General features: G+C 34.4%; 8 protein-coding genes across 19 annotated transcripts; 4 read left to right on the top strand and 4 right to left on the bottom strand.

Moving 5' to 3' along the window:
- Positions 1 to 1,413: 1,413 nt before the first annotated feature.
- Positions 1,414 to 7,171, bottom strand: ABCB12 (ABC transporter B family member 12). Its single transcript, XM_004244308.5, has 7 exons — positions 6,872 to 7,171; positions 6,736 to 6,790; positions 6,172 to 6,359; positions 5,342 to 5,799; positions 4,613 to 5,153; positions 2,313 to 4,285; positions 1,414 to 1,879 (listed from the first exon to the last, which is right to left on the bottom strand). Exons 1-7 carry the CDS (start codon positions 7,058 to 7,060, stop codon positions 1,504 to 1,506), a joined length of 3,780 nt encoding a protein of 1,259 aa, XP_004244356.1. The 5' UTR covers positions 7,061 to 7,171; the 3' UTR covers positions 1,414 to 1,503.
- Positions 7,172 to 8,577: 1,406 nt separating this feature from the next.
- On the top strand, positions 8,578 to 21,228 carry LOC101258770 (pentatricopeptide repeat-containing protein). Of its 7 annotated transcripts, none has more exons than XR_011210904.1 (19): positions 8,578 to 9,119; positions 9,404 to 9,451; positions 10,070 to 10,120; positions 10,994 to 11,620; positions 11,952 to 12,131; positions 12,562 to 12,623; positions 13,056 to 13,163; positions 13,295 to 13,408; positions 14,742 to 14,837; positions 14,940 to 15,038; positions 16,891 to 17,010; positions 17,974 to 18,078; positions 18,536 to 18,700; positions 18,799 to 18,926; positions 19,003 to 19,081; positions 19,322 to 19,539; positions 20,391 to 20,616; positions 20,724 to 20,879; positions 21,177 to 21,228. XR_011210904.1 is itself a non-coding variant. In XM_010326028.4 (18 exons), the coding sequence occupies exons 1-17, from the start codon at positions 8,906 to 8,908 to the stop codon at positions 20,578 to 20,580; spliced, it is 2,604 nt and encodes an 867-aa protein (XP_010324330.1). In that variant the 5' UTR covers positions 8,578 to 8,905; the 3' UTR covers positions 20,581 to 20,616; positions 20,724 to 21,228. The 7 variants fall into 7 exon arrangements, 4 of the variants coding, with proteins under 4 accessions (XP_010324330.1, XP_010324329.1, XP_069143663.1 ...); XR_742528.4 differs by having other exon boundaries at positions 20,721 to 20,879; XR_011210905.1 differs by lacking the exon at positions 10,070 to 10,120.
- Positions 21,132 to 21,991, bottom strand: LOC104648556 (protein CHLORORESPIRATORY REDUCTION 41, chloroplastic). The gene has a single exon (XM_010326026.4). The coding sequence runs from the start codon at positions 21,989 to 21,991 to the stop codon at positions 21,383 to 21,385; it is 609 nt and encodes a 202-aa protein (XP_010324328.1). The 3' UTR covers positions 21,132 to 21,382.
- Positions 21,992 to 23,206: 1,215 nt separating this feature from the next.
- On the top strand, positions 23,207 to 28,574 carry FIE (fertilization-independent endosperm protein). Its single transcript, NM_001247555.2, has 13 exons — positions 23,207 to 23,475; positions 24,713 to 24,778; positions 24,879 to 25,001; positions 25,342 to 25,422; positions 25,589 to 25,681; positions 25,810 to 25,885; positions 26,620 to 26,699; positions 26,800 to 26,871; positions 27,206 to 27,265; positions 27,351 to 27,447; positions 27,794 to 27,857; positions 27,944 to 28,003; positions 28,088 to 28,574. Exons 1-13 carry the CDS (start codon positions 23,296 to 23,298, stop codon positions 28,152 to 28,154), a joined length of 1,119 nt encoding a protein of 372 aa, NP_001234484.2. The 5' UTR covers positions 23,207 to 23,295; the 3' UTR covers positions 28,155 to 28,574.
- LOC101259060 (uncharacterized) lies at positions 28,471 to 40,710 on the bottom strand. 4 transcript variants are annotated; one of them, XM_026032159.2, is made up of 21 exons: positions 40,219 to 40,697; positions 39,943 to 40,031; positions 39,583 to 39,692; positions 39,237 to 39,291; positions 38,341 to 38,429; positions 36,955 to 37,021; positions 36,814 to 36,876; positions 36,448 to 36,618; positions 36,235 to 36,328; positions 36,074 to 36,150; positions 35,906 to 35,978; positions 34,020 to 34,063; positions 33,801 to 33,868; positions 32,885 to 32,970; positions 32,626 to 32,783; positions 31,198 to 32,533; positions 30,517 to 30,785; positions 29,888 to 30,091; positions 29,653 to 29,809; positions 29,022 to 29,328; positions 28,471 to 28,673 (listed from the first exon to the last, which is right to left on the bottom strand). In XM_026032159.2, the coding sequence occupies exons 1-20, from the start codon at positions 40,328 to 40,330 to the stop codon at positions 29,039 to 29,041; spliced, it is 3,612 nt and encodes a 1,203-aa protein (XP_025887944.1). In that variant the 5' UTR covers positions 40,331 to 40,697; the 3' UTR covers positions 28,471 to 28,673; positions 29,022 to 29,038. The 4 variants fall into 4 exon arrangements, with proteins under 4 accessions (XP_025887944.1, XP_004244156.1, XP_025887945.1 ...); XM_004244108.5 differs by lacking the exon at positions 28,471 to 28,673 and having other exon boundaries at positions 28,720 to 29,328; positions 40,219 to 40,710; XM_026032160.2 differs by lacking the exon at positions 28,471 to 28,673 and having other exon boundaries at positions 28,720 to 29,328; positions 39,583 to 39,682; positions 40,219 to 40,677.
- A 685-nt stretch (positions 40,711 to 41,395) lies between these two features.
- LOC101243803 (U4/U6 small nuclear ribonucleoprotein Prp31 homolog) lies at positions 41,396 to 43,599 on the bottom strand. Of its 3 annotated transcripts, none has more exons than XM_026031833.2 (3): positions 43,391 to 43,598; positions 42,163 to 43,163; positions 41,396 to 42,020 (listed from the first exon to the last, which is right to left on the bottom strand). In XM_026031833.2, exons 1-2 carry the CDS (start codon positions 43,400 to 43,402, stop codon positions 42,192 to 42,194), a joined length of 984 nt encoding a protein of 327 aa, XP_025887618.1. In that variant the 5' UTR covers positions 43,403 to 43,598; the 3' UTR covers positions 41,396 to 42,020; positions 42,163 to 42,191. The 3 variants fall into 3 exon arrangements, with proteins under 3 accessions (XP_025887618.1, XP_069143662.1, XP_069143661.1); XM_069287561.1 differs by having other exon boundaries at positions 41,397 to 42,020; positions 43,432 to 43,598; XM_069287560.1 differs by lacking the exon at positions 41,396 to 42,020 and having other exon boundaries at positions 42,046 to 43,163; positions 43,391 to 43,599.
- A 3,405-nt stretch (positions 43,600 to 47,004) lies between these two features.
- LOC101259351 (autophagy-related protein 18f) lies at positions 47,005 to 55,380 on the top strand. Its single transcript, XM_004244109.5, has 8 exons — positions 47,005 to 48,252; positions 51,536 to 52,000; positions 52,078 to 52,506; positions 52,710 to 52,946; positions 53,039 to 53,857; positions 53,944 to 54,110; positions 54,603 to 54,929; positions 55,138 to 55,380. The coding sequence occupies exons 1-7, from the start codon at positions 48,016 to 48,018 to the stop codon at positions 54,925 to 54,927; spliced, it is 2,679 nt and encodes an 892-aa protein (XP_004244157.1). The 5' UTR covers positions 47,005 to 48,015; the 3' UTR covers positions 54,928 to 54,929; positions 55,138 to 55,380.
- A 1,846-nt stretch (positions 55,381 to 57,226) lies between these two features.
- On the top strand, positions 57,227 to 60,416 carry LOC101259652 (probable galacturonosyltransferase 12). The gene is made up of 6 exons (XM_004244110.5): positions 57,227 to 57,703; positions 57,977 to 58,032; positions 58,170 to 58,325; positions 58,754 to 59,344; positions 59,518 to 59,820; positions 59,905 to 60,416. Exons 1-6 carry the CDS (start codon positions 57,493 to 57,495, stop codon positions 60,187 to 60,189), a joined length of 1,602 nt encoding a protein of 533 aa, XP_004244158.1. The 5' UTR covers positions 57,227 to 57,492; the 3' UTR covers positions 60,190 to 60,416.
- The last annotated feature ends 532 nt before the right edge of the window (positions 60,417 to 60,948 follow it).

The following is a 60,948-nucleotide window of genomic DNA, read 5'->3' as shown; positions in this document are numbered from 1 at the left end:
TAATGTCATTGAAAACGTGAAAAAATGCTTCAAAAATATCTAAATAGAAAGAACAGATAAGATAAACCATAAAACAAGTTTTTCAATTGCGTTTTATGAATAAAATTCTGTGTCTAATTATTTATTATTGAAATTACTATATTACACCTTCTCTTCTATTTTATTTTTCACTATTTTAAATATCTATTTAGTTATTTCACTTATTACTTTTATAATATCAAGAAAAATAAATATTTTATCTTTTTAAAAAAGGCCAGGTCATTGAAAACCTGAAAAAACGCTTCAGAGATACCTAAATAGAAAGAACTCATAGGATAAATCATAAAACGTGTTTGTCCCTTGCGTTTTATGAGTAAAATTCCGTGTCATCTCATTTATTGTTGCAATTACTATATTACCCTTTCTCATCAATTTTATTTTGTCAAATGCGTTTTATGAGTAAGCTTCTGTGTCATCTCATTTATTATTGAAATTACTATATTGCCCCTTCTCTTTAATTTTATTTTTTCACTATTTTAGATATATATTTATTTATTTCACTTATTACTTTAATAATATCAAGAAAAAAGAAATATTTTATCTTAAAAATAACGTCATGTCGTTGAAAACGTGAAAACACGCTTCAGAGATATAAAGAGGATAAGATAAAGCATAAAACTATATGAGTAAAATTTTGTGTCACCCATTTACCTCTTCTCTTCTATTTTATTTTCCTACCATTTTAGATATATATTTATTTATTTCATTTCTTACTTTCATAATATAAAGAAAAGATAAATATTTATCTTTTAAAAAAAATCATTATATTTCGACTATTTTAGATATATTTTATTTATATCATTTATTAATTTTATAATATCAAGAAAAGATAAATATTTTATCTTTTAAAAAAAGGTTATGTCGTTAAAAACGTGAAAAAACACTTCAGAGATACCTAAATAGAAAGAACTCATAAGATAAATCATAAAACGTGTTTGTCCCTTGCGTTTTATGAGTAAAATTTCGTGTCATCTCATTTATTGTTGCAATTATTATATTACCCCTTCTCTTTGATTTTCCCCCCACTATTTTAAATATTTATTTATTTATTTCATTTCTTACTTTTATAATATCAAGAAAAGATAAATAATTTATATTTTATGAAAACGTCTTGTTCTTGAAAACGTGAGAAACGTTTCAGTGTTATCTAAATAGAAAGAACAAATAAGATAAGGTATAAAACAAGTTTGCGCATAGCTTTTTTATGAGTAAAATTCTGTGTCTACTCATTTATTGTTGAAATTACTATATTACCCCTTCTCTTAAATTTTATTTTTCCACTATTTTAAATATATATTTATTTATTTCATTTATCACTTTTATAATATCAAGAAAAAATAAATATTTTGTCTTTTTTAAAAAAATGTCATATCGTTGAAAACGTGAAAGAACGGTTCGGATACCATATCTCAATTTACAAAAATGATGTCAAATGTAGCACAAGACAAGTTATTTTTTCTAAGTTTACGTGTAAGGAGAGTTTCCCCCTTGTAACTTTACCAAAGAATAATATGAACCATATTTTCCTATAGAAAGTAGATCAGAATGTGAGCCTTGTTCTGCAGCTATTCCATCTTGTATAACAGCAATGGAACTAGCTTTCTGTATTGTTGATAGACGATGAGCCACGACAATGCATGTTCGTTCAACCATCATTTTCTCTAGTGCTTCTTGGACCGCGCTTTCAGACACAGTGTCAAGAGCACTAGTTGCTTCATCTAACAACAGGATTTTCGGGCTCTTGAGTATTGCTCGGGCAATGGCTATTCTTTGTTTCTGACCTCCTGATAGTTGCACTCCTCTTTGTCCACATTGAGTTTCATATCCATCATTCATCCCACTGCATTACAAAGTAATTTAGTTATTGGTTGTTACATAGATATAGTTACGCAGCACACTCGTAGTGATCCTTATTTATTTTTCTTTCCTAAGTTAGCACTAACGTGCTGTATTTATACATTGCTTACCTATTGGAATAAGACAACAACTAACTCCATTCAATTGCATAGTATTAGAGCCAGGTCCATCCCTGATCACGCTCTAGTTGGGCTTGGGCGTGAAGAACGTGTTAGAGTGCCACATTGGTGGGGAATGGACCGGTGATCTGCTTATATGAACTTGGGAAAGTCTCACTCATTAACTAACTTTTGGGGTTGAGTTAAGCTCAGGTGTTATATTATGGTAAATTTAAAGTTCGTGCAACAGTTTTCTGTAGCAAATGACATTTATTATGGAAGAACTTCAAATAAATTGGCGATGAATGTATATCTGACCTTATAAATTCATGAGCATTAGCAAGCACAGCAGCATTTATTATCTCAGATTCGCTGGCGTTCTCTTTTCCATATGCAATGTTCTCGTAGATAGTTCCTGCAAAGAGAGTTGGTTCTTGGCTAACTAATGCAATACTTTGCCTCAGGGATCTCAAGTTGTAGTCTTTAACATCCCTTTCGTCGATATAGACTGATCCTTTATCTGGATCATAAAATCTTTCAATAAGCCCAATTATCGTTGATTTTCCACAACCACTCTGTCCAACTAATGCCACTGTAGTTCCTGCACTTATCTTGAGGCTTAATCCTCTGAAAATCAGCTGATCTGGTCTTGATGGATAAGCAAAGAATACTCTTTTCAGCTCCACACGTCCCCTTATTTGTGTTCTCGTTGCATCTATTGCTGATGAATTATCTGGATTGATCTCGGTGTTTCTATCGAGGATTGCAAAGACTGAACCCACAGCATTATTTCCTCTAGATATATCTTTAGTCATGCTTCCTGCCTCAGCAATAGTATAAGCAGTGAAAAGCAATGCTAGAAATGCTTGAAAAAGTTTCTCAGGAGATACGTCTCCTTGTGACAATAGTTTTCCGCCGTACCAGTAAGCTAAAGCTGTAGAAGCTGCAGCTAGGAATTGAGAGCTACATAGACCTATACCGGCATACCAAGATTGTCGTATGCTTTCCTTTCTAGGACCTTCTAATGAGTCTCTAAAGAGCCCTACTATCCTTTTCTGAGATGAGAAAGCGGTGATTGTTCTATGATTAATAACAGCTTCACTTGCTAGTTGGCTTCCTTCTCTTTGAGCTTTCTGTGCTTTTACAGACATACTCTTCATCAGTACAGTCCTCGCGTAAAAACTTCCAATGAGCAAAGGCTGAGCTGCCATCATCACTAAGGACAGCTTCCATGTTAGGAAAAGTCCTAATGTATAAGCAAATGTAGCAGCAAAGAATGCTTGAACTAGCAATGACATACGGTCTCCCACAAGGGAACGAACCATGTTTGCCTCAGTTGATAGCCGAGCACATATAGATGCACTCGTGTTCTCATCTTGATCAAACCATTTGATCTCAAACGTCATGAGTTTGGCAAGCAGCATCTCCCTTATCCTTCTGGTTAGCCTTTCTCCCATGACAGCAAAATTGTAGTGTTGGATTACATTTGTGAAGAAGTTGAAAACAGCAAGACCTATGAATATGAAAGAATAGATCCTCGCGTGAGATTGGATGGAGGATTTATCAGGACGGAAGTAAACAGATATAACTGCCCCAACGCAGTAGGCATTTATTGGCTGAACAGCTCCCGAGCCTATCGCTCCTATGCATCCGAGCAAAGCTCTACCCCATTCAGGAGCATTCATTTGGAGTAAACGCAATTGTGAAGGCGCTGGATGAGCCACTTTTGTCAAATGGTTATCATAACTTTCATATGATTCTTCATACTGGACGGAGTAAGGAACTGACAATGGTGTACTTCTGGAAAATGCTGGACTGAACGGGTACATAACCGGTGTGGCTGCTGCACTAGATATCATGTTGAATGGACTTTGAGGGGTATTACTACCTTTACGATAGCTACGTCTTCCACCAGTCTTTTGATTAGGGGTATTGGCGACATCATTTAATGTGGCTAGTTGCTGCAGCTGCACCATTTTGTAATACTCTCCACCTTCACCATCAGTCATTTGCATAAGCTCTTCGTGTGTTCCAGACTCTATTACTCTCCCTTGTTGAAGAACTACTATCCTATACGCCATTCTAATGGTGGACAGACGGTGAGCTATGACGATTGCAGTTCTCCCCATAGATGCATGATCAAGGGCCTCTTGTACAACTCTTTCAGACTGTGAATCCAATGCACTTGTAGCTTCATCAAGCAGCAAGACTTTTGGATCTCTTATCAAAGCCCTCGCTATGGCTATTCGCTGCTTTTGTCCTCCAGATAACTGCAGACCAAATTGCCCAACCTGCAACATTTGAAGGTACAATTATAACAAGGACTTTAAACACAGTTTCACTTGTAGTGATGTGGTTTTCTTTTTACTATCACACTTCCTCCGTTTCAATTTGTTTGTCTTACATTCCTTTTCAACCTATTTAAAAAAACAACTCCTTCATTCTAACTTTCCACATAGCACGTTTAAGACCACAAGATTAAATGACATTTTACACATTCTACCTATCTTTACGACCACAAGATTCAAAAGTATCTTTTACTTTCTATAACTCCGTCAAGTCAAAATCAGACGAACAAATTGAAAAGGAGGGAGTATTATGAAACTGAGGCTATGTACCTGAGTTTCATATGCATCTGGTAACTTTATAATGAAATCATGAGCATTTGCAGCTTTTGTTGCCTTCTCCACTTCTTCCATAGTTGCTCCCTCTTTGCCAAACAGTATGTTCTCTTTTATGGTTGTTGCAAAGAGAATTGGTTCTTGATTAACCAGACCTATTTGGGACCTCAGCCACTTTATATGGAGTTTCTTTATCTTGTGACCATCCAATGAAATATCGCCTTCAATGGGATCATAGAATCTCTGAAGCAATGAAATGATTGTGGACTTTCCTGAACCACTACCCCCAACAAGTCCTGTAGTTTTCCCCGGTGAAATTCTAAGATTCAGGCCTTGCAAGATAGGCGCATCGGGCCTTGAGGGGTAACTGAAGCAGACACCATTGAATTCAATTTCTCCTCTTACATATGACAATGCTTTCCCCTTCTTATCTTCAGTGTCGATTGCTGGTTGTCGATCAATCATCTCTGTGATCCGAATTGCAGCAGACTTTGCCTCCGTGATTGCTGTAAGATTTGGAAGAGCCGACAGAATGTTTCTGCAGGAACATGAACGTCTTAATCAACATCATTTCTAGCAACATATAGAGAGACTAAAAACATGAGTATTAAGGTGAGAACTATATTGCTCGGATCCTCCAAAATGCACTACTTTTGGAGGATTCGACACCTACCTAGTGACATTTTTTTGAAGAGTCCGAGCAACATAAGGTGTAAGAAAACTTACAATCCTCCCATAAGAACATTGAAACCTGCTACAAATACATCACCTCCTTTTTCTCCATGTTTGCTAACTAGAATCGATCCGAGCCATGCTTGAAAAGCCCAACTAATATAAACCATTCCTAAGCTTCCCATCAACAGCCCTCTAGCAAATCCTTGCTTAATTCCTAGTTCCATAACTTTCTGCAACGATTGACTGAACTTTTCGAGAGTTTGGTTCTCAGCCACATAAGAATACAGTGTTCTTATTGAAGAAATAGCTTGTTCTGCTATTCCTCCTGCAACTCCATATGACTCTATCATCTGCATTCCCACATTCATCATCATTGTACCAAATCCAAGTCCAGGAATGATGAACATTAAGGTGAATGGTATCGCGGCCAAAGTGATCTTCCATGAGAGTAGAAAGGCAAAGATATGACAGAACAGGAAGGACGACATGTAAGCCAGGCAATCAGGTATCTGAATGAAAGCACAAAGTAAAGATTAGAGACTACAAAATGCAAAACTTGAGAACAAAGATTGGCTATTACATTTTTTTTCTATCAACTAAAATAATATTATAGTTATACAACGTTATTTGAGAAGCAAAAGTATTACTACTACTATAAATCTTCTGATTAAGTATTGCAGAACTTCATTGACAGAAGGGTGGTCATTTGAACATCTCCCGCTAGAAAATTATACTATGTATATACGTTAAATATTACTCTAGTACCTTTTATACATGTATACCGAATCTTGGCTCCCTTGACGAGTATGTTGTTGTTGTTACAACTATTTACAACAGCAACAAATTATTCACAGCACAAATGGAAGAGAATATTTACATACCTTCTCGCCTATGGTGATCTGGATGGTAGTTGAATCAGCTGATACAGTCGAAATTACTTGATAAGTAGTGGAAGATTCAGCTGCCTGTGTATCGAAAAATCCAACTTCTTGCCTCAGAACAGATTTTAGATACTCTAATCTCATTCTAGATGTTTGTCTTTCTGCAGTTCTTGCCCAACATAATCCTTCTGCACTCACAAATGTTTCAATATGTCATCTTTTGTTACCATCACACACACACAAAAAAAAACGATCCAGGATTTGAAGTTTGTAAGTTTTCATAACAATATCAAGTTAATATATAATACTAATAACCAAGTTCATAGTCAAATAATCCAAAGAGCGAACCCCTGACCCTTCCCACCTGAGGCTACCCCTGCTCTAAGATAAGACAATTCCGAGAACTTAGTACATCAAACTATATATTGTAACCCCATCAGAAGGATCAATAGTGTTACTCGAACCTAGTGAAGGTGCTCAACCACTTGAACTAGCCTCACCCTTGTCGTTGATCCGCCTTTTTGTGTCAAATCAAGAGAGAAAATGAAACTTAGTTTCACTTACCAACAAAAGAAGCCAGTCCAACTCCAATAGCAACATATAGTAACCTGAGAGAATACTGCAATGAAAACAAAACACTCTTAACAAATGTTTACTACTAATTAGCATGCAAATTAAAGCTAATTAATCGTTGTATCACCTTGTTGACAGTCTTCATAGAAACAGAATTACTTAAATTTCCATAATCATTAATTACATCACTAAGCACAAACATCATTAGTGGAATCTGAAGACCATCTCCCATACTTCCTAATGTTCCAAAGAACATTAACATCTTATCTTTTTTATCAGCAAATCTGAACATGCCTTGTTTATTATTACCTCCCATTATAGAAACAATACACAAAAAACACTATAATTAATCTTGTTTTTATAATATGCTTTTTGCAGGCCACAGGGCAGATTATTAGCTAAAAGGGAATATGCAATAAAGTTTGTATTTGCCGGCTTTGTTTGTTGGTAGCCTTAAAACTTAACAAATTTGTTGGTTTTGTCAATTCTAGTTTGGTCTCCTTGTTTTTAATTATTTCTTAATTCTTATCGTGACAAATTAGAATCAAGAGAGCAGATTCAAAATTTTAAGTTATTAACATTAAATTTATTTGTGTTTGATCAATACTTATATTGAATCTCGACTAATTTAAATTTATCAATACTTCATGCTTAAAAGAATTAGTAGCCATAATCTAGTGCATCACATTCGTTGATGGAGTTGAGGGGTTTAACTTTAAGTACATAACAATAAATAATGTATATCAATATATATCAACATATTATAATAAGTAATATGCTTTATTTTCTAGGTTATTTATTATACTTTTTTTACTAAAATTGTAGTTTTATCTATTAAAAGTGACATAGTAGTGTATAATTTTTTTTTAAAAAAAAAAATTTGAAGTGTTTGTTTTTAAGATTCTTGAGACCTGGCCGGACTAGTTTAAGGTAACTTTAGAATCATTCTCCACACGTTATTATTAATAAAATCTTGTCTAGAAGATAAATTAATCGTCCATCATTGTCAATGTATGGTATTTTATATATTGTATCGTTCTCCGTCCTTATATAACGTCACATATCTATAATTTAAATGATAAATTTAAAAAATCGTAGTTTTTAGGATAGAAATACTATGAAATGACATGGTACACGATAAAAATAGAATTATTGAATATAAGTAGAGATAAAATAAAAATAAATATTAAGGTATTGATGCAATCACGTCAAATCATTCGTTACATAAAATCAATTTTTTTATCATTATCTTACAATAAACTTAAATGATACGATATACTCAAATTCAAATAACAAATAAAACAAATATTATATTTAAAATAACAATATATTATAACACAACGAATAAAAACCATTCAAACAAGGAGTAAGTGATAAAAGCATATTTTTCACTTTTCAAGAAAGGAAGGAAAACAAAGTTCTTTCTACTATTTCAAAATTGATTGTCTGCCAATACAAATAAAATGGAAAGGAACTCACATGACGATCTCAATTTATGTGATATTTTCTAAAAATTAAAACATTTAAATTCGATTAAAAATTTAGACCTAAAATCTTTTTAAAAAAAGTTATATTTATAAATTATGTAAAAAGTAGTATAAATCATAATAATTTACAATTTAAAAATATTTAAAAAATTTATAATAAAAACTAAACTTGTTTGAATTTCAAAATTTAAAAAATGTCATATAAATGGAAATGAAGAGAGTACTGATCAAAGTACAACTTTGGAAATATTTAGTACCAGTAATAATAAATTACTAATTATAATTAAAAATAAATTTATTTCTCGCATAATTAAGATAAAATCAGAAAATAAATTATAATTTTTTTAAAATCGAGGATCTAATAGTACTTGTGCAAATTTCACTTTAGCCTCGAAGAACCTTTGTATTGTGAACGTTGTTGGCTCCTTTCATAGTCAGTTCCTTAATTTCTTCATTCACCAAATTCCTTTCTTGGATTATGCAGTTTTAGATCAAATTCCTTTCTTGGATTATGCAGTTTTAGATCAAATTAAACACTAATTTAACTCAACATAATCAAATCTAACTGTTAGAATTGAGTGTTTCTGCAAAAAAGATTGAATCTTTTTGTTTAATCTGTGCTGTGGTAAGCTTTGAGTTGACAGTGAAGCAAGAATCCAGTTGGGTCATTGCTCATGCCCGGTTCCAAATCCAAAACCCTAACATCTTTGTTCCGTGCCGCTACTAAATTATCAAAGCAATGGAAACCTGTTTCCCCTTCAACTTCAGCCAATGGTGTTGCCCTAAAACAATATGGATCTCCATCTTCTAAACCCTCTAATGATTCTTCTAAGTCTCTCAGTGAAATAGCTGCTGAAAGTTTCAACTTTAAGTCTGCTGCTGACTATGGTAAGCACATTTTCCCAATTCTTATTTGCTCTAACTTTATTGATTTGTTTTGATAGTGGTAAGATATGCGTATACACTACGTGGCTAAACCCCACTTGTGGAATTATGCTTCATGTTTTGTTGTAATAATGCTTCATGTTTTGTTGTAATAATTATTATTTCAGAAAGTTTGTTTTTTTGTATGAGATATCTGAGAAATGTAACTCATTGTTATAAAGGCAAAAGGAGGAATATTTAAAGGTGTTTAATTAGTTTATGTGTTTTGGGTTTGTTTGTTTGTGTAGGGGAATCATCAAAACTGTTGTCAAGTGAAATATCATCGATACTCTGTGGTATGTTTTTATCTTTTCTTTTTTTGTTGTGTTAATTTGATTAGTTAGGTGTATTCATTACAGTTTGTATTGTACGGGTTGTTTGGTTCAAAGCAAGGTTAAGTCCCTGAGATTGATTATAACCAGGATAGGTAGTCCCACTTATTCTCATGATTTTGGTATGATTTTATCCTAGTTTTAGCTTATACCGACAAGGCCACAACTGAACATCAAATGCATTTATAAGTGAAGAGTTGATGAACTTAAGCCCCCTAATACCAGTAACCAAATGGACCCTAAGTCTTAGATATGTTAAAATCTGAGGAGGACAGCTAACTTTCGTTTTTTTTTTCTGAAATAGTTCCTTCTCTTTGTTTATTCTTTTGTTGGCTCTTTGTATAGTTTTTTTTACTTTGGTATATTGCATGGACTCAGTTGTTCAAATTAGAGATGAGTTGTTAAATATGAATGCACATTATGATAGATACCATCATATTGGTACAACATCATGTTTAGTTTATTGTTCTTGGGACAATATTAGTTTGTTAGAGTAATAGGTGAAGAATCTCTCCTGCTTTCCTGCGAGTTGTACTTTTCCTGTACTGACTAAATTTAATTCTTCCTTTGGCTCGGATTTAGGGAACTTTCGTTATGTACACAGCTTTCCTAACTCCTATGACGAGCTAGAAGGTGGTTTTACCTTTCTCTGCTAAATGTACATTGAAATGGTAAATATATCTGTCAATATGTCTTGTTTCCTTCCTTCACGAGTCAAGATTTTTTTGGAGTGTGGGGTATCTTGGAGCTTCAATAATTCACTCTGTGACCATTGAAGACTTAAATGAGTTACCACAAATTTTCAATTGCCAAATTGGAAAGTTCTGCCACAAATGTCTAAAATGTCATTCCCCCGTTTAAGATTTGAATCTATCTGAATCTGTTGTGGTTCTCTGTCTTGGGAATTCTTGTAATTATAATGATATTTGACAGCCAGAGGTTGAACAAACATGTAAATTATGATGTTTGGCCAGCTACTCTTATCCTTGTATTGATATTTATGCATTATCTTGGGGGCTTAAGAGATATCAAGAAAGTAATATGTGTGGTTGTATTATTATCTTTTATTTATTTTTGATGAAGTAAGTAGTTAATTTTAATCAAAAAATAAAGAAGATGCATACTTACAAAAGGTCCCAAAGGTTACCTCCGGTACAATGCTAAGTTCAAGGAGCTAAGAAAATCCAATAATATATCAATGCTATTTTCAGTGGTAAGAAATTCCAACTGAACAAACTAGCAAAGCATTTTGAAGTAGTACCTTTTTTTTTTAAAAAAAATTATTGTTATTTCTAGAGCATACCAAGTTGGTGCGTTAAGATCTTTTCTCATGGCTTCTTGGTGGCTTGGAAACTGCATATTCTTTTTACTGAATTCCTTGTGATGTAACTAGATGTGGACAAAGAATGCACAACTTAGAATATCTATTAATCTTTTCATATGTTGTCTGTATGCAATTGTCTTGCATCCCATTTTACCTATATATTCTTCTGATTATCTATATAGGTGATTTAGATTCTTATTTGAGCGATCCAGAAGAGAGTAGTAATGCAAGTTGCTTGGAAAATGTATTGGATGTACCATGGTTATCAAATGTAGAAAAATGCAGCATTTCATTGCGGCGGAAAGAAATAGCACGAGAAAGGAAGGAAAAGTGGACCTTCAAGAGTTCTCAGGTAGGTCGTTTCCACCAGTTAGTTGAACAATGTGCCTGTAAATTGGGGACTGATACTACCATTAAGGTGTTTGGTAAATTGGGACGAGAAACTGGCCTGAAAGAATATAATGCGCTGATAAGACTCTGTATAGAGAAGGCCAGAGAAAGTAATGATGAAGAGGTGTCGTTGAAGCAGCTTTCAAAGGCATATCAACTACTAAAATCAATGAAGGAACAGGGTTTTCAATTAAAAGAGGAGAGCTATGGTTCAATTCTTATGTATTTTATTGATTTTGGCATGGTACAAGATTTTGATTTTTACTGTGAGCTCATTACGGATGGAAATGCTGATTCACTTGTGAGATTAACTTACTATGAGATGTTGCTTTGGGCTAAGGTGGAAAATGAAGATAAAATAGAAGAACTCCTCTACCATCTTTCTCTTTATGATGGTGCTGATAAATCTGCCTTTCAAGGTTTGCAATTTACTGACATATACCCCTATTACAAATTTAGTTTTTATACTCTGGTTGTTTGATCCTGCTGATTAGAAATTACTTGTGGTACCTTGCACTTAATGACTAGTGATAAAAATGATTGAGTTGCATGCCTCTTTTATCATGTTTACTGTACATGATATTTATAATGCATTTGCAAATTGTTGATGAATTTAGAGTCTCTTTGCAATGCGGTAACATCTTAGAATCTTACGAATCATTTCTTAAATGCATCTCATGATGAGTTTTGGCAGATGCTTTACTGTACTATTGCCATATTTTAGACTTTCACAATGTTAACATGTTGCAGAAAACTACCTCTTAGCACTGTGCGAAAGTGACCGAGTTGAGGATTTTGTGAGGGTTCTAAGAACTATTGACATAACAAAAGTTTCATCTATTGATTTTGTCGCAAATATCTTCAAGTTCTTGGGGAAGTTGCTATTGGAGTCCTTCGCTAAGATATTTCTTCAGGAGTTGGTAACAACAGGTAACTTGTCACCTTATTTTTCTTTAGAGGCACCTCTAAAGCTAATTCAACAATCAAGGGCCTCATGTTTAGCCAAATTGTTTCTAATTGCATTGGGTACTTTAAAGTGAAGGTTGCCATGATTGTTTAACTCATAGTGTGACCTGTATGACGGTATCTTGTCCCAATACATCTTAGAAAGGATTATTATCTGATTCTGCAAACTGATATTGCTATACGGTTAAAAAAAGAAATAAAAATTACTGTATAGGGAAAATGTTGTGAGTATTGGCATCAGTTATAAGGAAACTGAAGATTTTCCTTTTTCTGTTGCTGTTAGAAGATCTTTTACTTCTATGGTAATCTTATTGATTAACAAAGTGTCCTTATCTCTTCAACTTATATTCCATTCACGGCTTCACGCATCCTAATATAGCCTCTCTCAAAGCAGGTATTGGAGCAAAAGACATCTCAAAATTCATTTGTAATTATACAATTAGCATGCCAAGTGCGGTGAGGAACTTCTCATTAATTCCACTTATGATCTCCCTTGGTATACATTCACATGATGCTTGCATAAGTCAGAAAATTTTAAATGCTGAATCAAAAGATTATTGGATAAAATATCTAAGGGGCTGTTTGTTTGCGCAAATCACAAGTTCAATTTGCACCTTAAGTTCTGTGTTCAGTCAAACAGTGTCAACTGATGTCACATGTACTGGAATAATGGAAGTTAAAGGGAATATAGCGTGGTGTTGTATTTTGCGCTTCTAATTATTTTTTATTCTCCTGGATGCGATAAGCATTTCTTTTCTCTGCTAACGGAATTGGTTGGAAATTTGTAGGTAAACTATTGCAGTTGCCAAGCTGATCTGTAGTTATGCTAATACTCGATATCTGTCCATCAGTGAAATATTATTCTGATTGCTCTGTTATTAATGGCAGGTTGAAGATGTCATCCTTGAATTCAAAAATTTACATGCGGAGTTGGAGCTTAGGCCAACATTTTCCCAGTATGAGAAGCTTATTCGGTACTGTTGTGAGTTATTTAAGGTATGAACTGATTATTTAAAGATATTCTATTCAGTGCTTAGAGACTTCGTTGTGCAAAATTAGAGTCATTACATGTTCTGGTTAATGTGTGAAGTTTTCTAATGTACTGACAGTTGCAACTTTGTAAATAGGTACATGCTGCATTAGATATGGTTGATCAAATGTTTGAAGCAGGTTTGACATTATCGTTGGAGACATTTAATTCCATACTTGAAGCCTGCGATAAAAGCCGTGAGTATAATTTGGTAGGTTAGTTTGAATCCCTCATCTTTTTGATGTCTTAGTTTATTAGCTTAATCTACTTTAATTGTTTAGTTTGGGCTAGGACACATAAATTAGATGAGATTTAACTGTCACAAATGTTCCTTGGTTCTCATAAATTTGCTATCATGTATAGCACTCAAGGATGTGGCCTAATAGTCAATGAAGTGTTTGAGAATCCTGAGGTCTCAGGTTTGAAACTCGGGGGAGACAAAAAACACTAGGTGATTCTTCCCATCTCGACTAGCCTTGGTGGATAGAGTTACTTGTTTCTGGTAGGAGGTGGGAGGTGGCAGGTATCCCGTGGAATTAGTTGAGGTGCGCGAAAGCTGGCCCGGACACCACGGTCAGAAAAAACAGAATATATAAAAAGTTGCTAACATGTATGTAGTTAGAATACAGTTTTGATGATCATTACCGAATGTTACCGAATGTACACTAGTCTTAGACCATCCTGGGCAGCATGTTTTATTCGAAAAACTAATGTACTAAGTAGTTAGTGATGGTTTTAAGACCCTTGGGGTCTTTGCACTTCAGCACTGGACATTTGAAAATTATAGAAATCAACGACCAGATGGTTGCTAAAGTGCATAAACAAGTATATTTTTTCACTCAAGGAATGACCTCTTTGCCATTATTTCTCTTTACTAGATTAGGTGTTGTTCATAGAAAATCAAATCCGTTTTAAGGTTTCAATTTTGTTGGTACAATTCTTGTATATGGGTGCATTATTTAGTTCTTTTTGATTGCCTAGTGTGTGCTAAGAAGTTATTTTATGCGGTTAATCTTGATGTTTAGATCAACTTTGTGAGACTACACTATGTATGTTGTTGTTGTAATGTGAATGTCAATCTTTAGAGGCAAAAGTAAAGAAACAGTTCATCTTCTCAAAAGAGAAAGGACTTATTTCCCACAATCTGCTCAGCTGGAGCTTTTAACCCTTATGAGCAACAAAGTTGGAGTCTCCAAATAGGTTATGTATTAAATAGCAAATGGACTTCACAATTATTAATCCATGTCTTATCAGTCATGAATAAGTACTAAGTTCATGATGTCAAACCAAGTAAAAAGTAAATCATGGCAATGATAGATTTTTCAGTTGAATTTAACCTGTGGATGTTCTCTTCTTCCCTCATTGTTAACTGGATCACTGGTTGGCTGATTCTTTGATTTGAAAATTACGTTAGGAGTTTCTCCAGTGAGCAGCTAGTACCATAGTGATTATATTTAAAATTGTCCATTGTGTATCTCTTGTATCTTTGATTCATATAGTGTTGTCATAAATCATGTTTTAATGTTTATCCTCATGAATCTTAGGTTCATCGAATGTATCCAATGATACTTCGTCATGATATCAAGCCAAATAGTGAGACCTTCAGGATTATGATAAACATGACTGTGAGAATAAAGGATGTAAGTTTCCTCTTCATATCAGGGGATAATATTTGTATATAAATATTGAATGAGTCGCTTAACTAGCCAAGCTCTATGTTCTCTATGTTGTCCTAACTGCAGTTTGAAGGTGCATATGACATGCTCAAGGATTTGGAGAAGTTTAACTTGATGCCTACCACAAACATGTACAATGCCATAATGGGAGGATATTTCCGAGAGGTGGGTTCCCCTTTATCTGTTGTCTTCTATGCTTGAGTTGTCATACATTATCTATGTGCAGAACAACTAAATTTTGCTCTCAAACCCATTTGTTGCATCTTGTGATCTTCATTCGACCGGGCCTCTTTCAGAGTACCTATAGAACATCTTTTTGAGTGAAAGGAACAAAGACGTTGAAGGATATTGCATAATTTTAAGTTGTATCATTTGTGCAGTAAGGTTTAACTTTTTTATTGGATCTAGACGTAATAATAATTCTAGCAAGTTTATGTTAATAATTTCACTAAATTATGTGGCAGAAGTTGATTGTATCTCTACATGAGCTGTACAACAAGAGCTAAGGTCATCTAGTTCGTATTTTTAAAAATAATTCCGGTTTCATATTCTGCATCAAATGTTATCTTCTTGGTTACCATATTTGTTTACGTATTAAGACCCACTTGGGTTTATGTGCATATCGAATGTGAAATGCACATAGTAGTAGTATGTGCCTACACACATCTAAATGCACAAAAATGCTTTTTATATTATTACATGTTTAGTTAATTACACGTTTTGTATTCATTTAATTTTAAGTAATGCTTTTCTTTTCAAAAATTTGAGAAAGTGTTTAAAAATGTTTTTTCATGATTCTAAGTGTAACTCAATGTTCAAAATTCATCCTCTCATATTTTTGGATACATGGTCTTTAGAATTTCCTTTTAAAATTGTTCATTATTTTGAGAGAATTTAAAATTTACTATTAAGAATTCATTATTATAATCCTTAGTCAAAAATAAAATAAAAGTAATGATTATAATCTTTAGCTTTTTTATACTGACATAAATCATGTAGTCGATAAATATATATATGATGGCAAGCACCCAAGGGTGTGACCTAGTGGTCAATAAAGTGGGAGGAGAATCATGAGGTCTAAGGTTCAAATCCCAACAGAGATAAAAACACTAGGTGATATCTTTCAATTTGTCTAATCATGAGCAGAGTACATGTTGTCTATTTTTGGTGGTAGGGAACAAGTATTTCGTAGAATTAGTCGAGGTGCGCATAAGTTGGTACATACACCACAATTATTTTTTAAAAACATTTTTGTGATGGCAAAATTAATTGGGAATTCGGGATCAAAGCAGTTATCAGTGTTAAGGCTTACGAGATTTAGAGAGCTCCTACTTTCCTTGAATTATCTAGTATTGCAACAAGACAAACCTGAATGGACCAGACTAGATATAGATAATTCATATGTTCAAGCCCAACTGATTAGTGTGAACTGGAGCACGCCAGAGCACACCCAGACTTCCTTAGCTGCTGTTTGAGGAAAGGTGGAACATGAAAGTAAAAACCAGAAGAGACGATGGAGAATAGTTCCAACTTGCATTTGGTGGATTATATGTTAGGAGAGAAACCAGAGGATTTTTGAAGGGAGAGAATGCTCATTACAGAAGATCAAAAGAAAAGTTATTACTATTTTAGCTTTTGATGTAACGAAAAAAAATATAGAAGAAGAAATCCAACTAGTGAATGTTATAGGATCCTTATAAGTATCTGTGTCTTTTCTTGTAAATTTTTGGAGGTGAACAGCATAGCCCTAAATGCTGATAAATACAAATTTACTGCCTTTTTTAAAAAGGAATATCTTGTGCATGCATTTTAGATACAGAAAACTGCCTTGTTGCGTGTGTGAAAGGCTGTCCAAAATCCTGCAAACCATAGTTGTTGCTTGATGGTTTTTGTTACTTCTATTTTAGAATTTGTTGCTTGTATTTCCCTATCTATGGATGTAATAATGGTTGGATGGTGCTGATTACTTCTGTTTTTTTTTTGACTTTTGACCTTTTTTTTGCTGAACATCTGGCAGAAAGACACTCGTGCTGCATTAGGGGTTCTCAAACGAATGGAAGATGCTAATGTGAAGTCAGACTCTCAGACTTTCAGCTATCTGATAAGCAACTGCACGAATGAGGATGACATATCTAAGGTCCTTGGTTTTACATATCTGTTTTGTGATCTTGATAAAGAACATTTGTTGTGACTTGGCAAAATTGTCTTTTTGGGAATATGACTGTAGATTATTCTTGCTTTTCTCATTTCTCTGGTGTAACTAAGTTTTATTGTGTAAGTGGATGCATTATTTTCATTTGTCAGCTTTTCTAGATTATTTCTCTTTCATAATTCTCGTTTTTATGAGATGGTGGTTCAGTAATTGTTTAGTAAAAGTTAAAATGGAGATATAATGTGCTTTGATTATAGAAGGAAAGCTAGCTTATATTGAGCGTATTAAGATTATAAGAACGAAATCTAGCTCATATTGAGCTTATTAAGATTACAAGACTAGTTCAGCTCATACACTATCAAAAGTCAGGCTAGCATCCTGCAAATCCCCATTCCTATGAGAGTTTGGGGATTGGAGTTAACCATATAAAAGAAGTTGAAAACCTTCATATTTTATGTAGATACTGCTTTGGAAGAAAATTGTGGCTAAAACAAGAAGTTCATAACCGGTTCATAGAGTGGGATAGAAACCGTGTATTGCAAATTAACTAGTGAAGGCATAAGAAATTCTACTTAACCCTCATATCAAAAGAGAGGAAATCTTATTGAATGATGTATAATTAGCGTACAAAGTTTAACTGTGTTCCATCAATACATCCATCAGCATGGTGCTAGTCTTTCCATTTAATGTAAAGATTGTCCTTTATGTGAATGTAATTCTCTTAAAGCAATCTTCACAAAATTTTCATAAAATGTTTCTCAGTGGTAACTGGTTCCATGAATCTGCTTCCTTTATCTGATTTATTCGGGCATAGACTCTTTTGCTCTTTGTTTTTCTTTGTTTATGAAATATCTGCCTTTTCTTTTCATGTTAGTAGATAGATGCTTATCTTGTTGACATTGGCTACAAATGTGGAACTATCATAGTTGGTAATTTGAAAATTTGTAGTTTCTCGATGAGATGAAAGATTCTGGAGTTCAACTCACAAAGCATGTATATATGGCCCTAATAAATGGATATGCAGCTTCTGGACAGTTTGAAAAGGCTAAACAGGTACACAACGAGTGTTCTATAAATCTTTTATGGACATATTTTTTCCTTTTTTTCATGCTAAATCCTTTGTTAGATCCATAAATTCTTAATAGCTGGTTTCCCCCTGATTTCAATTGTCTACTTCACTGTATTTATTTAATTTTCTTGAAGTTTCTTCTGCCATATGATTGGTGGGTGCGTACTTGTATTTTAAGAGATAAATTTATAAGCTTCTTTGAAGCTATGCTACATATAGTGTAAATTCTAACGTGGTGTTTTTTATGTTGTCAAATCGGAAGCTTTCATGTGAAATATACTCCTTGGAGAAAAAAATTGAACTGCTCTAAAACTGATAACCGCTGTGTAGAACATCTATGCGATAATATATTCTTTTACTTCTCTCATTGTTAGGGGCATGATCTTGCCAAAAAAAAATATGAGTTGTTCTGATTATTTAGAAGCATCAATGGATGTGCAGGTAATCTGTGATCAAGGAGTATCTGCAAAGGGTTTCAATGAAATTAGAAGTGTGCTTATTTCAGCTCTTGCTTCACATGGGAAAATATCAGATGCCCTTGATATATATAAGGAAATGGAAGAAGCTCAATGCAAGTTGGAGCCAAAAGCGGTCACCTGTCTTATTGTAAGTGTTTTTTTGGCATATGTGCTCTTTCCCAGGATCTTTTCCTTGACACCTTCAATATTCTGACACAGTTACCCTTTTAAATTAAAATCTTGCAGGAAAATCTTCAAGCTGAAGGAGATTTGCATAGATTGCTCAACCTACTTGAGCAATTAAATGGCCTCGATCAATGGGTGGATGCCTCCTATAGGGTCATAACATATTGTATTCGGAAAAATCATTTCAGGTCTAAAATCATAATTGTTTCTTGAGAATATTGCTGAAATTTGGAGTTGCTTTAATTTCCCCCTCTTTTGTAATAGATCTATTGTCGACTTGCTTAAAAGGCTGGTAGATGTATACAAGTCTGATGAAGTGGCTAAGGAAGTTCTATTCGATGAGGTTTTGCACTTCTTCCTTTTCTCTGCTCTGTATTGGAACACATAATTATATTTCGTAGAAACTCGGTTCTTTTTGGGTTCTGTGATTTATATACTCTCGCATCAGTTCTTGTGTGCTAGATAAAGCTCCCCAATGCATATGATACTTTTACTTGACAAAATTGTATTCATTAATAATGAGGCCTTTATTTAGCTCTGATGTGTTTTATTGCTTGGTATTCATTTGGTAATCACGGAACAGGTTTTCTACCAGATTGCGGAACAAGACCCAATAAATTTACAGTTAGGCTTGGATCTCCTTCAGGCTATTAAAAAAGATATTGGTCTCCTCCCTTCACGACAAAGTCTTGATTTCCTCCTCAGTGCTTGTGTCAATGCCAAAGATTTACAAGCTTGTTATCTGATTTGGAAGGAGTACAGAATAGCTGGTCTTCCTTACAATATTTTAAGTTATGTGAGGTAACTTCAAATAACTAGTGTTTTTTAGTCTTGTTTGATTGCTTGAAAGCACTGTTCCTAGGAAATTCATGATAGCTACTCATATCATTTTGTTTTGATTTCTCTACAAGTGCATCTGTTGAGAACTCACTTGATTAATCATTCAACACTGAGATTTGATTAAGCTAGACAAATGCATTTCCATTTATTTGTTGGTTTGTATCCTTCTTGGTTTTGAGTGAAATGAAAAAGAAACATTTGTCATATAAAACTAGGTCAATGATATCTAACAATCTAATAAAGTCGAAGTTGAAAAAAAAGAGAGAAAAATAAAGTCATCAAACTAACAATGCTTCTCAACTGCTTGATGTCCTCCTCTCTCTTCTGTGTTCCATCGTCTAAGGTTCTAGACCTATGAGAGACATTGGGAGTTTTATGTAGTTTTCACTTGTGTGATGGTGGGTAGGTCTTCTTGTTGCATGCTAAAAGGTTCTTGTTGAGATATCTTGTTCTCCTATGACGTGTGTGCCAACAGTCAAATCATCCCTTTCCTTTTCTTTTCAAGTTATATATCAGTTTTCTTTTCTCCAATCTTTTCCAAGCAGAACACTGTTGGAGTTCTCAGTCTCCTTTTAATTAAAGGAAAAAGCACTGCTAAAAATCTGCAATCTTTTCGCTCAATTGCAAAGTAACATGGTGTTATGTGACTATTCGGATCAACATGCTATTGAGAACACAATAAATATGAAGCAACTACACTTCAAACTAGTCGTATTTTAACCTCATTAGGTTTGGGATACTTGTGATGTCACAAATGTGATTTGTGTCCTTTTATGTTTTCCTTCTTTGCTCAAAATCATTGTTTGATGCAGGATGTATCGAGCCTTGTTGGCATTAGGGGACTACAAATCTGCAGCAAATATTCTCAATAATATACCAAGGGATGATTTTCATGTTTGCAATGTAGTCAAAGCTTGTCAAACAGCTTATGGAACGTCTGCCTCCGCAAAAGGGAAAAAGAAAGAAAACAAGACTGGGAAGATTGTGACATATAAGATGTGAAAAGTGGAATTCGTAGGGGATTTAGAAAATTCTTCGGTATGTGTTAGTTCTGAACATGCCGGTCTCTGTTCCTGCTACGTTTTTTTTTTCCCCTTCCTCTTTGTGCTCACTCTTCTTCATCCCTTTTCTTTTGGGTGCAGCAGTTGTATGAGATCAACATTTTGCAGTTCATGTAGATGTACAACTTTTAGTGTTGAGAACTCGTTCGTGCTTTAAAGTTGCCCTGAGACTAACAGCAAGTTGGAAGTTGATCAAGAGACGACACTTCTTTCGACTTCTGGTATCATGCCTTAAAAAAGGTTGGTGTTCCTTCTGATCTTGAAAGAGAAACATATATTCTGTATGGCATAGAAAGTGACGGACTGCAGCGTAGAGATGTTTAACAAGCTTTACGCATACAGAAAATGCTTCGTGGTGTTCGAATAATCTATCAGGGAGAACAACAATGAAGAGAAATTGATAATCCTTTTCTTTATTGCTCAAAGATGTTGCCTCTTTGAACAATTTTTATTTACTATATTCAGAAAGTATATTTCAATTGTACTCCTTGATAGTAAAGATGTAACGATTATTGATGATTTTTTGTAATACAATAGGAAAAATTTCAGCTTTTGGCCAAAAATGAAATCTACAATCCTTTCGAGGTGACCTCGTGGTTTGGACTCGGGACTTTCATATTGGAGGTGTCAATATTTAACCCTAGCCAGCAAAAGCAAGGATTTTTGCTTTCTGGGTCGTGCTCGTCGATAATGAAATACAGACTTAAATACAGTACAAGTGAAACAAAGATGCTACAAATTTGTCAAAAAGAATTAGCAACAAGAATGGCTTGCCTACAACGTGCTTTAGCTTGTTCAAGTCTTTTATTCAATGTTTCTTCTTTAACAGCAGCACTCACCATAGCTAAATCCATTTCCATAAGCTTCAAAACTCTGTACAATTCCGTCACCATTCTCTCCTCCACTTTTCCTTCGTCTTTCAACACTTCCGCTTCTTCCCTAGCTCTTTCTGCAACTATTTCTCCAACTTTCGCTAACAACGCCGTCGACCCAAAATCCCTAGCCATTAACTCTTCCAATTTCTCCAAAAAATCCATTATCACATACCCAATTGGCTTATCTAATGGAATTGGCTTTGTTCTCTTCCACCCAATTTCGAAATTTGGTGGGTCTTGCTTTATAAGCTCAGTTCTTGATTTTCTCTCACGGATTATCTCGGATTTTCGACGTTTTTCAATTGGGAATTTTTCTGGGCTAATTGTTGTTTCTGAATTTGGGGTTAGAAATTCTGGGTCTGAAGAAGATTCAGGTGAAGTGCATTTGATAGTGAATTGCTTTACGCAAGAAATTGGATGAATTGAAGGAAGAAGATGGAGATGGTGAAGTTGAAGAATATTTGAAGAAGAAGCCATTGTTTTAAATTCTCCAACAAAGTTGATAAGGTCTTATATAGTGTAGTATTTACTTTTGTCAATATACACTATTTGATAAAAGTGAATATCTAGATTGAGCTAAATATCTACCTGAAATACATTGCGTTTCGAAATATTTGTCATGTTTAATTTTTGATATTGAGAAAAAGTACGACTTGTATTATTTCTTGTGTAATCTTGACATATGGTAAACAACAATAACAACATATGTAGTGATATTTCACAAGTAGAATCTGAGAGGATAAAATATATGCAAATTTTTTCACCATCTCGCGAAGGTAAAGAAATTATTTTTGAATACTCACATCTCAAGAGCAATCAATTCAAGTATAAAGAAGAAGAAAACATAATAACTAACGAAGAAGAAACTGCAAAGTCAATAAGAAAGAAATGTCGCTAGTACAATAACAAACATCTACGAGCCTACACCCTCAAAAAGTAAAAGTAACTCTCCATACCTCCTAACCAACTATACTTCTTCGCCTATTTTCATTTAAAATTAATATTGATTAAATTACTCTCGAAAAATAAAATATGACAGTATTTTAATATAGATAGAATACAACACTTGTTTTGTTCATTTCATGTGACACTATTTTCATCGTTGAAGAATATCACTTTACTCTAATTAAAGATAATTTTACTTTAGAATCATATTTATTTTCCTGATGTACTTGATATACTTTTGTTTAGAATCTTGTTTGGTCATATGACACAAAATCATCATAAGATAAAGTTCAAATTTTATTTGGATATGTCGTTTGAACATTTTATCATGAATATAAAAAAATCATAAATTATAAAATTATTCTATATTTTTTTTACAATCTTATCAAATAAATAAAAATTTAATAAATCACATATACCGTATCATAATATTATTCTTAAAACATACCGTATTAATTGATCGAACCTTAATACTGTTCAAGGTGTTAGTAAAAGAAATTGTTTTTTTCAATTAATTAATGTCACAAACTCACAATGATATGTCTTGTGCACTTAATACAATGATGGTAAAATATTTTTATTAAGGTTTTTAAAAATAAAATATATATTCAGGTCGATTTTTCTATTTAAAACGTTTAAATTATAATTTAAAATTCTGAAAATCATATTAATTTGAAAATTTAGATCATATCTAAAACGCTAATTTCATCTCACGTATAAAATTAATCTTAAAAAAAAATGTCACTTGCGTCTTTTTTTTTTTAACAAATATTTTAGGGACACTGTAAATATGTAGAGTTTTTCGTTCCTCTCTAAGCTCTGGCGGAGTGATAGCAATGGCGGCCAGAGTACCTCTAGGATGTGAGCCAGTTGTTGGATCATTAACACCGTCAAGGAAAAAGGAGTATAGAGTGACGAACAGACTCCAAGAAGGCAAACGCCCATTATATGGCGTCGTCTTCAATTTCATTGATTCGCGCTACTTCAATGTCTTTGCTACTGTGGGCGGAAATCGTGTGAGTTTTTTCATTTGGGGTTTGTCAAAATTGTATTTTGTTTGTTGTGCTGATTCGAATTTGTGGAATATAATACTTTTCTTTTAGTAATTTGAGCTCTGGAATGAAACGGGTAAACGGGTACGTGTATGAACGACCTAATTGTTTGAGGTTGGTGGGTTGCTCTTATTGTTGTTATTGTGGTTGTTGGCTTCATGTATTACTATGAAAGTTCGAAATTTTCGTTCTTTTAGGATTTGTCTTGAGTTCTAGAATGAAACGGGATGACGGGTATGGGTGTAACTGTCCCAATTGTTTGAGACTGATGGGTTGCTCTTTTTTTTTGTGTGTGTGATTATTGGCTTCATTTATTGGTATGGAAGTTCAATTTTTTCATTCATTTGTCTTGAGTTCTGAAATGAAACGGGTTAATGTTGAAGAGTTGGTCTTCTTGTTGTTGTTATTTTTGGGTTCATGTATTAGTATGGAAGTTCAAAATTTGTACAATTTAGGTAAGAAGTATCAATCTTTTGTTTTTCTTTCCATCTTGGTCTGTCTTATTTTTTTAAATGCCTCGGGGTTAATATTAGTTGAGCTGCTGCTTGTTTCAGATGAAATTGTGCTAAAATTGGACTTGCAAGTTGCTTTAATGTTGATTGATGGTTCAAGGACCCTTTTTGTTTCCTACAATTGCTCTTATGCTTATCTTGGTAGATTCATTGATGCGTCACAAACTGAAATGTCTTTATGTAGTTATGACTTAGGATGGATGAGCCAGCTTTGTACAAACTTATGTTGTATGGTGTAATGATCGACAGTTTTTGTATGTTTCTCCACACATGCAGAGTGCCACATATTCAACAGATTTGATAATAATTACCTAATGGTTCACCTTACTATTATAAATTGTTCATGGCAAAGGTTATGATTCTCAGAATTGGGTATGGATTGTAATCTTGTATAATCTCTTAGCAGTGTGGAGTTATGCTATTATATATCTTGTTGTATTTCTAATCTAAGTTGAGAGTTATGGATGATGTAAAAGTAAATTTAGGATTTGGAGAAGTGCATGCTCTTGTTAAGTGATGTGTCTTTTATTGGTCTAGATATGTCATCTGAGAGTTGTTTCAGAATACCGAACTGAAAGAAGATAACAACAACAGAAGAATAGTACTAGCCTCAGGAAGTCAGGATATGCTTTTACTGTATGCCAATTGTCGATATCCTGACTAGTCTTTATTTTCTGGCTGTTCGTCAGGTGACTGTATATCAGTGTCTCGAAGGTGGTGTCATTGCTGTGCTGCAGTCTTATATTGATGAAGATGTAAGAAGTTGCAAGCACACAGTTGTTCCATCTGTTCTGTACATATGTTATTTCATATACTTAAAAAACTTTTGTTTTTTCCATGTGCTGTGTAAATCAGAAAGATGAATCCTTTTACACTGTAAGTTGGGCCTGCAATATTGATGGAAGTCCATTCTTAGTGGCTGGTGGAATAAATGGAGTTATTCGTGTTATTGATGCTGGGAAAGAGAAGCTACACAAGGTCTTGACATGAAATCTCTGATTCACATTTTACATGCTCAAACAAAAGTAGTTGCTCTTTTAGTTATAAAAAATGAATATCTGCATATGAGTTTTTAACAGCCCTCTAATTGATCTTTATCTTAAAACTAAAGTATTTCCTTTTTCCATGATTCAATCCATCTTATTCATCATGATATTTACAAGTTAAATATTCCTTCATGATTCGTTCCATGTTAAGTTGTATTAACAATACAAACTTGAAAGAGAAAGGTTCTCTTAAAAGTTAAAGCTAGTTACATGTTAACTTAATATCATATGTCTATTAATCTATTTTAATCTACTTTCTTATGATTGAACAGAGCTTTGTGGGGCACGGAGACTCAGTAAATGAAATTAGGACTCAACCCTTGAAACCATCTCTTGTATTATCTGCCAGCAAAGTATGTACCTTATGGATTCCTCTATTTCCTTCCCCCGCAAGGAAAAATATATTTGATCCTCTTTATTGGAAGAAAAATATTTGCACAGTTGCAAGATGTATGTGGAGTATCAATCAATTTTGCAAATATTTTACATGGCATAGTGTAATTATCACGAGTGTTACAGGATGAATCTGTTCGCTTGTGGAATGTTCATACTGGAATATGCATTTTGGTATTTGCTGGCGCTGGAGGTCATCGGAATGAAGTACTTAGTGTGGTAAGTTTCTCTGTCAATTGCAGTTCCACTCCAAGGATGGAGTTGGTCGCAAAGTAATGTCTTTCACATCTTTTACTAATACTGAGAACCAATATTTAAGCATATCAGCTGGTTTGTGATGTTTGTAGGACTTCCATCCTACTGATATATATCGGATTGCTAGCTGTGGAATGGATAACACTGTTAAGATCTGGTCAATGAAAGGTAAAACCTGTAACCCTTTTCAGTTTCACATGTATTATTGAAATACGACATATGATATAATACTAAGTATCATCACAGTCTAAAACTTTGAAAAGAGAAAAACTGAGGGTGATCTTTAGAGTAGCAACTTGTTATTGGCTGTATTCACAAGGCTTTTCCAGAATCTTTAGGGATGATGATGGTGCTATGCCTGTACTTTTCTGGATTTGGTGATTTTGCCACCGATATATCTTGAATCTCACACGACTACCTGGACGTGTTGAAATAATGACTTGCACACAATCTTCATTGTGGAATACATTAATTTATTAGCACATATTTCTACAAGGATATCTTTGTCTTTGGTTACAAGTATAAAAATGATGCCAACGTTTTCAAAGATCCAACCGCAGTTATCAATGTACCAATTACCTGGAAGGAATATTAGGCAGCATGCAGTTATCCTAGAATTTATGTATTCTGGTGTTCACAATGCTTTTTATCTACACTACTTTACTTCCCTAGTTATAGTCACACCTATCAGCAATTACCTTACTGTTGTCCCTGGAAACGATGTAGCGTTGGCTATGAGTCAGATTAAGTAGTCATCTGCTCCATTGGTGCTCTGTTGTTACACAAGTTTGAAAAAAAATAAAATGAAGTAACATCAATTTGAGTAATGTTACCAGTATATATAAAGAAGTAACATCAATATGAGCTGATATTTCTTTTCTGATGAACTACTTGTGCTACAGAATTCTGGACATATGTGGAGAAATCGTTTACTTGGACGGATCTTCCTTCCAAGTTTCCCACAAAATATGTACAGTTTCCAGTGAGTAACTCTTGTTAATTCTCTCCTTCCCTGCCTTCTTTCTTCTGAAAGTTTGGTTGGAGGATTTTTTCTTGCTGTAACCTTCTTTTTGTCCTTTCAGTTGTTAATAGCTTCTGTCCATAACAACTACGTTGACTGTAACAGATGGCTTGGTGATTTTATCTTGTCCAAGGTGAATATATTGACCTGCTTTCTACCTGAATTCTTTTTTTTTACCGTTCTTCTATATGAGCTTATTAGAAAAGAACTGTTCTATTGTATGAATTATTGGTTGGCTTTATCTTTCTTACCGGGAGATATTTACTCTTCTGATTTCGTCGAGGGGAAATCAGAGCAAATCTGGGAACCTCTGGAAAAGCAAAGAATAGCTTTCTTTCTTAACCATGAGCTGTCAACCTCAAGTTGAAAATTACTTGTTAATGGATTGAGGATATCTTCTCGTCTTTTACATGGTCTTCTCATATTTTACTTGTACTGATCCTTAAATTTTGTTGGAAATACTCAAGAGTGTTGACAATGAAATTCTATTATGGGAACCAAAGATGAAAGAACAATCTGCTGGAGAGGTTAGTTGGTCATGTTTGAACCATTTTTTTAATAATTATTTTCTAAAATTGGAAAATTTCCTAATGTATATTGCTCTACATTTAGGGCACCAGTGACGTCCTCCAAAAGTATCCTGTGCCGGAGTGTGATATATGGTTTATTAAGCTTTCATTTGATTATCACTACAAAACAGCAGCTATAGGTAATTCTAAGTGTTAAATCAAAATCTTGAATGTGCTTACTGAGTTTTCTCAACAGTTTTTCTGTTAGTGTACTGTTCACTGGATAATGCTCAAATTTGGAATCAAATGTTACTGCTTGTGTAACCCCCCACCCCCACCCCAAAAAAAAAAAAAAAATCTGGGGTTGCTGAGTGTGGCATGAAGTCATTTGTAACCCAGAGGCTGTCAAGATTATCTAATATTATCCCAAGTAAAATATAAACGAAAAGTTTTTAGGTCCATTTGTTGCATGCATGCTAGATTACTCATAGTATGTTTTGACCCAAGCTTGTTCTGGAATTCACCCGTTGACCTTATGTCTAACAGGAAATAGAGAAGGCAAGATCTTTGTCTGGGAAGTACAAACAAGCCCGCCAACTTTGATTGCAAAGTTAATGTCTATCCATCCCCCTCCCTAGTTTCTGATCCTTCTCGTTGATGTTTTGGATTTAAAGTGTTTGTGCTTAACTTTTGCAGGCTGTCTCATGTTCAATCTAAACAACCAATTAGACAGACTGCCATGTCTTTTGATGGAAGGTTAAGATCCAAAATCACTTTTTAACTGCTTCTGGTGTATGTTTTTGATATATCTTTCACTAACCGATTGTCTTTTTTCTTCAGCACCATACTTAGCTGTTGTGAAGATGGGACTATATGGCGCTGGGATGTGGTAGCAACAACTTTTTGAGTTTGAATGTACTATTATGAAGGATCGAAAGTATATCTAAACATGCAAACACACCTGTAAATTCTGCTTAACTTTATCTCTGACCTCTTTCTTGTGAGACTATCTCGATGTGCCAGTGAATCGAACTTGTACTATTAGTGCTGGACATATGGAGGTCGATGATCTGGGAAGGTTGATAGGACGTCAAACTTGTCTAGTTATCGTTTTTAGCATTATTACTATGACTCCCCTTTTATCTTGTTCTTCGTATTATTTCGATTGACAAAAATACCTTTGTAAAAGAAAGAAGGAAAAACAATCACTCTGTATTTGGGAGTTTTCTTTTGCATAAGTTATTTTGGTTTGTACTTGATTAACTTATTAATACTTTGATGTTTACCAAAATATGTACATAAGTGTATACAAACCAATTTGACCAATTTATATTCATAGCGTACCTAATTTTATCTCAGAAAGAAAGGCAGTGGTAATGCCAAAAATGATGCTCAAATTTGTCCAACAAAATGATTTTCCATATCACTGAAAGCAAAATAGCAAAATGTGTAAGAATCAAGAAACCCTTAAATGACAAAAATCAACGATGTGCTTAATTTGGCCAAACATAATGATCTTCCATAATGATGGCAAAATACAATTCAATATCAAGAAACCCTAACATAAGTGGGTGATGAAATTCTTTTTTTGGTTTTGCCCGATCATACATCAATACAAAATTTACTATGCAACTGAGGTTTCTTTCTTCTACTACATTTTCTCGCTGTGCTACATGCTCAACATATTTTGGATAGTACATATGTACAAAAAGAATGGAAAGCCTGTATGATTCTTTAACTATAGTAACATAACATACTACCAAAAATGACTTACAGGGGAGGACAAACAAATTAAACTTGAGTTCGCAATTGCATCAATAATTTCTGCATGTTCTCCAGTTTCTGACTCAGCTCTTTAACGTCATCGAGAGAAGATGTTGAATTAGCTAGTTCAACACTTAAAGAAGAACATTTGGTCTGTGATTCCTTGATCATGTCCTCAAGAGAAGCTACTGTTGACTCAAGATATGGGTTTCGGCTTCCACCAGTGATATTTGACGAAGGACTTAGGCCCATACTACTGCTGCTATTGTCTCTGCTGAGTTTTTCAGGAGTAAATATTCTATCAAAGCTTTCACTTCCTGCAAGTATTTATGAGTCCAAATCACTAAATCATTAACCAGCAAACAATGCATTAGCACAATATAATGGTTAAGAGTGGAAAAGGCCAAGAGATGGCACCATATACTAAATGTTTAATGTGTAATATCCAACAAATATGGCCTTGCTCTTTGTTGAAGGGAATATTTTGGAGCAGAGCTCAGCTACCTTAGGGCAGAAACTTCTATTTTAGTAATTAGAAGTGCTACTGATTCATTAAGCTTGTTTATGTATAGAATCTCGAGACTACAGAATGAAGAAATATATTGTGAAAAATGAAGTTCTAAATAAGATGCAAAAATTACCTAAGTTACTTAGTTGACTGATTGCTCCTGCGCCAATTTTATTTTCTAACTTAAGTACCCGCAGAATTCCAGCGGCAATCCGACCCATGGAGTCAACCTCAGACTTGCACAAGAAAGCAAGATACTTGAGCTCAGCCTTAGTCACTACTGCCTCGATCTGCCAAATACACAAACTTCTTTATTACACAAAGCAGGGAGATAGAAATCAAAGGACAAACTTGCAAAATTTTTGTACCGGCTGTTTGACAGAAAATTTCAAATTTTCGACAATCCACTTTCCCAATCCATCATCAATATCGTCTTCGCAATTCACTATGTCTACTTCGATGTTCATACCACCAAATCTCTCAGCAGTCTCTTTAAGAGGTCCTTCAGGACTATCTTGCCTGATACTATGTGGAGAACGTGGTTTTAAGATCTGCAGACCTTCCATACCAACCTGCAGCAGCTCCTAGTTAGGTTACTTGTCTTAAAAATCTCCATGAAAAGAAAAAAAGTTACAAGTAAGTGAGCAAAAGTGACAATAACTGCAAGGCCTCAATCCCAATCAAGTTGGGATCGACTATATGAATACTGACCATGTTGCTCCATTTAAACACATCTCAGGCCATTATTAAAACAAGAGAACAAAGAAACTAGTTATTTGCATAAAGACTAAGGTTAGTGCATATTTATCTGTTTTAAGCTATAAAGATAGATGGAAAAACAGCAAAACAATCATTGCAATGTTTCTTGTCTAGACCTTGTTTTAAAGTTACAGTCGGAAAAACCCCATATGCAAGATATAAAGTATTTTCTAACATGAATCAAGTTTATCATTTCCACCAAGGCAAATATATTGCACAATAAGAATAAAGTGCTTACAGTAATCAACTCGAGGGGGTATCTTTTTTTGCCAGGAGATTTTCCGCTGTCATTTGTTACATGCTTAGAACTGCTTGCTTTAACACAAATGTTCTGGAAAGTTGTGTGCCAACACCGCTCTTCTCTGACAGAATCTTCATGATCACAGAACCACCACCTTTCTGCTTCTTCTTGTGCACCTTCCAGAGCAAATAACCAATCTTTGAATTCTATGGATATATCCACGTCATCAGGTGTTTCCAACTGTAATCTACCAGTGTCCTTTCCATCTAGAAAGAAGGAAAACCAGAAAGAAATGAGATCATTGATCAACATCACAAGCAAAGTTAATCAGTGAAATCATAGATGGCAAAGAAAATGAATACTCTCTCCATCTCGAAATGCTTGTGCCTAATTTCCCTTTTCAAGTTATTACAAAATGCAGCCACTTTCCTTAAAGGGTACGTTTTAACACGTTCAAAATAAGACAGCTTTGTGGACCATTTATCCTCTTTTTTTATCATTTTATCGTCTAATTATTCTTTCAGCGAAAAAGGCATACTCTGGCTCCACTATATTAACTCACAACTATTAAACCACCCATATATTCAAGTATTCTCCTAGCCAAAGTGCCAAAGAAAAAGTGCAACCAAATAAGGATGGAAAAAGTATATAGCATCATTGTAAGTTGAAGAGTCCAACCATCTTGATGCTCATCAAGGGTAAGAGGTGTTGCTTTCAAAAGTTTAGACAAAGGCCCAGCAGACAGATGCTTCAATCCTTTAGTAAGCCCTTCCCCAGGACCACCATCTGGCCCAAGAATTCCAAACCTATGAAGTAAGGCTTCTGTGTAATTCATTCCTCCTCCAAGGCGGACACCAGAAATACAAGCTGAAACATTTAGACTGTGACACTCCATGTCCTGTGTTTTATAAGGGATCACCTGTACCATTTTTACGTCCAAGAAGGGAACTGAAACAAAACTGCCATTTGATCGATAGATCTTCCTGTTTTGCACCCAAAAGACAGATCTAAGTTGAGTTCCATTCTCCACAAAATGGCCATTTTGGTTTGAAGTCCACACCGAGCTGTCCTCACGTGGCAAGCTACTCAGAGTGTCTGCACAATCAACTTCAACACCTTCCCAAAGCAAACTGGACGAAATGGCTATAGCACCCCCCAAGGTTCTATGAGTAACTTTGATGAACAGGCCTTTGCCTATAAATTGGACCAACGGCATTCCTGAAATGTCAGCAGCAGAAGATTCCAAAAATCTTAGGTGCAGATCATTTACTGATAAACATACAGCAGCATCTCCGGGAACCTTTTTGCTTAATGATCGACCTAAAGTTTTATGACTTACTTCCGCCTGCGAATTGAACCTCCCAGCAACTGCTATCTTTTCGCTTACTCTCCCAAAATATGTGTAAAAATCTAGGACAAAAAATAATTGCTCAACTGAAGTGTTGGACAAATACTGCTGACAGGCAACTCCCACTCTAACAATTCCTCCCGGAGGTGGGACATTTGTTAAAGGGCCTCCATCTGCAGTAGCCATTGCTACTTCAAGGCAAGCACCTTTCAGCTCAACACATCTCCATGAATTTGAAGGTAATGCAAGAGAATTTTGGAGTCCAGTTGAATCTTTACATGTTTGTAGAGAGAGACTAATGACTGAAGCACCAGCAGTCCATTTCTTCTGGCTACCATCAATTGGTTGATCTTCCCACAGACTGAAGCATGCCGGATCCTTCTCGAGGTTTAGTAGCCCCAGCTTAAGAGTAGGTGACTCAGAAAGGGTGAAATTTTCAATATGAAGGCTTGCTCCACCAAACAAACTATGACAAACATCATCTCCACCTGGAACAGTATGATTTCCTGTTCCTATGTCTAATGGGACAATGATATCTAACCCCTTAAGATTGAATGTGAGGGAGTTAATCGAGAAATCTGATAGAACTACACCACCAGGATTAACTACAATCCCATCAGCTAAAAAGGAACATATCCTCAAACATGATTCTTCCTGAAGATGAATCTGGCAAACAAACAAGAAGAGCAGCATAGTTCATCATCAGATAGCCAAAAGAAAAGACAATATGAGGTTGTTATCTAGTAGCACATGAATACCATAAGGGGCTGACAATTGATAACTGTTGTAGAAGCAAAAGTTGGTGGAGATGGCGAAGGCTTGAGCTGAAGAGAATGAAGAGAGATCAAGGGGACCCCAGCACTGAAGTTCCCCTGCTGGTTCCCTAGAGGATAAATGGGAGGACAAAAATCTTTACCTGAATTAAGAAAAAGGAGAAATACATTCAATTTCAACCATAAATTCTAGATTAAGCAATCTATCGACAGAACAAATGTACCGCAAAATTGATGTTAGTACCAAAGTCTGGAATGTTCAAAACATCATCAGAATCCGTCAACTCAGATGGCTGCACCAAGGTGCATGGAGGGCGTGAAAATGTATCCCTGCATTTAAATCATCTGGTGCACTTAGAACGTGCTGTAGAAACTCAACTCTCAAATTCAGCAAAAGAGTTTTTCAGAAAGGACTTTGTATCAATTAAATCAGATTGTTATCAAGTAACCGACCCTATGAGACTAAATTAGGGTTTACTTTTGCCAACATAAGTTGTTTTTAAGATCTTTGGCTCTGAATTCCTCTTGCAAGAAGGGCAAAGTAAGAATTGTTAAAGCTAACTGCATGAACTCCAACAAATAGATATAGTTTAGAAGTAGAACAAAGAGAAACTCCATTTACTCCTTTTAATGAGGATCAAATCCAAAAGTATTTGATGACACAAATGCTCCAAGTGCAAGAACATATATTCACAAGCAGTTTGTCAGAGAACAACTGATATGAGCAGTAAGCTGCAGATGCTATTGCAGATTGAGTCAACCCTCTATGAGATACAAAACATAATAATGAAATAGTTTAGTGATCTGAGCTCTGGGACTGTTTCACAGGTTAAAACGATTCATATTTGAAAACTTGAATAATTCAAGCTATAGTTGCAATGACAACAGAATTAGTTCATCTCTTGCATGACTGTGAAGGTAAAGATTTTGTGATGATATCTCTGAGACTCGCAAACTGAAGTTAGCATACATAACGGAGTTACCAGAGCCAGATATAAAGAATGCATATAATTCTAAGCAAACATGGTTATTTGGTTGCAACTAGTGATAAACAATAAATATATTTTTGTTCAAATAAGTTCAAGTAGCAGTCAATGCATTCTTTTCAGCTTATGTAGTATGCGATTCTGTGCTATGATAACAGAATCACAGAAACTTGCCTTAAAAAGGCTCCTCCTATCATAAGACGAGTTAAGCATTTGGCACTTTCTCCACCTGCAATACTTTCCTGCAGAAGGAAAAATCCAATATAAAGGCCCTAATGAAGAACAAACAAAACAACTGCTGGTTCCACCAGCATATAATGCGCTGCATCTCAGTTCATGAATCAACATAAAAAGATAAAGTAGAAGCCTTTTTGGATCAATAAGAAATCGTACCCGAGAAAAGAATAAAGACTGCATCAAAAGTTCAAGCTGAAATTCTGCAAAGCAAACCGACACTAATTGTGAAACTTCTAAAAGAACCTGATGTGATGTAAGAAACCTTACAGTATGGATTATAGTATCCTCTATTTAAATCAAAGGCTTCGCAAAGAAGGCAAGCAAAACATCCATTCATAGATCCTTAATAAAAACATAATATATCCACAAATCACTTTGGATACTATAAATTGCTCAAGGGGTAGCAGACAGTTCATGCATTGAACTACATTTGCTTCAGCTGTCTTCTAGCAAAAAAAAAAAGGTAGACCAGCTAAGTGACCCGACAAATCTTAAAGTGGACTTATCAATGAGGTGCAACAATTTGATCTTCCATAAAACGAAGTTCAGTGCTGTCAAAGGCAAAAAATAGAAAACTCCAGATATTTGTCTGGGGTTTTGAGCACAGTCAAATGGTAGAGGTTCACACTTTCCATTAGTGTTTGGAGCGGCATAATTATAGTTAGGCAATGATGGAAAACTATTTAAGAACAAATAGTTTCAGAGTCACTTGGAATATTGTTTCTGTAGGGCCACTGAAGACTAGGAGTGGAGGATATTGAAGAATTTATACACAAAGCAATGATGTAAAATCACCTTTACATGAAACTATCTGGAGGGTAACTAGGAGGTAGATGATGGTAATTTTGTCTCCTTGTGTGAGGAGTTCAAAGGGGGAAACAATCATCTTCACATGCATTGTAGGTTTGTCAACATCTTTTTTCAAACCTACATTCTCAATGTTCAACATAGCACAAGTGTTGCCTAGGACTATCACAAAGGAACTCGCAAGTTTGGATTTTGAGAGAAGAAAGGCAATATAAAAACACTTATTGTACATTTTTCCCCAACTCAAATGAAAGAAATGGAATGTCTTACAAAAGGAGTGCAAGGGATGTAAAATGTACTAGGATCTCTTTTTAATTGCTTCCTTATCTTTTGTGTAAAATGTATACAAATAACTATTAGAGTGAGGACACATTTATTTGCAGCAGCATCCTTACATGTAGGTGATTCATTTCCTGAGCCAAGCACGGGGTGATATGACACTCAAAGTCAAGACTTTTGCCTACTCAGTTGAGTTACCAAACCTAAAAGCTTAAGCTATTAGAGGGGGAGTACTTTTTGGTTTAAGGTTTCATGAAGACTAAAGTTACTTGAAGTTGAACAAAAGCAAACATTAAAGATAAAAAGAATTAAATATAATAAGTTGTTTAGAAATCATCCTCCACCAAGAGTAAGTTAGATTTATCTAATATCCTCCAAATTGTGATCCACATCATTTACTTGTAAACCAATTTGGTGTATGTATTTTAGTCCCGATCTCAAAATATAGCTTCACTTGATTGATTAAGTTCATCATGTGTTTCATCCTTGAAGTTTAACTATAAGGCATTACTTTGCTGCATCATCACTTTTAGATCATACTGTTTGAGTTATTCTCCTTAAACTACAAGTATGCTAGGTGTTCTGAAGACAAACACAATTCTCTACAAAAGATTAAGCTGGAATATATTGTCTCTTATTTTTCGGCAAAAGGATTTTTCCTGAGATTGAAACAGAACCAATATTACACTTTTTAGTGTCCTTGTAAGTAGAGAAGAACAGCTTGAACTTTTATTGATCATTTTGTTAACGTGCTACCAACAAAGATGAATATACTGTTTGTTACCTTTGGAAAAAAAACTCAAAGTGTTAAATTTCATCTTCTTCTTTTTATTCTTTTGGTTTTATAGGTTTAATTCAGATAGATATATAGTTAGCTTTTGGTAGATAGGAATCTTCTCACCGCCTGTCCCCTACAAAGGGAAAAGAATACATTTATTAGAGGTGGCCAACCTAACCTGTGTCCTTCAAACGTAGAAAAATGTGGTCCACAACAACGGAGACCAAAGACCGCCCAGCTGCTTCTGTATGCTGTCATAGTTAACAATCCATTGGAAAAGTCAGAAAGGTTATATCAACACTTTGGCTCCATTTTAATAAGTCAATGACAATGGAGTCACTCATACTTGCTGATTTGGCTTGACATCTCCTCTGTTTATACAGACATACAATCCTGTCATGAAGCGAAGAAGAGCTCGTAATCCTGCAAAATCAAAATAGTGATAAGCAAATTGTAAAGAACAAGACATGAAAAGATCCACAAAATGCACGATTTCTTTTTACATGCCTGGTTCACTTAGAGCTGGACAAACAGTTTCTGTAATGTGCAATTGAACTTCAAGTCCTAGTGGACTATTTAGTCCAGTCCTCTGAATCGTTATCTGATAACAATGTAAAGGCAAGAAATCCATTAATATCAGTGGTCTGTATGCCTCAAATCATAACCTATGTTCATATCCAAAATTCATAGAAAGAAAATTGTGTGCCCAATTTGAATTACATTAGCTTCTCCAGATATTCCTTCAATGAATCTCTCCCCGCCAAAAAACACTCGCTTTGCTCCATCTTCATCTCTCTTGTTATTCCCCCCTTGAGAGCTTCCAAAATTTGCATCCGCGAACATATCAGGATGAGGTAACAGGTCAATAGATAGATGTCCCCACTCAAGTTTCTGTTATTAAAAGAAAAGTAGATGATGCAACACGACACAATGATGCAAAGATGAGTAAAAAGGATTTACGACACTGCATAAAAGAAAAAAGTACTCAGAACAATCTTGTAGATATTACCGCGAGAATAATAAAATCTCATTCATGTAAATAAATTGGGAAAAATTTCTAAATAGTAGAAAAAGAAATGTAATTACTTTGAACACATATATGAACTCCTTGCCAGTAGAGAAATCCCTAGCTTCCTTTAGATTTACAACCTGCAATAGCATACTGTTTGAGTCATTCTTAAGCAACAACTACACAAGTCATCTCATCTAAAATAAATGCAACCTTACCTCCCAGTTCTCATTTGTAGTATACAGAAGAAGATTGTGTATAGTAATTGATGCCATAGGTGATGCCCTGGTGAAACAATCAATAAAGAGAGATAGAACATTATCTAACATAGAAAACTAAATCATGGGACTGTTTGAAACCAAACCTAACAGGTAAATAAAAATGCTCACAAGTTTTTGCTAAGAGCCTGCCAAAAGATGCAAGGGAATCTGAGCATAAACAATAGAATGTGATTTATAAGTTTGGAGCCTTTCGAAGTACCATTTTGCACTCAATGTCTGAATGCTCTCAAATAGAGTGCAGTGATATATAGGTGTAGAAAGGCAATATGCAAATAATAATGGTAAATTGTGAATTATTATATTGCCATTTCTCAGGTTTAGATGACCCAACAAACCAATCTATGATGTTCAAGAACTACTTATCCGACATATTTGACAGTCTTCTAAGCATCTACTTGCTTTTCTTTCTTCTCTTTTCTTTTGGACATAGAATTGAGTGTCAAAAGGATCAAAGTAGGATAATACACGATTTTGATCTGGACATAAATAGAAAAAAGAACCCTTTGATTTATATGGAGCAGTATGGCAATATCTAAACCATGTCCAGTGATTTATTTATGCTTTGCTTTGAGTTTTACTGCTATCGGCTTCTGGAACAATTTTTGTCGTTATATCAAGCTATAATTCTATAAAATCTCAACCTAGGAGTCACTACCTTGTTCTTTTCCAAGTTCAAAGTGACTTCAAACCCATATATTTTTCTTTTCTGTGAAGCCACTCTAAATCCAAATCCATGTTTATTTTTTTAATTTTATAACCGTGGTGTCCAGGCCTAAATCCAAATCCATATTATTAACATGCTTTCACTCCTAGCATCAGTAGTGGTCTCTTCTAAGCTTCTTCGCCTATTGCTCCTATTACTATCTGTAAATTTTTGTTCTGCCTGAAATCTTTAATTTTATGTTGAATGTCAGCAGCTCAATAGTTCTCAGTCATTCATTAAAAGAATCTGCAGAAATATCCCAGCTCACTGAGTGTACCAAATTTCTAGTTATGTTCTTAAAGTCTAAATTCTGCAGTTAAGGAAGAATGCTTTCAAATTGGGTCTCAAGCGCAGGTGAAATGTGATGGACTAGAGTTTAGACGGAACTGATCAACATTAGTCCTACCTACCATCACTAGGTCCATCTTGTTCTATTCAATTATGTACTTGTTTCTTGCTTGAGGATCTGATAATAGAATAGGGAATCAGAAAGCATTGAGGGATAAGAATATCCAGTCCGATTTTGAAACAGGTGGAGAGTGCAGAATTGGTTCTCGTAAGTAAAAGAAACAGGAAAAATAGGATATAAAGAATCAGTAATGAAGGTATTGAACACTTACCAGCTTGCTCCTCCTCGGCGTCGAGCACCTCCGTGAGTTTCAAGTAGAAGATTAACTGTATGGACTTGTAATGTCATGCCATCTGCAATCTGACAATCCAGAACTTGAGAATTTAAACACAAAGACAAAGGAAAATAAGAAGAGTAGTGATGAATGTAGTACATAGAGAAATCAGTTAGCATAGAATAGTCGAGGAACTTGACCAAAGTAGAGTTACTTTCATGTAATAAAATATCTATTACAACTGAGTTCTGCTTAGAGTTTTCTACCCAAGAAAAAATGGAAAACAAAGAAACACAGTTACATTGATTTCTTAAAAGAAAAGAGGCATATTGCAATTACCAAATTGATGCATGCTGATGTTGGATATCATATGATTTCAATAGTAGAATAGCCCTATGTACCACCTTCCCTTTTCAGTTTGGTGATGGATACTATGAAGAAGCAAAATAATAATTATAACAGAAAGACCAAGAGCTTAAATCAATATCTTGATGCTTTAGTTACACACTTATATGGAAGATATGACCATCTGCAGACCTATAAAAAGTTTATGCTGATTAAACAATACTAAGGGTCTACTGAACCCATTGAATTATGCTTTACATCAGCAATCTTAAAATTATATGCATTTTTAAGTATTTCATCCTTCTCTTTATCTCAAAAAATGTATTTCATCCTTCTCTTGAAACACCCGTATGATGGATGATATCATAATTGCAACTTGCTAGTTCGTATTTCGTAATCAACTTTTATTATCACATTCAAAATTGTGTATGAAATCATCAAATCTAAACAAATTATGTACGCACAATTCCCATTGCCCCGCAAGGAATTAACTCAAACACTCTTACATAACATCAAACCAAGTAAGCTGATACTATTATGTTGCTAACCTTGTCAGCAAATCCATATCCACTTCCCTTCGAGGAGCTACCAGATGACACCGGACTGATGGAAAGCAGTATGATACCAAGTGAGACAACAATAATCAAACCAAGCTCAAGCTAGCATTTGGCCATAGATTTTGGATCAACTTATGAAAATTTTGTCTTCAAATCTCTGTTTTGCAGAAATTTGAACTTCCATTCAAAAAAACTTCAACTACTTTTTCCAAATAAAATGCACGTCCAAACACAACTTCAGAAAATCAAATTTTCAAGTTTGAACTTCAAAATATATGGCCAACGCGTGAGCTACTATCCAAAAAGGTAAATCAATCATGTTGAGCCTCTATAATACCTGCTAGAGCTCTTAGGTGTATCAAGATCATCTCTTTCTTCAAGAACTAAATCAAGTCTATCAATTTGCACAACTATTGGCTCCGTTTGCACATTGCTTACTGACGGAAGCTTGAGTTGAAAAACCAAAGTTAAACAAATAAAGGACAATTATAACAATACACAATTAGACTTAAATGTTTTTTTAAAAAAATGGGGACAGAGGGATTACAAAGCGGAAAATCAAACCCTCACCAAAAAGATGAAAGTTCAGATTGCCAACTAATTAACTGAGCTAACAAAGATCATTTTTTTGTATTTTCATTCATAAAATAATGAATTTAGCAATCCAAACATTAAATAAAGAGACAAAACCACTAACAATGATCTCCAATTTCCCAACTTTCGCCGTTGTAACATTCAATGCCGGTGGTAATCCCGTGCTCGCATGTAAAGCATCTCCATTTATATCTACCAAACAAATCAATCACCAATTTTTCAGCTGTATAATTAAGTAACAAGCTTCAAATAACATACTATCTCTGTCCTAAAATTATTGTGACCAGCTCGAATTTCCAGAGAATTTTACATATTTAGAAACTACAACTTTCGTTGAATCTCGAAATTCGAAAACTAATAAGAAAGAAAAAGACCCGACCTAAATTAGAAAGCTGCGCTGTACGCCCTTGCAATTTGAACTGATCTCGGGAAAATGACTTTAACCAGTACTTCAATGTATACTCCAATGCTCTAGCTAGTATCGACTCCATCTCTCACCAGATCTAACACAACGGTGAAGTTCACCGGCACCGGAAATCGACTTCGGCGGCTGGGTGATGTGAATGTGAGAAATGGATATATGGATTGGTGAAAAGGGATGAGTCGGTAGCACGTAGGAATCACGTGCGATAGAGATTCGGTGGGACCTGGGAGCAGTATAATTAACTTCCGGTGATGGTGTTGAAGTAATTACTACTACAAATTATAGTGAATTGATGATGAATTTATTTTCTGGGGAATGACGAAGATGGATGAATGTATTGGATCTGGGAAAAAATGAGTGGTATTTTTGTCAGGAAGAAGGACAATGGAAATGTCATTATTGATCATCAAACATGTTTTGTATCTTCATGTTATACTAGTATTTATTATACTTGCATTTAATAATAGACGTATTAGTTATATTGATATTATTTTTTCGTACACGACTTGATTTTATCCTTTGTTTTTTAGCTTAGTTATGTCATTAATCAATCTAATGCATATGTTGAAATTCTTTGTATTATTAATACACAATATAATGTATGATTAATGTATATGCTTAAAAAATGTATCAAATAAGAGATAATAATATACAAGCTTAGTATATGTATTTATTTTTTCTAATATATTCTACAAACGATGTTTAATGAGAATATCTCATAATGTAAAACGAGTGGCGTATTTATGATTTTCACTAAAGAATTTGAAATATAAAAAAGTAAACAAAATAAAGAGATTTTACATTTATCATATATTTATAAAAAAAATAATTCCAACCATTTATAATCACTTCGATTGAGTTTCGTACCTAATTAAAGCAATCTATTGCTTGTGTGATTTGTAAATTGTTGTATATGAATAAATTTACGTATATAACTTTTTATAAGTTTTTTAAAAAGACTATCAAAAGTATTTGATATTATTCTATAAGTCAATTTGTAATATTTATATATATATTCTCATAATTTCACTAATAACTTTGAGAAGAATGAAATAGAGCTTATTGTATTTCAAAACAAAAACAATTTATGATATAATAATTTGATTAAAGAACCTTTTTGGGAGAGCATGTTTGAAACAAATAGAAGAATAAATAAGTAATGATGAAAACATTAAATAATGAATAATATTAAAAGTAATAATAATAATAATAATAATTTAATAACAAAAGGGTGGGGTAGCGCGTATGAATAGAATTATAAAATTGATTTTGCTACGTCTTAGCTGTTACCACTTTACCATTCCACTAATCAAGCTTCCTCATTCTAATCTGTAATTGTTTGCCTTTTACTCCTTTTTTCATTTTGATAATAATTTTCTTTCTTTATGAATTTATTTACATGTTAACATAATTTGATTGGCTGTAATTGTAATACTTTATTTATTCTGGTTTTAGAATTTATCATGCCATGCGTTTAGTACAAAACTCACCTGCAGTATATTTTTGCAACTTTGTTTTGTAGACACTTGAAATTGGACTACGTGGAATTTAACGATTTAGAATTTCAATTATTGCTTGATTATTTATGTTGTTTACGTCAAGCTTTCAGTTCTGCACAAAACACAGGAGAAGTCGTGGAACTCACATGCACGTGACTTCGATCACCTCCTCAAGCTCGTACTATCCTCGCATAACATTGCTTCCATGGATAAACTCATCAATCTGCTTCGTTTTGAAGGTAGACAGGTACAGAACACCTCGAAATTGGCCAAACAACTAAAATCAGGAATCACATAGCATGATGATAGGATTTGAATGTGAAATGATAAAACTGGAAAACTAGTATTGGATGTTAATATTTCACAGTAAACATAAAGCTGTAAAGTAAGTCATTGCTACCTAATGGAATCATGATTGAACTTGCAATCTCAAACACCAAAAACGGACTTTTGTCTCTTAATCTTTGAAAATGTTCCTGTCTCAGAAAAATAGGCGCTTTGAGTTCCATCCGTATATGCCTGAGGATTCGATAGCTCAATCCCTTGTGCAGGTGTGAAGGCAAAACTCGAACTCATCAGGCCTGATCTGGCTGCTGCACCACTGCCGCCATAACTCTTCACCTTGTAAATCTTTGCTTTTTTCTTGTTCTGACGAGCTGATACAAGCAACTTGCCACTTCCAGCCTGACCAAGCATACCATAGCCCACCCCTAATCCATCCCCTAACGAGCTTTCTTCAGGTAACCCAAACTTCACCCTATTCCTCAGCTTCTGCGCCTCTGTAACCTGATATAGATCTTTCCTCTTTCTATGCCGAACACCACCTCTCTGCTTCTTAGACCTAAAATCAGGAACTGGAAGAGGCTTTGGCAGCCTTGCAGGAGGTAACTCTTGCAATTTCTCCATCTTTTTACAAATCTCTTCCTTAAAATTGAACATTCCAGCTTTGCTCAAGTCCATTCGTGCTGCTAGAATAGCTTTATTCGCCAAAATTCTACAAACTTTCACCCTCAACGAAGGAGGTGTACTCTGATATACATCTGTTTCCTCAATATAACAAAATCGCAAAGCATTAGCTGTGGAAAACCCTGCTAAATTCTTCCTTTTACCACCCAGACTCCTCACATTATCAGCAGGCATATTCGCCAACAACGATAAACCACCAGCACAACACATTAGTTTCGCAGCAACTGCACTACCAACAACACCACACAGATTAGGAGCAATAGTACTCATTCGACTCTCAACAAAATCAACGACCTTCTTCTTCGATGAATCAAGAGCTAGGGTTCTATCACATGCTTCCAATGTCCTCTGTAAAACATCCTCCGGCAACGGCTTGCCACTAGTAGTTGACGCCGTAACAGAAACAACCATGATAATAGCTGAAGGTAACAATTCCTGCAAATCAACAAGAGTCAGATCCGTTTCATTCCCAATTTTTTTAACAACCCTAGCATAATCAACTGGATGATTAACAAGTGAATCTAACTCAGGAAACTTCAATCTATACATATCCCGAATAAAATTATGAATTATAAAAATCTCATCCTCAATTTCAACAGATAATGCGTTACAATCTACTATCAACTTATATTCATGATCATCTTCTTCAATAATAACATCACCTTTATTCGCATCTTCAACTTTCTGCATTATATCAACGTACCTACGTGATTTTTGTAGCTTTGAAATATTATCAAAATCATCCATATCAGCTTTTCCATGAACATCATCGGATAATACGTCTAATTCATCTAAATCAGCTATGAATGAATCAACAAGTGCCATATTTTTGAATAATAGCTAATAATATTTTTGTTCTTATTCACATACGTATAAAAGGAATTTTTTGTTTCCGTGTTTGTATAGGAATAGGAGTATTTTTTTTTTCCGAATTTAGTTAGGATTTTAGAATAATTTTATGTATATTGTTAAAAATGTTAATTAGCCTCTTAAGTATTATGTTAAGCAGTTTGGTCCATTAAGTTTGACAAGATATGGTATCAAGCTCCTGAAATAAACTAAATATGACATAAACTATAATTGTAATTTTAAATGTAAGTTTCGGTTAAATGTTTTATATTTTCACGTTTTTATTAAATTTCATAATAAGCGTTTCATAAATATCTTGACGACAAAAAAAAAAGTTCAGTTTTAATAAACTTAGAGGATGAAAAATATCCACATAATACAAACTATTTTGAACCAACTACCAAATATAAGAAACCATTTTAATAGGAACAATTTTACAATGTAATGTTTTGAGTAATTACTAATGCATAGTCATTAGTATTATGAGGATTTTGTATAAGCTAATTAAAAGGTCCTAATGTTAATACACAACTAAATGTACATATTTTTTATATGCTTAATTAACGAGTGTAATTAGTTTTAATCTATCGATTAAATATGTGGATCACAACTCTTTGAGAATTTCTATCATCCGATGATTACCTAATAATTAATATTACATCATTAAAGATTGAACTAAACGGATAAGACAAGTTTACAAAGACGTATGGGGAAAAAATGTTAGGTGTACTTAATTTCAAACTAGAAATTTATAGAGCATTGACATGTATATGTTGCTAAAAACATATTTTCATGCCTTTATGTCATCCCTTTGTATATCATTGACATTATGAATGTCCTAGATAAAATTAAATTCACCTGAAAACATAATGTGCACGTGTATTTAATAGCTTTAGAAAAATATATAGAGAGAGAGAATAAAGTATACACAACACGAATATGAACTGGAATAAGTAATTTTAGATACATAGTTAATATATATTATGACAATGATCGTCATTAAGTACTTATCATATTTCATTTTTAAATAGTTAAACTATATGAAAATTAATTAAATCAACATTTTAAAATGTATTTTTTATCGTATTTAAACGAAAAAAATCATAATAAATATCTTAAAACAAAAGTAACAAGTAATAGAAGTGAAATGAATGCATTGGTACATTACATTGTCTAGAAACAACCTTCGAATAGTCATAGTATATCTAATTTGGGTAATTACTATGTACAAAAATAAATTATGTTAGTTGGGTCATGGGTACTAGAAAACTCAAGTTGAAATTTGCATATATTAGACTATATAATATAATGGAATTATTACATTTTTAATGAGTTGATGTGTGGACATGTAGTCATTAAATTAATATAAATTACTTGTATAATTTGACAATCACGTGTGAGTCAAATAAGTTTGGCTTTGAACAAAGTCCTACATCTCCTTCTTGTTTAAAATTTCAGAAAGATTCATTCAATTGATTAACAATATACTTTGAGAGATCATTTATTTTGATTTTCACCAATTTATACGATGCAAAAAATAAATAATTGTAGCATTATAACTTTTTTTTAAATTTTACTATATATTTTATGTTTGAGATCTGTATTGAGATTTGATTAAATTTAAATTTTTGTAATTAATTTTTAGAAACACACTTTTGAAATGATATTTTTCTTTTATCAAAAAGTTCAACTTGCTAATTAGAGTACTGTTTATCCCTAATTACCACTTAAGGTTTTATTTAGGAATAATCCAACATATTCTTAATTTCTTACGAGTATTATATCTTGATCCCGATCTTTCACATTATTTGTAACATATATTTTTATTTTAACAAAAAGATGATTTTTTACATTAGAATATATATATTAGTATTCAACATTGGCACATGCGTCCGGAAATGACAGATTTACAGATCCAATTAAATTAATTTAAAACTTTAATTTTGAATACTTTAAAAATATATAATAATAATAATAATATTAATAATAATATAAGTTAGTACTTTTTTTTTATTATCATAATATATGATTAGAAAAAAGTATATTATAAAATATTAATCTAGAAGGACTATGTTTTTATTTTTTTAATCCTATGTTTGATTTTTAAAAAAAAATATTAATTAAGAAGGATTATGTTTTTTGTTTTGTAATTCTATGTTTGATATTATCTATTTTCAAATCTGATAATGCTATTCTAAGTAAAAATATTTTTTAATTATAAATGAACTTTTTTTAATAACATCGCCTTTATAGTGTGAAAGTAAAATATATTTACTTCGCTTATTTTTATTATCATTCATATATATTTCCTATTTTTTTGAATTTAATATTTTTTAAAATTTTGATAGCATTATATTGGATAAGAACATTTTTGTGATAAACGAAAAGATATTTATAATTACAATTATAGCCTTTAAATGTGAGTGTCAATATATTTACTTTCTCTTGTCTTATTATCATTAGCATTATGTAATTAATTTGGATAACTTTGGGGTAAAAATGCTTCCTTCAAGGATGTAAGATATTTTTTCTTCTTCAAGACAATCACTTTCCTTAAGAATGGTAGGATATTTAATTGATGGTGCTAGTAAATTTATACCTTTCTTGTTTTATTACTATGTTATTGTAATATATTAATTTAAAAATAAAATCATTTTTATCAGTCCACTGTGTTAAAAGATTATTTTTAAATATTAACTACCAATTTTCTAAATCATTTTCCAATTCTATTAATATCATGAATATTACAATGGAATATGCTCTCCAAGGTTAATTAATCTCTTTATTTTAATATATTTTGATTTAATATGTAATTTTGATAAATAAATAAAAGAATTTAAATTTATAATCTTAAACCAAAATTACGTAAAATATATTAAAGTATATTTTATAACCACACAATCTAAACAATTTAAATTCATAATTTTAAATTAAAAATATGTAAAATATATTTTCTAACCTCACAATCTAAATATATACGTGAATAGAATGAATTAAAAAGTTATAAAAAGATTCTTTTTCTTTTATTTTTTAAATAATTAAATAGAACAAAAAATTGAAAGAAGGGAAATTAATAATTGCGTAGAGAAACATATCTTTCAAACTTGTGGCAACTAAATGAAATGAAAACTCGGGCCAGTAGAAAATTTTATCGAGAGCGTCATATTTTTATGGCAAAATATTTAAATATATCTTTTAATTTAGCTTTGAATTATATATATGCTTTTTAATTTTGGGTATACATAAATAGACACCTAAACTTGTATAAAGTTGAACAAATGGACACACATGTTTTACATATCAGTTGAAGGTCAAAGTTAAAATTTGAAAGCAAGTTTAGAGTCCAATATATATATTATGTCTATTTTAATGAGTCTTGCAATGCGCGATTCTGTTTAGTCAAGAGTTTCAATATAGAAATTAAAGTATTACAAATTCAATCAAATGAAAAAAAATCTCTTATCGATCTATCGAATAAAATTAATATGATAGATTTTATAATCTGTTCTTTCGTCATATTTCATAAATGAATAGATAAGTATAGTCGAACGAAAGGAAAATGGAAGGACTTTCTGCAAATTTACGTTCTCCCCAAGTCACCGTCTCCGTTATCTTTTTTCTAAACGGAGTTTAACTTTTAACTGTTTACAGCGGCCACCGGCGGTGAAAAGACCGACGGACGAAACGTGAAGGGAGGTTCCTTCTGTTGAACAACAAATAAAAAAGGAAAGATAATTAAAATAAATAAATAGCATTTATTAGTAAATATAAAATAAAAAATATATATAATATATACATATATAATTTTAGAGAGAGAAAGAGAGACGTAAAGGCTTTATAATTTCTTCAATCATCTTTGTTCATTATCCGATCCTTCAAAAATCATTTCTTCATTCTCCAGAAAAAATTACTATGGTTATTAGCTTAATTTGTTTTTAATTTTTTAGAAAAAATTAATTTGGGAATCTATTTCTCTTTCTGTTGAAGTATTGAAAACCCTTTACGATTCAATTTTTTGAGAATCATTTGATCTAGATTTGTACATATTCTTTGTGAATTCTTTATACGCTTTGTAAAAAATAAACAAAAAATAAAGTTTATTTGATTGATGAATTTGATGTACAGGATTGCAACAAAAGAGGTTTTTGATAAATTTGTTGTGTTTTGAAGTTAAAGTTTGGATTTTTACTTGTGGGGTTTGGTAGTTGTGTTGATAGTTTGAAGTTTTGGAAGAAGACAGATTTGGGGTTCAATTACTGTTTTGCTATTCTGTTGTGATTTGGAAGGAGAAGAAGCGGTGTGTTTTATGCAGCGTTGGGTTTTGGATTTTTGCGATGTTGGAATTAAAAGGTATGGACAGGTGTGAGATATAACGTTTTCTACTACCTAGGGGTTATCAAGAACGGTGATATATATAGGGCTGGATAAAGCTAAGGTTATGATCAGAAGAGTAGAGAATAGGAGTTTTAAGAATCAGAAAATGAGGAATGATGAGCAGAAACCACCTCTTGAAGGCGGGAATGTTGCGTTAGGAAGGAGCAAAAATGGTGTTTTTCCGTCTTCATTTCGAGCTTTATCTAAGATTGTGTCATCTGGTGCTTCGACTGTTGCTTCCACAGTTAAATCAGCTGCTTCGGCTATTGCGGAGAGGGATAACGAGTCAACCCATGATCAGGTGCTGTTTTGATGTTCTTTATGCCTTTATGTAGTTTGTTGGTGTTAGATATCAGGGTTTATAACTTTTTTTCTAGAGAAAGATTGAAGCTTTATACTTGTTAAGATAGGTTTGCTACTTGTGTATTTATAGTTGAATGTCATAAATCGAAATACAGTTGGTATATGCAGTTTTGAGTTCAAATCCTTAATGCTTTGAATGTTATGCTACTTTTAACCTATGTAAGTAACTGCTGAGGATAACTAGATCCAGTATATACCTGGTATGGTGTCTTCCTACTCTTTTTAGGTTAGTTTTCTTCTCACAAAATTTAGCTCCAAGTTGAACAACAATCTTAAAAAAGTAGGGGTAAAGTCTGCGTATACTCTACCCTCCCTAGATCCCACTTGTGGGATTACATAAGGTATGTTGGTATTAGCTCCAACTAGAACTTATGTGGGCTAAGTTTCTTGGGTTCATATCATGTGCATTTTTTCTTTTTGCCACAACAAAGGGAATATAGTTAGAGATGTATCATGATTATATCCTTATATGGATCAGTAGGGGAATGAAATCTGAAAGTCCATATTCACTGATCTGCTATGTACTTTCTTGTTTTTTCATGACTGATTCTTTCTCCTATGACCAATACAATTTTTTCTTTTCTTGAAAACGGTGGTGTCCAGCTTGCTTGCTCCTCGATTAATTCCACGGGTAATTGTCACCTCCCATCATCAATAAGTACTAGGTAACTCTATCCACCTAGGTTAGAAGTCTAGTAATGAGAAGAAATCACCTAGTTATTTTTTGTTTTCTTAAACCTATGTTGGCTTCCTGGTTCTCAACCCACTTCATTGACCACTAGTCCACAACCTTGAGTGCAAATATAATTAGCACTGCACCATGATTATATCATTGTATGGATCAGCAGGGGAAATGAGATCAACTTGAATGCTGTATATGGTGTATATATGCATATTTGGTGGCCTCTTTCCTTCGTAGAAAAGAAAAGATATACATACATATCCTAACTGGTCTATGTGTAGCATTAGGGTCTTTGTGGGAGGGCTGTTTGAGCATGCATGCTTATTGAACTAGAAATACAATTTTCTGGATGCATTTGTGATCAGGGAATATGAGTAATTTCAAAATAACCTTTCTTCAATTTAATATCATAGGTCCATAGGAGTTGGCCGTTGGGACACACAAATAAGTTTGTCCTTCTTCTTATCTCGTTTTGAAAAGCATGTTAATGCTATCAGAGGTTTTATTCTTGTAGTGTTTCCGGCTTTCAAGCAATCTTTTTATTTAATGTGGTGTTTGGTTCTTTCGTACAGCTTGTGTAGGTTGCTAACTTTTTTTACTTTATTTATGGAATTCTGACTTCGGTTTTGTTGTGTTTGTCTAAGATCCCACCTGTGTCTTGTCTGGTTGTTGTTCCTGAATGAATGATCCTTATGCATAATTGGACCTCTTCCTTTTTGTTTTTTTTTTCCGTTGTTGTCGTATATCCAGATTCCTCAAATCATATTGTTTTTTTAGTCGTTGTCGTATCTAGCTAGATTCCTCGAATCATATTTTTTTTTCGTCGTTGTCGTATACCAGATTCATTGAATCATATTTTCTTTTCGTTGTTGTCGTTTATCTAGATTTCTCAAATCATGCTTTCCTTTTGTCTTTGTCGTTTATCCAGATTGTTCGAATCTTATTGTTTTTTCGTTGTTGTCGTATATCTAGATTGCTCGAATCTTATTGTTTTTTCGTTGTTGTCGTATATCCAGATTCCTCGAATCATATTGTTTTTTCATTGTTGTCATATATCCAGATTCCTCGAATTATCCCATATGTTGCATACCTGTGTTGCAGTTAGGAATTTAAAATGCATTTTCTTCACTGTCCTTTTCCTGATAAAAAAAAGGAATTTAAAACGCATATCACATTTCACTTGAGCTTTATTACTGCAAATACAAGTACTAATCATATAAATGAGGATGGGAGTCTGAAGATGGATGGCACAAAATCATGTTGCCATGTCCTTGTAATTTGGGTGGGTTTGAGTGTGGGGGTTGCATAAGGGGTCAAATAAAGGTAGTCAAAGTTTGACCGACCTTAAAGAAGTTTCCGACAAGGATAAAGCAAGTTGCCTGTGATCATGTAATTTGCTTTTTAAGTAACATGTGACTATGTAATCAAATGCATTACAACCTAGGGAACTTGTGTTTTGGTGCTTGTAGCTTGTGAATTTCCATCCCGAGAAATGTTTACCTTCTCACCACTCAATTCAAATAACCAAGATCCTTTTGTGCGTAGAACAAAAAGAAAAATAGGAAGAGGTATTTGTGGGCAATAATATAAATTGTATAAAGGTTCTTTGACGCTGATGCCAAACTTTAGAAACCAGTTACAGGGGTTGGAAATTGAGTATTTGATGGTTCTGTTGGAAAAGTTTTTGGGTCCGATTCCCGATGGGAAGGTAGAGTGTTATGTGCCAGTTGTCCCTCATCTGATAAAAATAGAAATGTTAATGAATTTAGAGGCTAAATGGCTCTCCCACCAATCAGCTAGTCTTTTGGGTTGAGCTCTTCTGTTTTTGGTATCAGAGCCGATCGATCCATGCATGTGGCCACGACTCGGAGTGGCGATCTGGTTCCGAGAGGGGTACCAGCAGTGATATCTGGGTTGGACAAAATGAGTTTATAGGCTAAATGAGATCTCCCACCTATCGGACTAGTCTTTTGGGCTGGACTCTCCTTTTTTGGTCTATAACATACAGCCTTGATGCTCCGGAAAGGACCAGTAGTGGCTTTTACAATGTGGAATCTTCTTATGGAACTTCGGTAGATAGCAGCAAGAGTAACCTTAGCTCAAGGAAATTTAATTAAAATCAGGGGGCCCTTGGGGATATCCTAGCTGGTGATTACCTCGGAGAATATTAGTGCTGTTGTATCCAGTGTAGATTAACTTTATGCATTGATAAGTTGAGGAATTAACAATAATTGTGATTCTTTTTTTCCGCAATTTTAACTGTGGAGTCTGGTTTCAAAGATATGGCTAAGATGCCATGAGAGTTCTAAAGCAATTGTCTTAAGGAGCCTAATGCATAATACCCACCTAAAATACGTATGAAATAGGTTGTTGGATATTAAAATTTTAGATCCATAGATTTATGGGTTATTTAAAATATTTATATTGCTAGTGCTTAGAGATGATGTTCATTACATTGCTATGTGAATGAGGTCAACACTTTGATGCCCTTTCAAGGGGAAAGGTAGTGTATCTCATATTCCTCTTCTACAACACACAGGTTCTCTGGGCTGGGTTTGACAAGTTGGAATGTGAGGGAGGCACAACTAGACAAATTTTGCTCCTGGGGTGTCGTTATGGCTTCCAGGTTTGGGATGTTGAAGATGGTGATAATGTGTACAACTTGGTTTCCCGGCATGACGGCCCTGTTTCTTTCGTTCAAGTGTTACCAAAACTAATAGCATCGAAGAATTGTGATGACAAATTTTCTGTTAATCGCCCAATGTTGATACTTTGTGCTGATGTATCTTTTTCTGGTGGTAGTAGCAGTGGGGAGAGAACAGAAACTCCTTGTAATGGAACGTTCCGACATTATAATAACCAAGCAAGAACCACATTTGTGCCAACTGTTGTTTGGTTTTATTCCATGAGATCTCACTCTTACGTGCATCAATTGAGATTCAGAACAGTTGTTCACTTGGTGAGGTGCAGCTCCCGAGTGATTGCGATCTTACAAGCAGCTCAGGTATGTAACATGATATTACAAAGTTGTACTCGGGTTTAACTGGATGGACATAAGAGTTAAGTTGCTTTTATTTACAGATACACTGTTTTGATGCTGCAACATTAGAGAGGGAATATACTATTGTCACTAATCCTGTTGTCACGGGGTTTCCTGTGTCTGGAAACATTGGTGTGGGACCTCTTGCAGTAGGTCCCAGGTGGATAGCCTATAGTGGAAGTCCAGTTTCAGTTTCGAATTCTGGTCGAGTTAATCCACAGCACCTTACTCCTTCTGCTAGTTTCCCAAGTCCAGCGCCAAATGGCAGCCTTGTCGCTCATTATGCAAAGGAATCAAGCAGGCAAATTGCTGCTGGTATTGTGACTTTAGGGGACATGGGGTACAAGAAGCTGTCGAGGTACTATTCTGAGTTGCGGCCAGATGGTAATTGTTCTCAGCCTGGGAATGTTTGTGTAAAGTTATCAGGAGCTCCTAATGGTCATTTTCAAGACGTAGACAGTGTTGGAATGGTATGAGTTACTCTCGTCAACTTTCTTTCAAAGATGTTGGTTTAAATTTTCGTGGCCATTTTAAGGCTCTCATGCCGTGTCTACTGTTCTGTGGACATCTATATATGCCCATAATTTGCCCTTTGTATTGTATTAGATATATAATACTGGCTTTGACCAGCATTGGACTCTAATCTAACTTGTCTGATCTTTTGCATCTGTAGGTCATAGTCAGGGACATTGTCAGCAAAACTCTTATTGCTCAGTTTAGGGCACATAAAAGTCCTATTGCAGCTTTGTGCTTTGACCCTAGCACTACTCTTCTGGTGACTGCTTCAGTTCAAGGTCATAACATCAATGTATTTCGGATAATGCCTGGACTATCTGAAAGTACTTGTGCTACTGATCCTGGATCTTCTTATGTCCATCTGTATAGGCTGCAGCGTGGACTGACTAACGCGGTAAGTATGCTTATGTTGCTTTCCCTTTTTTCTCGAGCTTGTTGCTTTTTGAGGATTGAAGTCAACTTTAATTTCCTTTTTAAACATCTCAGGTCATACAAGACATAAGTTTTAGTAATGATAGCCGGTGGATTATGATAAGTTCTTCCAGAGGAACTAGCCATCTTTTTGCGGTATCTCCTTCAGGTGGATCAGTTGATTTTCACACATCTGATGCACGTCGTAGTGCTTGCCCTAATAGCTCTGGGGTGATAGCAACGCTTGCAGTTCAGAGGGCTGTAATTTCTCAGCAAAGCATTGGTGGATCTGGTTCACCTGTGACACTTTCTGCTGTTGGCCGGATAAGGAGTGGAGGTAATGGTTGGAAAAATACTCTAAGTGGTGCTGCTGCTGCTGCTACTGGAAACGTGAGCTCTCTATCTGGGTCCATTGCTTCAGCTTTTCAATACTACAACAAAAACCATAACCAATATACAGATCCAGCCTTTCTAAAATTAAATTATCACCTGCTGGTTTTTTCTTCCCCTGGCTGCGTGATACAATATTCTTTACGGATGTGTTCTGGCCTAGATTCTCTTACAACCACCACTCCTGTGGTGGCCACAACATATGAGTCAGGCGTTGAAGTTGATACAAGATTAGTCGTAGATGCAATACAGAAGTGGAATATTTGCCAGAAACAGAATCGCAAAGAACGAGGTGGTAATATGGATATATATGGTGAATTTGGAGATTCTGATAACAGTAAAATATTTCCTGAACGAATGAAGGTAGAAAATGGTCTCTATTCCAAGATTAGCAATACAACCACAGAAGAAAAGAGAAGTTCTGATGAAAGACATCATATGTATATATCCGAAGTGGAGCTTGAAATGCATAAACGTCAGATTTCACTGTGGGCAAAACCAGAGGTATTTGTGTGGTATCACAATTTTTCAGTAAATCTCATGCTTCGCGTAATGGTTGATATCTACTTTGTGCTTTTGTTGTGCTGCAGATCTATTTTCAATCATTTGTTGCAGATGAGGTTAAGATAGGCGATATTTATGCTTTTGGAGGAGAGACTGAGATAGAAGAAGTTCCAACTCATTTAGTCGAGGCGAGATCAAAAGATTTAGTCCCAGTTTTTGATTTCATTCAAGCTTCCAAGACCCAACCAGGGAGGTAATCAATCTTTTTTTTTTGGTGAATGAGTTGCCCTTGTTATAGAAAGTTGCCCAACAGTTTGGTTTGTTTGCAACAACATAACCAGGGCCTGGGGAGGTAGAATGTATGCAAACCTTACCCCTACCTTGTGGAGATAAGAGGATGTTCTTGAGGGTCAATAGACCCTCGGCTCTCAAAGTAGTTTGAAAATAGGAATATGGAAATGTTAGCAGTAACAACAACAAAAGGAAGTGCTAGGGGAACATAGTGCAAATTGAAGCAATGAAAACAACAGTAAGTTGATACTAAAATTGAAGAATACGATAGCAGGAGAGTAATAATAGCAAATACTGATCAGGGGATTTGGAACATGCATAACCTTCTGGCATGGCAATGACTGTTTCGTTGGTTAGCCATTAGTTGTTTACTGCTGCATTTTGTAATGTTTTGCCTATACTTGTTGGAAATTGGAATATGGTTTCTGTTTCTGAAGTTAAATGTTTGTTATAGGGTATCTGTTAACAGTGACAATAGCCAACAGTCACTTCCTAGGCTGGAGGTCTCCAATTACTGCAATCTTATGGCTAATGGTGTTGATGAATTGCATCATTCCATGACTGGTCCCAGGAGTAAAGTTCACTGCGGCCGAGAAGTTAATGGGTTGGATGGTCTTCCAATGACAAGTCAAACTGCTAATGGCTTTGTAAATAGTAGTGAGAGCCCTAAAGCGGATGCCGAGCTAGATTTTGTAAATAACATGAAGTTTGTAAATAATAACCTAGATGGCGCAGCATTGGAGGATCATTTCGAAGATGAAGTCGACGGTGTTGATTAAAGGTAACCGATTTTGCTTTTTACTTGTTTTCACTACTTCCTGCTGGCATTTTCAAGTCCTAGCACCCTCCCTTTCTTGTATTTAAGAGAGAAAGAGATCGCCAGAACCCGAGTTCAAATTACACCTTGTTTGTCTCATTTTATTAGTCATTTTTAATCTTTTTACATCTTCTTGCCAGTTGATTAATTCGTTGTCTTCTTATTTTCTCAGGTGTTCGTTATTCGTTTATTACGCGGAAGGTTTCTGTAAGTGTTGATATTGTGGGGGGTGGAAAATGTAGAGAAGAAAGAGGTTTTAGGCTCCTTGATTGACCCAATGAACAAAATGTGGATGCTTTAACTTTGTATTGTAGATATTTAGATATGAAACTTATCCAATAAATTAGCTGTAATGTGTAAATAATTGCCTGGATCTTGCAACTTGTTGCTTTTATTTTACTATATCTTCACCGTATCTTCAGTCCATTGTTTACAATGTATATATATTTTCTCGAGATGGATCTAAGTTATATACACTGTTGGACAGGTTGTGTGCTGCATTGCAACTCTACCTCATCGCGAGCTGTGTAGGTTCGTCGTTTTGGTTTAGAATGAATGAGTATCTAAACTAGAAACTTTTTTTGTTAAAGAAAGAGATCAGACTTTCTAAATGAGATTGAGTTTCACGAATATGTACTGTTTGTTTCATCACTTCAAGAGCCTGAAATACTACTACTATCAAGTGCTTGATGTTTTTAAAACAAGATTTATTATTCTGATCATAAAATCACTTATTATTGAGTCTAGAGGATTGAAAATTTACTATTGCTTCACACTTGTTTTTTCCACAATTCTTTAATTGAGTCAGAGGTCTATTGATAACATTCTCGTTACTTTCACAACATAAGGGTAAGACTAAGTACACTATCCTCTCCAAATCTCACATGTGAAATTACGTTGAATTTTGTTGCTACAAATCAATTCACAAAAAAAGAGTGATCTTAAATTAAAGGTCCAGACCAAATGATTGATGAATTGACTAAACCTCTAAAAAAGAAAATGGATTGATAATTCCTTTTGGTTTTATAATAATATTTCAATTTTCAAAGTCGTTAAAATACATTAATTAAGAAAAAAAAAGAGTTCTTTCTTTTAAAACTATTAAAAATTAGTTAAATATGTCTCAAAGAACTAAGGATGATAGAATTTATTAATCCTTTTGGTGGTGAAACTGTTTTTTGTTATAGTTTGAAAAGAATTGAACTAATAATAAATCTCAAGTTGATTTACCTTTTAGTACAAGCCAAATTTTATTTCGTCTTTAAATAAATACATCGTTCATATAACTTTTCAAATATTCTGAGGAAGAATCACAATCCAAAGAGTATAACGTAGACATGCTTAACTCGTGATCTAGAGGTCATACGAGTATAACTTTATTGTTGTTCTAAGTATAATCAAATTAATTAACTAACAAAATAATATTATTAAAATAGTCTAATGTTTTCCAAATTAAGTTTAGCACCAACAAACCAACTACTACTAAGGCTGTCCCCACCAGTATTTAGAATTTAGTCACAATAAGAAAAACAAAAAGAAGAAAGACAGTGTGTCATTTTCCAATTTAGAAACTCTGTTCAAATCAAATGTGCCTAAACTTTCACATTGTGAAAAATAAGCTTCTATTCTTTAACAACTTATATGTGGAGGCAAAGTGAAGCAACACCAAACTCTTCTCTTCTTTTAATTCCAAAATATAAAATAATACTATAGCCTCATTTATTATAACTTTTTTTCCTCATTCTTTTAAGATCAAACTTATACAATTCATACAGTCTAGTAATATCGTAAATGGTCATTCAACTGCTGAAATTACATATTACTAAAGTTATGAAATTAAATTTTGTAACTAGAAAGTCACTTAAGTTTGTATGAGTAATATAACAAGTCATTATGAAGAAATAAAAGATGCATTTTGTATGGTACTTAGACAAAGTTGGATGACTTATTGTGATTCTTAGGCAACGTTCATAACAAAAAATAGTTTCGCGATTTTTGTGATATTTGAGAACTTTGGTGCGACAATAAATTGAGTGACTATCTACGAAATCAACTCTTGAAAAGAACTTTACATACTATAGATACAAGTTTGATTCTTGCTAATGGTCTCATATCGATATGAGTAGGTGCTTGTAGCTCGCTCGCAAGTTTACTATTAGTAAAAGGCAGTGTTATGTCTCTTTCCTTCAAACAACTAAAATTCTTGAGTTTTCTTCACTAAGAAAAATCAATATAAGCTTTGGTAAAAAAAGAAAGGCTGCAAGACTTGTTATGTAACCTTCATGCTAAGCAAGGTTAGGTGATTGAAAACAACACTCACCCCCACCCCTCCTAGTACTTCCTTTTACATCATATCTCAACAGGGTTATTCTGCATTCTTATTCTCTCAGTTATTGTTTGCCTAATTAATCATTAGGCCAAAAGTACCAATATTTTTGTTAATAGCCAAATTTCAAGAACTTTTCTTTCTGCCTATTTTTGGGCAGATTGATCAATTTTTTGACTTTGTTATTGAGTGTTAAAAGCAATGCAGCTTCACATATCACCAAGTTTAAGGCATGTTACTGTTCTGCCTGCTAAAGGTTTCAAGGAGTTCATTAAAGTTAAAGTTGGCTCCAAAAGATTATCTTATCGTATGGTGTTCTACTGCCTTCTGTTCCTTACATTCTTGCTCCGGTTTGTCTTCGTGTTAACAGCTATAGATACTATTGATGGAGAACGAAAATGTTCGACCTTAGGTACTTCTCTGTCTCTCTAGTTCTGTATACAGAATTTGGAACATGTTATGTTAAGTTCGTATTCTACTTAGTACTATCTCTTACAAACATATAGTAGAAGTAATGCTAAGTTCATCGCGTGGAATGTATGTGTTACAATGGAAAGAAATAGCAAACACATAGTAAGTTTAGAGAGTTAAATGATGATCAGAACAATGCTGCTCAATATTGCTCCTCCCTTTGTTAACTTTAATGAACAGAAAGGCCGAAATTTTTTCTGCAATTTGGATTCAGGTTGCTTGGGAAAAAAAATTGGACCAAGGATTTTGGGGAAACGTCTTGAATCAACTGTACGCTTCTGAGCCTTGTATCTTTTCCCTTGTGCATACTACTGTGATATTCGATATTTCCTTAATGATGTGCTTGTTTTAGTATCGAATATTGGAATTGTATAGTCTTGTTTCATATATTATTCTGCATTTGTTAGGTTCCCGAGGTGATATATCGAGTATTGGAGGAACCTTCAGACCAAACTGATACACAAACAAGGCCTGAATCTCCTCAAACATTAGAAGAGTTTGTTGCAGAAATGAAGGATGGAAGACCAGACGCGAAAACCTTTGCTGTCAAGCTTAAAGCTATGGTATATTTACTCTTATCATGCTTTCTACATCATATATAGGAATATATATGTAGTATAATTTAAAGTGGCACATTATGTCATAGGCAACAAACTTCTGTTGACAAAGAACTAGTAGTGAAAAAAAAGGCAATAAGATATCCATATTTAGGTACTCCAGGCCAGACGCGGATCCAGGATTTTAGGTTTATGAGTTCCTACAACGACCTCTGTTAATAACACAGTACTAACTGTTGTCAGAGTCAAATATTAATGGTTTATTGGTAATCTACTAAATATACATATAGAGAATTTGGGTAAAAGCTGTTGGGATCACGTAAACCTCCGTAAACAGGCCTTTGAAAACCTACAAGAAATCTTAGTTTAAACAGTTCCTCATAATGTTCCCTGTGTTCAGCTCAAGGCCTGATTTTTGTCTATTCTTTTTGCAGGTCACTCAGCTAGAAGAGAGGACTAGAACTGCCAAAATCCAAGAATATTTGTATCGTCATGTGGCATCTAGTAGCATCCCGAAACAGCTGCACTGCCTTGCTCTCAAGCTAGCACATGAGCATTCCACCAATTCCAATGCCCGTCTCCAGTTACCATCGCCTGAGCTTGTCCCCGCTCTTGTTGATAACTCATACTTCCATTTCGTCCTTGCCTCTGACAATATTCTTGCTGCTTCTGTCGTTGCATCATCACTCGTGCAAAATTTCATCCGGCCTGAAAAGATAGTCCTTCACATTATCACAGACAGGAAAACATACGCACCTATGCAAGCTTGGTTTTCGTTGCATCCTTTAACACCTGCTGTCATTGAGGTGAAAGGGTTGCATCATTTCGATTGGTTCACGAAGGGGAGAGTCCCGGTTATGGAAGCTATGGAGAAAGACCAACAAGCCAGGTCACAGTTCAGAGGAGGGTCATCAGCAATTGTAGCAAACAAAACTGAGAAACCTAAAATCATTGCAGCAAAATTACAAGCCCTCAGTCCCAAATATAACTCACTGATGAATCACATAAGGATACATTTGCCCGAGGTAAGCCCTGAACTCTACAACATACACAAACATGTAACATCCATATATCCGATCCCAACCATATATCTGATCCCAACTTGTTTTAGACTGAGACGTAGTAATTGTTGTTGTATAAATGCACGTGACATCCATATAGTGTTCGATTATACTGAGATGTAAGAATTTCTTTCCAGCTATTTCCCAGCCTAGATAAGATAGTATTCCTGGACGATGACATTGTTGTTCAAACGGATCTTTCACCTCTATGGGACATCGACATGAATGGAAAGGTGAACGGGGCAGTTGAGACGTGCACGGGAGAGGACAAGTATGTCATGTCAAAGCGATTCAAAAGCTATTTAAACTTTTCTCATCCATTGATAGCAGAACACTTCGATCCAAGTGAATGCGCGTGGGCCTATGGCATGAACATTTTCGATCTAGAAGAATGGAGGAAAACAAATATAAGTCACACATACTACTACTGGCTCCAACAGGTAAACTACAACTAACATAAAATAAAAAACTCTGTAAGTTCAAAAATATACCAAATTCGTTATCTGATACAACTTTTTATCCAGAACTTGAAATCAGACCTAAGTTTGTGGCAGCTAGGTACATTACCTCCTGGTCTAATCGCATTTCATGGACACGTACACACCATTGATCCCTTCTGGCACATGCTAGGACTCGGGTATCAAGACAATACAACCTTAGCAGAAGCTCAAAGTGCGGGCGTGATTCACTTCAATGGTCGAGCTAAACCTTGGCTCGATATAGCATTCCCACAACTTCGACCATTATGGACTAAATACGTTAACTTCTCTGATAAACTTATCAAAAGTTGTCATATTAGAGCGTCTTGAAATGAGAGGACGAAGTTAGAGGAGAGTTAACGCGAATGGGAAGGCCTCCAATTCCTGATGAGAAATGGCAATAGATCTGATCTTAACACACTGGAACTCTTCGCGATTACTTGAATTTCTTGTTCTCTGATGTATTTTGTTTTGCAGTTTAGATTCTACACAGTATTATCCATTCTTTCAACCAAAAATACTTATACAGATAGCATAAAAAGACGCTATATTTTCAAGTTTTACGCGTGATTTCCAGGTATGTCATGCAACATTTATTCGATAAATATGTGAAATCAAAAACTCAAATAAACTACAACCTACTTAGTACATATGTTAATGCTCCCTAGTTCTAATCAGTAAAATCATTCCTCTAATTATTTATAGGTAATTAAAACATAGTTCTTAATCAACAATCGTTATATCAAAATTTCATATATACATCGAAAAAATGGAACTATCAACTAAAATAACACTCGTTTTGAATCCTCTGACTCTGTTTCTCGTTCAAAAGCATGAACGAACCCTTTGATGATCTTGTTTCTTGCGATGCAAGTAAGATTTGACACCAAGTTTATAACCTGAGGACGATAAATTCGATCTTGGATTGAATTTCTTGCCACAACCAATGCACATAATGATCGTACCACTTGTAGTAACATAATATTTGCACCATCTGCAACATCTTGGACATTGTGCGTCTAACACGAGCACAATCGTCATGAGAACAGTAGTTACGATAAACAATTGATGTTTCACTAATTTTGTTAT

This window comes from Solanum lycopersicum, chromosome 7 (assembly GCF_036512215.1).
Source record: "Solanum lycopersicum chromosome 7, SLM_r2.1".
NCBI lineage: Eukaryota > Viridiplantae > Streptophyta > Magnoliopsida > Solanales > Solanaceae > Solanum > Solanum lycopersicum.
The sequence above is the reverse complement of the archived record's forward strand: the minus strand, read 5'-3'. Positions and strand labels throughout refer to the sequence as shown.

Bases quoted from the DNA above. Each gene is read 5' to 3' on its own strand.
- ABCB12 (XM_004244308.5), bottom strand. From the start codon at position 7,060: ATGGGAGGTAATAATAAACAAGGCATGTTCAGATTTGCTGATAAAAAA. The intron at 6,360-6,735 runs GTAAGTGAAACT...TTGTGAGTGCAG, and splicing joins TGGACTGGCTTCTTTTGTTG to AAGGATTATGTTGGGCAAGA. The intron at 4,286-4,612 runs GTACATAGCCTC...CAAATGTTGCAG, and splicing joins CAGATGCATATGAAACTCAG to GTTGGGCAATTTGGTCTGCA.
- LOC101258770 (XM_010326028.4), top strand. From the start codon at position 8,906: ATGCCCGGTTCCAAATCCAAAACCCTAACATCTTTGTTCCGTGCCGCT. The intron at 9,452-10,069 runs GTATGTTTTTAT...GCTCGGATTTAG, and splicing joins AATATCATCGATACTCTGTG to GGAACTTTCGTTATGTACAC. The intron at 18,079-18,535 runs GTACACAACGAG...ATGGATGTGCAG, and splicing joins AGTTTGAAAAGGCTAAACAG to GTAATCTGTGATCAAGGAGT.
- LOC104648556 (XM_010326026.4), bottom strand. From the start codon at position 21,991: ATGGCTTCTTCTTCAAATATTCTTCAACTTCACCATCTCCATCTTCTT.
- FIE (NM_001247555.2), top strand. From the start codon at position 23,296: ATGGCGGCCAGAGTACCTCTAGGATGTGAGCCAGTTGTTGGATCATTA. The intron at 25,423-25,588 runs GTATGTACCTTA...CGAGTGTTACAG, and splicing joins TTGTATTATCTGCCAGCAAA to GATGAATCTGTTCGCTTGTG. The intron at 26,700-26,799 runs GTGAGTAACTCT...TTGTCCTTTCAG, and splicing joins CAAAATATGTACAGTTTCCA to TTGTTAATAGCTTCTGTCCA.
- LOC101259060 (XM_004244108.5), bottom strand. From the start codon at position 40,330: ATGGAGTCGATACTAGCTAGAGCATTGGAGTATACATTGAAGTACTGG. The intron at 39,693-39,942 runs GTTAGTGGTTTT...TTTCAACTCAAG, and splicing joins TTGGGAAATTGGAGATCATT to CTTCCGTCAGTAAGCAATGT. The intron at 33,869-34,019 runs GTACGATTTCTT...TTCCTTCTGCAG, and splicing joins AGTCTTTATTCTTTTCTCGG to GAAAGTATTGCAGGTGGAGA.
- LOC101259351 (XM_004244109.5), top strand. From the start codon at position 48,016: ATGATCAGAAGAGTAGAGAATAGGAGTTTTAAGAATCAGAAAATGAGG. The intron at 52,507-52,709 runs GTATGAGTTACT...TTGCATCTGTAG, and splicing joins ACGTAGACAGTGTTGGAATG to GTCATAGTCAGGGACATTGT. The intron at 52,947-53,038 runs GTAAGTATGCTT...TAAACATCTCAG, and splicing joins AGCGTGGACTGACTAACGCG to GTCATACAAGACATAAGTTT.
- LOC101259652 (XM_004244110.5), top strand. From the start codon at position 57,493: ATGCAGCTTCACATATCACCAAGTTTAAGGCATGTTACTGTTCTGCCT. The intron at 58,326-58,753 runs GTATATTTACTC...TTCTTTTTGCAG, and splicing joins CTGTCAAGCTTAAAGCTATG to GTCACTCAGCTAGAAGAGAG. The intron at 59,345-59,517 runs GTAAGCCCTGAA...ATTTCTTTCCAG, and splicing joins TAAGGATACATTTGCCCGAG to CTATTTCCCAGCCTAGATAA.